Raw genomic sequence first — 72,089 nt, forward strand, 5'->3', positions numbered from 1 at the left:
AGAGAAGATATCTACTTTTCTGATTTTGATAGATTCTAACATCAAAAACCACTTTGTGTTAAGCTCTAATAAGATGGAATCTTACACACAAAACTGTGCATGTGAGTCATACTAAAATCTCAGTTTTTGATCACTGCTGATTGAACATTCTACAGGAGTGGTGAGAGAGAAGTTAGCAACAAAGAGCTCATTTTTTAATCGGCTTATGCTGCAAAGATAAGTGATCACTAACTTCAGGACTGTGAACTCAGGAGCAGCTCCTATGAAGGGAGGCAGGTCAGGGAAGTTTCCCAAGCAGATTAACTCATCTTTCAGGAGAATTTTCTGAATGGTGTCTTTGAAAGATAAATTTTTATATAACTTTTATTTGATGCTTTGTATGTAGTCTACTGTAGGTGACTGTAATTTAAATGTAACTCATTGAACATGGTTTAGTAGGCAAAGCAATGGAAGTGCATCAAAAGACATGGAATTAAGTACCTCTTTATATCTTAGTGATGTAGGGTGAATCATTTAACTTTGCTATTAATTTAATTTCCTATAAACGTTTAATGGGACAAAATTAGACTAATCGTTAAGTTCACTTAATGCTCTGTAGTCCTACGATTTTAAGCTTTCCACTGCCTACTGGCCTATTTCAATGGACAAGAGCTACCTGTCTCATAGGTGAAAAATCAACACCAAAGGGACATTTCAAAATAACATGTCAAGTTGCATAGCATAATTGCCAAGATAAGTAAGATTTATCATTGTTTAAAATGAACTCTTTCGTCCAATACTCATTTGGCTAATAATGTCACATATGATGATGAGGATGATTATAATGACGATGGTAGTCATGGTGGTGGTGGTTTAATGAATGACGGGTGTCAGGTATTTTGTTAGGTCAGTAGTTGGCTAAGTGCAGAACATGCAAGAATTGTCTGAGCCTTTAAAGAGCAATCAGGCTTTCCTCCTACAGATTGTGAATTGTAAATCTGTGAAGCCCAGAGATCTCTTAGTCATTATGGTGGATATAGTACACAGCCCTTACATAGAGAAGCACTCCAGAAAGAGAACTCTGATATCCTTTAACTATTAATAATTAACGGAAAGCACAAATCATTGCATTTCAAGAGTGTCCAAAGAGTTGTTATTTCAACTACTTTAGGTCACTTTTTAGTTGAAGAGAAGCCCCACCAGTTCTCAACTGAAATGAACATAATTCAGTTCTACTGTTTCTCATACAAAAGACATCCTTCCTCACTGCTTATTAAACATCAAGTCTCAATACAAAGGAGCTGTTCTCTCTAAATTTTCTCTCTCCCCTCAATTCTCCACTTTAAGGTCAGAGTGATGCTTTTGAAGTATGATGGCTTCAATGATTTTCAGAGAATGATGTGACCTAGAAGATGCTACAAGGGGTGAATCTTTGGGAAATCTAATCTTAAATACATAACATTTATTCTTCTGCCTATCATCCAGCCTCCAGCATCCAGACCTTAATGAACATAGTTTCAACTCACAGGTAAGGAAAGAGAAAGAATGTGTAGGATCATATCAGAGGTATTTATTGATTAATCCTGTAAGTAGTATTCATCCATATGTCATTGGATAGACTTCAACCATGGGTCACACCTAGTTGTAAGAGGGGATGACAAATGTTGGTTTATCTGTGTGTCCACAAGATAGAAAGAATGGGTTTGAGGCTTCTATATCAAAGTTTAACAGAGATTTAAAAGATTGATAAAGAGAGGCTTAAGAAGATATGTTGATGTGAAATGTACATTATAGGTTTCTATAATAGATTATAGATTAATAGATTATAGATTTCTATAGACTAGAGTCTAGGGTGGACGTAGGGGCAGAGTACAAGACTAGAGATATATGGGAGGGAAAAATCACAGAACCCCTTGTGAGTGATAGCAAGGAGTTTGACTTGTGTCCCGTAAGCAGAGCAGAACCAGGAGATAATATGAATCTCGACATCAGGTCTGTTTTTTGAAAGATCATCCTCGCAGTATTTTGAATAATACACTGAAGGACTCTAGTACACCTGAGCCTTGCATAAATTTCTATAAGCATGCCTTTGAAGAACTGGTAGATTTCCTAACCAGTGAAAAAAATCCCAAGGTATTTATCCAAAAGAATTGAAATTAGGATATCAAAGAGATATTTGCACACTTGTGTTCATTGCAGCAGTATTCACAATACGCAAGGTGTGGAAACAACCTAAATGTGCACAGACATATGAATAAGCAAATGTGGTATATACATACAATGGAATACTATTCAGCCTTTAGAAAGAAGGCAATTCTGCAATATGGGACAACACGCATGAACCTTGAAGACACTATACTAAATGAAATAAATGAGTCATACAAAGAAATACTGCATGACCCCTTATATGTGGAATCTACAATAGTCAAAATCATGGAATCCAAGATTAGAATGCTGGTTGCCAGGACAGAGAGCAGTGGGCAGTGGGAGTTATGAATCAGTGGGAATAAAGATTCAGTTAAGCAAGATGAATAAATTCTAGAGATCTGCCGTACAACATACCTGGAATCAACAATGCTATAATGTACACTTAAAATTTTGTGGAGGGTAGATCTCAAACTATGTGTTCTTACCAAATAAAATAAAATTTTATTTTATTTTAAAAACAGAAAGAAAATTCCAAGAACCCCAAACAATGCTAAGCCAAAACAGCAAAAAATATAAACAAAATCCAATAAATTAAAACCAAAAATGTAGGCAGTGAGCAAAGTCAAATATTTGATTTTGTTTGGCTATTTTCGGACTTGAAAGCCAGACAGTAGAAGGAATCAGGGGATTCACGGTGGGGTGTGTCAAACAAGGTGAGGGAGCAATGACCTGAGAATCCTGTGTGAGGCAAAACTCTTGGCAAGGAGCAAACCTGCCCCAGGTCAGTATTTATCTTGGCTCCCAGCAGAAGGAAAAGCAAATGTCTCCAGCAGAAAGCCATTCCCATTTAGGGTGCAGATGCCAAAAATGACGTTGGATCAACTATGAGATCGCAAAATAAATCACCAAAATCAAAGAGAAGAGGCTTCTCAGAGTGACAAACGAAAAGGATTCAGGACCCCAAAGCCGTACTGTTGGGATTATCATACAAAGAGTATAAAAACCAGGTCTGAAATGCTTAAAAACATTAAAAGAGTAATGGAAAATTCATCACAGGGCATGAGACTATCAAAAGTAATCAAGCACGTTGTGAAAAAGAACAAAATTGAAATTTTAGAAATAGAAAATCTTTGAATTTAAAATCCAGAAGGTCGGTAACAGTTTATCCATAGTTTATAAAAATAGACTGGAAAATATGCAAAAATGCCACTTACGGGGAAAAATACGAAAATGGCTAAAAATACATGAACTACAGAAGGTCAGGATCTTACACACGTCTAATCAGTCACAAAAGAAGGAACAGCCAAATCGGGAAAATAGGCAACAATCCAAGATTTAATGGTAAAGATTTTCCAGAACTGGAGCAAAACATGAACCCAGAGAAATGGAAAGGAGGCCAAAGCAGCAGTGGACAGACAGCAAAGTGAGACACAATAGCAAAGGGAGGATCTTAGAAGATCGCCAGCAAAGGCGTGTGAATTAGACGGACAGCACATTTACGGAAGGCAACAATTTCTCCTGAGTCTATTTTTGCCGTTGGACTACTTAGAGCTCTTTCCCCACATCCCGGAGATTTCGGAGCATCCATATGGATGAATCCTAAAAAACCAATGTGTATATCACTCGAAGGTTTGGTTTGGTTTGGTTTCTGATCATTCTGTTTTGCAGGGAGAGTGGCAATGCTGGGGTCCATTTTTGATTTTGTAAGGACTGATCTTTTTTACTGCTTGCTTTTTTGTTTGTTAGTTTCTCTTCTTTCTGCAATAAATTTCCACGGCATGCCTACTCTTTCCAGGTGCGTCTCTCTCCCACAGTGGCAGTTCCTTCCCCAAAGTGCCCCCTCTGCTAAATTATAGCCAATATCTACAATCATTTGCAGTTTTATATAAAAATATAATGGAACAAAAAATAGACTCCATTTGCATTAGAATATGTATATTTAAAGTATCTTGGGTATGTCTATGAAAATTAATGCAAGGGGTTTTCATGTAGAAAATTTTAGCATGAAAGGAAGGACCTTCATTTAACGGGTTAGAGACATGATTTCAGATGAAGGACTATCCAAAGGGAGATCCCTGGGGGTGTGAGACGTTAAGGCGATTCAGAGGCATGTTTATTGCGTCTCTTTTTCTTGTGCCTGCCTGTGGCTTATTGTAAAGGAGAATTTAATCATAGGCACCTGAGCATACCTTTGAGAGGAATGGAATGTATTTGAGTTCCCGGCAACACCCTGGTAGAATCCAAAGACAAGATTTCTGGATTCAGAAGCCCACTCAGGAGCAAAGGGAACATCTGTTGGATTAGGATGAAGCTGGAGATGGGAGTTTATGAAGGAGGGTCAGAGAAAATGCAGTCAGCAAAGCGGAGCAGCGAGTCCCAAATGTGACTCCAGTTCCCCTCATCCCGAACCTTCATTTCTGATTCCCCAGGCATCTTCAGCATTACCTGTGTCACAGAAAGCCATTCCCAGGGCCATTTCTAGCCCAGATTTGAAAATAGCGAGGATTTGTCCCAGGGCCGTGGTTTTAATCTTCGAAATCAAATTGGGCAGAAGAGTAAAACCTACACAAATCAACATTTCTACTAAAAGTATAAACATATACACTATTTAAATGTCACGCCACTGCTATTTACAATATGTAGTATTGAAGAATGAAACAAATGAGGAGAGGCAAAGAAGTACTTGACACCGACTTGAAGCTATTTTCTATTATGCTTACTTCTATTATTTGGTCTAATATATGAATTCCTGCAGATAAACAGAAATTATATATTATGCATGGCATTGTTTTTATGTTTCTACTTTTCTTAATCACCAGCTTCCTAGACAACACACCATATAGCAAGATATAAATATGGAGGGAAAACAGGAAACACAAACTGTCACCCTGACGTTATGAAACACATTATCATAGTGGCACTTACAAAGTAACTACAGCAAGTTTTCACATTACCTGTGTTTTCAATTAAACATAACAGAACATTTTTGTCGGTGCAAACAAAGCTCTGAATGCAGGTCTCACAGCCGGGTCTAAACACGGGTCTCAGTTTTCCATTAAAGTCCATGATGTTTCCATCGTTACATTTTACATATGAACACTAGTAATAAGAGCGACATTATGAAACGGTTCCTGAAGATGTAGGAGAAACATGGAGAGCAGACAGTGAAAACAGAATGTAATAACTTAATGCCAGGTTTACTTTAAATACCTGTTACACAGTTCAAGCTTTATATTCTTTTGAACAAGATGGTAATGAGTTTTTCTTTTGATAAGATACGGTTATTCTTTGAAATTTGTTACCTGCTCCTTCTGCTGTTTTAAAGATATGTGTGCAATGACCATCCTTTGGAGTTAATTTTCTATAATTCAAAGCAGAAGCTCTAAGTTTTCCAGGCTTTCCATCTTTATCTACTCATTTTGGTGCTGAAAACAAGTGGCTGTAGAGAGATGCTGTTCTCCATGCAGTAAGTTAAGCTTCTCTGGAAATGTGCCATTCACAGAACACCTGCATATACCCTCATTCGTTTAATTATAATATTAAACAGAAGGCATATGGGTGTGTATGTGTCTATATACACATATGCCTTCTAATTATGCATATGTCACATATATATAGGTAATATCCTTTATTTGAAGAACACCATTCTTTACATTGAGTATAGTGTTGTGTGGAGTGGCCATAATATGAATGGATATTGTAAGTGACTAAAGATAATAGACAACCATTTTCTTCAAATTGTCTATAAACAAGTCTCATCAAATGATCTGGCCACTCAAAGGCATTTACTTTTGTAAAACAAATATGTATAAAGCACTGTGCTCTCAATACAACACACATTTGCCTAAGAAGTACTAATGTGTAACAGTCACACACAGAAAACTTTTAATGTCATCAGTGTTCTTGGCACATGGGTTAGGACCTTATAACATACTTCACATAATGTGACTTTTTTCCTAACTAAAATTGTGCTCTTAAAAAGAAAAGATGCCCTGTTTTATTTTATTTTATTGTGTTGTATTCAAGTAGAGTTTTTGAAAAAGATGGGATATAGAATTAGGCCTTAGGTGAAAGCAATATAAAAAGGTCAATAAAGGACCATAGATTACCATGAATATTAGCAATTTGATCACATAAACACATTTGCCACTTCATTAGTCACAGAAAAGTAAGTGTTCATGCTCTACACACACAAAGTCATATAGGAAGACGTTGGTTTCATTGACAAATATGAATATGTATATTGTTTTGCCTGATAGCTCATCTATCACAATGTAATCCATACTTTATTTCCTGTTCCATCTCTAACTAGTGAGTTACAGACTCACAAGGGTACCTGGCATTTGAAACATCCTGGGTTGTATCTATGTCAGGGCCTCACCTCCCAGAGAGCCCTGCTGCTGCTCAGCTTCATCTTCTGGACTCCAGGAGTAACCCCTCCACCCACACCAGACCTGCTGGAGGCCCTTTGGTCATCGCCTATTGTGACATCTCACTGATGAGCAGATCACAGCATTGTGATGTTTTATCTTCGGGCCACTGGCCATTTTCCCCTAAGCAGGAGTTCCCAGTTAGGCTGAAGATTCTTGGTGATTATTCTCCTGCTGATGTTTCTTAGAGAAGGCACAGCCTTGTTCTGTAGAGGGAGGGTGGTGACAGGGCCACAGAGCTCCACAGATGATCCCCTCCTGACAATTCATGGGTGATTTCCTGAGACAGAATTGCAGACATGGCACAGCCAGTTTCAGTAGTGGAAGACGTAACTTTGATCATGGATTCTATTATGGGAGGAATTCAGACAAGGTACAGTGGGGGTGACTCATCTCTGAGGGGCTGCCTCAAACAGGTAGAGAATGGAACAGCAGGGCCTGGCTCTTCACTTTTCACCCGATGGCTTTTCCCTCACATGCCCGGCACCTGGACTGAGTCAACTCAAGCCAGCGCTTAGTTGGGAGGGTTGACCAGAAACCAAAACGTGCTTTCACCCTAGGATTTGCACTTCCCATGGAATGGACGCTGGCTACCTACAGACTGCAACCCAAGGGGGAGCACCCGATAAACATGTGAGCTGCAGAAACCAGGTGGAAGCTGTAGAGACTAAAATGGCTACACAGCATCACTACTGCCAGGAAGACACAGCCATCCCTGATTCAAGGGGAGGGCACTTAGAACCCCATATTTGATGTGCTGGATGGCCAAGAATCAGTGAGCACTTTTTAAAGTTGCCACTTGCAGCTGCACTCACTAGATTGTCCCTCCACGGCTTAATATCACAATGAATGAAAGCATGTGTCAGCGTTCCTGGAAAAAAAAAAAAAAAGGTTTCCAAAATGCACAGCACTTCTCCAATATCTTCAGGAGCTCGGCAGAGAACTGTGCAGGCACAAAGGAATGCCAGATCACAGATATTATTGATTACTCTAGGAGGGTCAACCTAAGATTAGCTGTCATCCAGTCCCTTGGAATGCTGAGTAGCTCAGCGATTACCCGTAAGAAGACAGACAACAGACAGTCAACTGTGGTATGTTTTGTTGTTAAGAAGGAGGAAAACGAGAATATTGATTGGTTCATTCAGCTCAAGTGGCTATTGTTCACCTTGAAGATACACATTTCACAAAGGTACATTTGTGGACAACGTCTCTAAAGGTGGTGTTTTAAAAAATATGTATATTTCCCATGCTACATAGTGGCAAGTGAGTTTCTTAAGATTCTTCCCTTTCAAAACAAATTACATATGTTGCAGAACCCTTACGTAGGTTTCTTGGTTTTGAAAGATTTCAGGTGTAGCTATGACTGAGAAGGGCATGCTGTCCTGTTAGCTGTGTTAGCTGTGTCTGACCAACCTGGTACTTAAATTGGGTTGCCATAGGCTGTTATTTTTCCTTTCATTTCTTCTAAAAGGAGATCAATTGTGAAAATAATTGAAAGCTTTATGTTTTCACTTCCATGGTGTAATGACATCAACACTGTGACTAATCACTAGGAGACCTAGATTTCTGACATTAAATTTTGTAGATATTCTCCCTGAAAAGTAATTGTACTTAAAGGGAATAATATTTTGAACAAAGGGAACCATTAAAATGTCTGTGAGTTGCTATATAGGAATTAACTTGAAAAGCACTCTTAAATACAGGCATTGTTCCTTTTTGAAACATTTATTTTTTCTAGAAGTAAAATATAAAGATTACTAGAATCGTCTGGCTAGTACTGACTGGCTGTAGAAAAATATATGGATCTTTCAGTTCTGTATCTATGTCCATAAACACACGATTTATATATACGTATGTGTGTATTTATGTACACATATATACATATATGCGTATAGATATCTATCACTTTGTTTCATTTATATATAATATAAAAATCATACATATGGTTAAGTCAAGTGATCTATGAGTAACTCGCCTGTGTAAGAAAATGGCAAAGACTGTAAGATACTAAACAGGCACTTTCATAAAACTTAAGTTTATAGTTAGATGACTATAACAGAAGTTTAAAAAAAAATCTCTCAAACTAAAATTGAAGTCGTTTCTAAATTTAAAACAAAATAATCCTTTTAGTCAAATATATTATCTAAATGTTGCCACTCAATTTGTTTTAAAAAAATGAAAAAGTAGCTTCATAATTAAACCCAGCAAAAGCATGTACTGGGGGCTTGCTCTTAGAGAAGGTGCAAGCGGCCTAATTCTCCTTTCCGCTCTAGGTGGACCACTCTTAGTCGTCTTGTTTGACATTTCCCTTTCTAAGATTTAAACCATCTGGTAAACTCCCAGTAATTTCCTCATGACTCTTTATTCACACTGCTGACATGATACTTCTAGTTCTTTTATCATAGCTTCTCATTCCTGATTTCTTGGATTTCTCTCTTGCTTGGCTAGACTTCATTAAGCAGATGTTACTGTAAGGTACATGGGTGCTGTAACACTAAGATTTTGCTTGATTTTAAATTGTAGTCTTCTGATGGACAACTTGGTTTGGTTCAGAAACACAAGTTGTAAGCTATTCTTTCTCTTGGGATTTTGCAGACATTTTCTCACCCTCACCTGCTAAGGAGGTCACTATGGACAAAGGTGAGACCAAACCTATTTCGTCCCTTTATATGAGACTGGATATATTTCTCTTGAATGTACATTTGAATATTTCTGTCACTTTTTTTAAGCCTTGCATTTCAGTCATTTCACAGTGGGTATTTTAGAATTGTTTTATTCTTTCCTATAGGAACAAAAAATTTGATCATTTTATTTCTAAAATTACTTAAGTCTTTGTTATCTCCCATCAAATTTTGAGGGTTCCCTCAGGCTTCTTGCTCTTGTGGCTGATGGATGTTCAGCTGTCCTGTGTTTGTACGTCTTAGCCAGTTTCCCACACAGTCTATCTTTGCCTTGCATTTCCGTCTTGACCCGCCTCAGCTCAGTTTGCCCCTACTTCAGGGCGCTTTAGACTTTTCTTTGAAACTCTGCGTGTCTTGTTTGATTATTTAAGGAAGATCATGTCAAGTGGATTTTATCTGAGTCTCTGGAGAGTAATTCGGTGACCTCTGTTTCATTACATAATTCCTTCTTTTTTCCATGCATTTTTCTCATCTGCCTTTTTCTCCTGTCTTTGCGGTTGATTCTCCTTCACGACTGGCGCTAGTTCCTTGATGATCACCACCCACCTTGGAAGGCTGCCACCTGTTTGCTCACTGATTTTACCGGGAGCCCAGGGCTCTGAGCAGTGGGCAGGCGGCGCAGAGGAACATTCCATATCGGTTCTGCTCTTGAACTCCTCACAATCACCATGGTGTTCTCCTGATGCTGGAGCCCGCCTCCCCCAGTCGCCAGTGGTCCAGTTTTCTGTGGCTTGTCACTGTGAACTTCGAGTTGTGAGCTTTTCATTTCACCCTGCAGGTCACAGTTTCAGCTCTGCCTTGAGTTCACTTCCCCTCGCACCTTGCTCAGCCTTTGGGTTGGGTCTGCAGTGACAAAATGGCATCTTAGCATAGGCTGAGTTTGCGCCAGGTCTTCCCAATGACCCATGCCCCCTCTTAGCTCTTTCGGGTCCCCAGACCACCTTGTTTTGCAGTTTCCTGTGCTTTTGGGATTGTGAGCCAGGCTTTTCAGGGAAATCTGAATCCTCATTGAGGCTGATAGTGGCTTACGTGCTTCCTTTCCCTGCAACCCTTTCTAAGCCTGTGTTATGTGCCAAGGGAGCTGGGTACTTTGTTCCTTTGTGGTTTGTGTTTAGTTTTGTTCTTTTGGTTGAGTTTTTAAGGAGTTTATAGGGAAAGAAAAGGAGAAAAATTACATTTGTTTCTTACGTTTTCTTTTTTTTTAGAATATTTGTTGTAATCTGTGGTGTTATAATAAGGTAATGACAAGAAACAAAAGCATACACTTAAATTTCTAAACAATTTAAACATTACAACTACAATGCTTTTCTTTCTAATTTTATTTTTCTAACATCCTTGAACAAAAAAATAGGACATGAAGTCCCATTGATTGGGTCTCACTGGCACTGAAATGAACACTCTGTGACAGGGGTCATTGGGACCATGCCTCATAATTACCAGCAGCCCAAAATATTACTTCTTAACCTGGTTTGACATGTTCAAATCATATAGCAAGGTCTGTTTCTAATCCTTATACACGTTTTCTCCTTTCAGCCCCCATGGCTTCTTACTTTTTGCCTTTTCCTAAGTAGACCTTTTACCTTTTATCTGTGACACATATTCATATGGGTTGCTCTTACTTTCAAATAATTATCTTGAGATAACATTCTGTTGTCTTGTTTGTTTAGTTTGTTGTTTTATTTTAATAGACTATTTTTTGAGCAGTGTTAGGTTTACAGAAATATTGAGCAGAAAGTAAATAACATTCTAGGATAATATTCTTCTAAATATTAAGAATTACTAAAAGCAGTATTTTGGAATATTGATATCTATGTATTTGTTCTCCATAAGTCTGGAATTTTATGGGCTTTTTATAAAGGGGGCCAATTTGTTTCTTTACAAACAAAGCAGCAGAACATTGATAATTGTAACCTTCCTCATCAATCTTAACTTCTCAAGCCTTGCAAATGGATGTTATTAACATTAACTCAATCCCTTCCTCTTCCATTTCCATTACATCACTCTTTTTACAAAATAAAAATAGGGATTGTTAATTACTTGTTTCTCAGGGGAAGGTAAAACCTACAGCTACTATACATCTCAAATAAAGATGTCCTCTATTTCCTCAGTAGGGCTCTGTATTTAGCTTTCATCTTTTAAGACTAAAAGCCATCGATGCATGATTGGAAACATGGCAACGCTGAACTCTCCCCTACTTTTCTGGGTGTAGTTTCTGTTATAATGGTACTACTGCTTCTCTTCACTTCTTACCACCCGAGAATTGCAGGGGAGGAGTCCCGAAGACATGAGTTCAGGGAGGGGACACTCTGCAACTGGAGACTCAGGACAAGGTGAGTGCAAATGTCTAGACGTCAGCTCCCGATGCAGCCGCAGGGCAGCAGTGTGTTCACCAGCAGCGGATCGATGTTTGTTATCCCACCTCAGGGGCATCTCACAAAAAGGCAGACACTGAAAAATACTTACTTGCCAATGAGTTTAAGTGACAAAGGGACAAAGGGACAAAGTGACTCATTTCAAAGAGTTGGTGAGAATTGTGGTTTCTTTTAAAAAATCTTTCTTTCTCTCCTTCTCTCCTTCTCTTTCTTCGTCTCTCCCTCCCTTCCTCTTTGCTTCCTTCCTTCTCTTTCTCTCTCTCCTCGTCCTTCCTTCCTCCCTCCCTGCTCTCTCTTCCTCTCCCCCCCCCTCTTTCCTTACAATATTCCTTGTGCACTTCTGCTCGTAGACATGGAGTCATGAGACAAAGAGAATTCCATTAGTTAGAACTTTGCTTCATGTCCTACTCAGAGAGTCTTGCCTATGTTCTTATAAACAGCTACCACTCACATGCATCTGCCTGCCTAGTCCAGAGGCGACCTTTGAATGTTCTCATTTGTTCCTCTGGTCAATTTTCCTAAACACCAGTCCAACCTATGTCACTTTGTTGTTCACTTTCTCTCCATTAACCTAATATGTTTTTACACTTGATCAAGGTTACTCCTTACTCCTTCAGATTTATTTCTATCATATCAGACAGATATTTAATATTCTGGATATGTCAGAATTTTAAACATTCTGCTGTTATTGTAAATTGGATCATATCTTCAATTATAGCTTCTAAATTGTTATTGTTTAAGTAGGTAAAAGATACTGCTATACATATATATTTGTGTATATGTGTGCATATAAAGTACTTTAAAATTTCTTTATAAATGTTCTCATTTTGTAGCACCTTATATATGATGTTATATCACTTAAAATCAAATTATTTGTAGACAGGAATAGTTTTACCACCTCCTTTCAAATTTTTCTGACTCTTACACCTTTTTTTATTGTGGTAAAGAAACACATAACAGGAGATCTAACTTCTTAACACTTTTTAAAGTGTACAGTACAATACTGTTAATATAATAACAACGTACAGCCGATCTCTAGAACTTTGTCATCCTGTGGGTTTGCCTACTCTAGATGCCTTGTATAAGTGTATCACGCAGTATTTGTCCTTCTGATTTCACTTAGCTTAACATCTTCAAGGTTCATCCATGTTGTTGCATATGATAAGATGTCCTCTTTTTTAAACCTAAATAATATTCCATATATATACACACATACAATGATATATATATATATATACACATTTTCTTATCCACTCATCTATGACCTGACATTTGAGTTGTTTCTACCTCTTCACTATTGTGACTAATGCTGCAATGAATATGGGAATGCACATCTCTTCGAGACCATGTTTTCAAATCTTTTGGATAAATACTCAGAAGTGGGATTGCTGGAGCATATGGTAGTTCTATTTTTAATTTTTGAGGAACCTCCACCCTGTTTTCTATAGCAGCTACACCATTTTACATTTCCACCATCTGTACACAAAGCTTCCAAATTTCCACATCCTCGCCAACACTTATTATTTTTTATAGTAGCCATCCTAACAGCTGTGAGGCGGTATCTCATTGTGGTTTCATATTTGCATTTCCCTGATGATTAGTGATGTTGAGCACTTTTTCAGGTGGTCTTCTGTGTCTTCTTTGGAGAAATGTCTATTCAGGTCCTTTGCCTATTTTTTACCTCAGTTGTCTAGTGTTTTGCTATTGTAGGAGTTCCTGATATGCTTGTGCCTTTGTATTGGCTATTTGCATTGCTAATTCCTTCAACACAATGGTAAATTCTGATAACGGTAGTGACAGTAAGCATTTTTGTGATTTCCCTCACATTACATGATATTTCCTTATTCTTTTCTTCTTTAAGTACATGGTGCCTTTAGGGCTAAATGTTTAACTTGGTAGCATCATATTTTGTTGTTTCTTAGTTGGTTTTCGTATTATTTTAGGTTAGGTAGACATTTGTGCATTTTTCCCATTTCTAATTCAAGATTTTATTACGATTGTATTGAGGATTTATTCTGACTCATCTAAGATCAGTATTTATTACTATTCCCCTATGTAGTATGTTAATATGGTTTGATCTTTGTTTGAAGTTTTCTCTGATATTTAGGAAAGTTTGCTTATTTCCTCCCTTTGACTATTTATTTTTTGCCTAAAAGGTGTCCTCTGAAAGTAGCCAAAAGTTCAGTCCATGTTTACAATATTCCCTGAATTCTTTTTAATAGAAGATAATTTTCCTGTTATTTTACACTCAAGACACAGTGTGTCTGGAAGCAACGATACTTGGTTCCCGTGCTCTTCTTGCCTCTTGTTTGATCCACTCTCATACGGCAATGAAAATTACCGCAGAGAAACGGAGGCCAGTCTGAATTTTCATCTTTATAAATCAGCCTAATATTTTTGCCAAGAATACTTTGCACTCTGTTCAATATCTTTTTTCTAATTTAGGACTGATTAATTATCCCTGACATAACATGAGTCTTCTCAAAGGGTGATTTCAAGTGTTATGTTATTTCTGACATGTTTTGTTAAATTTAAGCTGTAATATTTCATATGTAGCATAATTTTGGTTTTTTGTGTTCTGGAGTCCCATTATGCATGTCAGTCTTTTTGACATATTCCTCCAATCTTTTTAAATGCCTTTTTATTTATATTTCATTCCATTTATTTTTCTTACATCTATCCTGTCTCTCTTCATTTCCCCCATAAGTTCTATGCTTTCTTGTCTTTTAATTTCATCTCCATACATGTAGTTTTTATTCTTTCTTCATTACTGAGTTCTGTCAGGCTATGACTCGTATTCTGCCATCCCTTCCTTCAGTTATTGTATTTTCAGTCTGTTTTCTTCTTTCATGGAAGAGACCTGCTTTATTCAAGATGTTTAAGTTGTCTAGACAGTAGTGTATAAAGTTTATTATTTTTAAGAAACTTCAACGCTTTTTCTGCATCTGCCAAGACCGTTGTCCTGAAGAAGGTATATCCTACCGGGAAGAGTTACACCCTTGCACTTCCCTCAGACTGCTGAAATTAGGTCCTCCTTAGTCTTTATAATTTCTCACTGCCTCTTTTCTGTTTAGTCAACTAATGCGATTAACACTCAGAAACGCCCAGAGCTGTCCATATGGTCAGAGTTTACAGACTGCTTCCTGTGTTACTTACTAGGGTTAAGGTTCAGTGGCCAAAATTTAGCTGGATATTTTGAAAATTTGCTGCCCATCCATGGTTGGCAACATTTTTTCAGTGTGAAATTGGGAGTACAATAGTTCAAAGGGAAAGAGAGAGTTGGTAGGGCTGGGTTATCCCTCAGTCGAAGTTCACTTTCACATGAACGGTCTGGCTTAAATTTACGGTGCCTTCACTCCAAAGGATGGACGTGGCTTACGGAGCTGGGGTTGAATGCAACAATCCTTGGCAATAATAATTAGATGTTCCCTTATTTCATTTTCCTGATTCCAGATTTCTGTAAGTGTAGTGTATAGTTTTGTTCTAGTTAACAAATATAGCTTATGAATATCTCTGCAACTCACTCAGTCATTATCACTTCAATGATCACTAACATATGAGCACTGATACAGTTTTATTATTGGCAGAGTGACTCAAGTAAGAAATCTGACAAGTTCAGGTTTCTGCCCTCAAGGATTATAATCAAGTGCTCGAGAAAAATAAACAAATATTTCATTACAATAATGATAAATTTTTGTGCAGAATCCTTAAACATATAGGAGGCCTATGCAACTGAGTAACGTCTAAGAGAATATTTCTGAACAAGAGTACATCTGACTTGACTCGTTGAGGAGGACAGGCATTAACCAGGGAAGAGGATTGGTGGCTCATTAGGGAGAGGGTACAGGATGTTGCTTGCCAAGGTTGTTGGAGACAGTAAATATCATTAACATAGCTGCTAATCACGTGGGGAGCCAGTGTGCACCAGGGCATGCAAGTGAGTGAATGGGGAAAGAGGCGAGATGCAGAGGACTCATGAAGACCAGCTGCCAAGACAAGGAAGGGGAATGATGAGACACGAGCTGGATGCTAGGACAAATAAGACTGTCAGTGGTGCACTTTTGTTTTAAGTTGTGGGAGGCCTGAAAACGGACGTGATCTGAAGAAGTATGTTTGGGGAAAATTGGTGGACTGAGATCTCTGACAATTTGGAGAGATGACCTGATCCAGATTACAGAGGTTAATTCTGAAAAGTGTAGATAAAGGTAATTTGAGGATAGATAAAATTTTAAAAATTCATACAGAATGCCCCAATGGACTTGTTCATGAGAGCTCAAATTCCAGCTCTGAGGCATTTGTAGAAGAGAAAGGTTGACATCTTGTCTTATGTGCAATGACCAAACTGTCAGCTTAATTTGTAAAAGGAAGATCATTCTTTTCTAATTTGATTAACAGTCTGGAAGCAATGGTGATGAGAATTGACAGCTTTAAATCTTAGGATATAACTCATCAGGACATCAGTTGGTAGTTTGAAATACATGACTATGAAAACACAAGAGTGAGATGTTAGGAACCAAAGTATTGCAAGTGAATTGGGTTAAAGTTAGAAACTATCTAGGTATGTAGGCTGATAGATGATAGATAGATGATAGAGAAATACACAGATGTTAAATAGATTAATGATAGATAGATGATAGAAAGATGTAAGCTGAAAATTTTATATAATTTTTACAAATATAGATATATTTAGACATTTATATGTCTGTAAAAATTGAGAAGACTGAACGATCTACCATGTCCTCTTATTGGAAGACTCTAATCTGGAGAATGCCAGTGAAGATGCCACATATTGCTAATTTGAACAGACTAAGAGTATATATAACTTTTTTGAATCTCTTAAATTTAGTAATGTCCATTAAAGTTTTCTCCATGTCTTTTCATTGCTTGAATGATCTTTTCTTTTTAGCATGGAACAACATTCCATTGTCTGGATGGACCACAGTTTACTTGTCCATTCACCTACAGAAGCATATCTTGGTTGCATCTGTGTTTTGGCAATTATGAATGAAGGTGCTATAAAAGCTACATGCTTCCTGGTTCCAATTATATGACATTCTGGAAAAGTCAAAACCATGAAGACAATAGAAAGATCAGTGGTTGCCAGGGATTAGGAGGGAGGGATGGTGAGGCGGAGCACAGAGGATTTAGGACAGTGAAACTACTCTCTATGATACCACATTGGTGGATGCACGTCCCAATACATTTGTCAAAACTTACAGAACTTATAATACCAAGAGTGAAGCCAAATATAAACTATGAAATTCGAGTGATAATGACGTGTCATTGTAGGTTCCTCAATTGTAATAAATGTACCACTCTGGTGTGTGACATTGATAATGGGGAAGGCTGTGCGTGTGTGAGGGGGCAAGGGGTATAAGGGAACCCTCTGTCCCTTCCTCTCAATTTTGCTGGGAACCTAAAACTATTCTAAAAAAATTAAGTCTATTAAAAAAAACAAACAAACAATGATCTTATCATACAACCCAGAAATCCTTCTCCTATGTACTTACTCAAGAGAAATGAAAACCAAAAGGCATGCAAATATTTGTTCAGATATAATCAAGACAGCTTAAACTGAAAAACTCGGACACCCAACAAAATGTGACTAGACAAAAAATGTAGTGGATACATACAATTAGAATGGGGCTTATTTTTAGGGATGGTTGACACATTGATATTTGTACTACATGGGTGGCTGTCAAAACTATATGCTGATCCAAAAAGACAAATACAAAAGAGTTCATGCTGTCTTATTTCACAGATTTGACATTCTGAAATGTGCAATCTAATTCTCAGTGACAGAAAACATATCATCGCTTGCCTAGGGCTAAGACAGAAGGAGGATTTGACTGAAAAAGGGCATGGGGGAAAGTTCTGGGTTTACGGGAATGTTCTGTGACTTGATTGTGATTTGATTGTGGTAAGCATGTAGTTAAGCTGATGTATATACTTTTCTAAACTCATTGAATTATACATTTTAGATAGATGCAGTTCATTGTATGTGCTACATTGCAACAAATTAGATGAAAAACATAAATAATGTAAACATATTATATATCTATGTAATTAACAGACTGGATAAAATTGAAATTCAACAATATGCTATTATAAGAGATGTATATTAATTCTACAAATCCTGTAAATTCAAAATAAATGGATGAGAAAGGTACACTATGCAAACACCAGCCCTAAGAAAGCTGAAGTCGCTGTATTGAAATCTGACAAAGTGGACGTCAGGAATATATGAACACCAGAGATAAGAAAGGACATTTCCTAATGAAATAGGGGTCAATTCATCAAGAAAATATAAAACTATTAAACATGTATGTACACAGTAACAGAGATTCAAAATAGATGGAGCACAATTCTGACAGATCTACAGTCAAAGATAGACTGATCCATGATTGTAGATTCGGATTTTGACCCTCCACTCTCAGGAATTGAAATAACAAATAGACAGAACATAAGTAAGTGTAGAGACGATGTGAGCACCCCTATCAAACCACTTGAAATAACTGACATCTGTGGAACATTCACCCAACAACTGTAGAACACACCTATTTCCAACTGCACATAGAACGTCCACAAAGATAGACCACAAAATAAATAATAACACATTTTATAAGACTGAAATTCTATCAGGTATGTTCTTTGATCAAAATGTAATTAAATTAAAAATCAATGAAAACAATTATCTGGGAAATCCTTGAATATTTCTTAATGTAAGCAAAGTATTTCTGCATAGTCCATGGGCCATAGAAGAATGTACAAGAAGTTGTAAATGCTCAACGTATTAAAATGCGTGAGATGCAGCTAAAGTGGTAGCTAGAGGGATATCTATAGCTTTATATGTTCACATTAGATCTTTTTAAAGGATTAAGATCAACGTTCTTTGTCATTGAGAATCTAGAAAGAGAAAGAATAAATTAAACCCTGCATAAGATGAAGGAAGGAAATAATAAATACATGAATATATGAAATAATAAACCATTGAAAGGAATCAATAGAGAATATATGTTTTAAGAATAATTTTTTTTCCTTTCTCTTCCTTTTCTTTCTTTCTTTCTTTTTTTTTGATTTTTTTTTATTGAGTTATTGATAGGTTACAATCTTGTGAAATTTCAATTGTACATTAATGTTTGTCAGTCCTGTTGTAGGTGCACCACTTCACCCTTTGTGCCCACCCCCCACCCCACCTTTCCCCTGGTAGCCACTAAACTGTTCTTGGTCCATAGTTTTAAATTCCTCATATGAGTGGAGTCATACACAGATTATCTTTCTCTTGCTGGTTTATTTCACTTAACATAATTCTCTCAAGGTCCATCCATGTTATTGCAAATGGAATGATTTTGTTCTGTTTTGCAGCTGAGTAGTATTCCATTGTATATATGTACCACATCTTCTTTATCCATTCGTCTGTTGATGGGCACTTAGGTTGCTTCCACGTCTTGGCTATTGTAAACAGTGCTGCAATAAACATTGGGGTGCACAGGACTTTTGGGATTGCTGACTTCAGGCTCTTTGGATAAATACCCAGTAGTGGGATGGCTGGATCGTATGGTAGCTCTATTTTTAGTTTTTTGAGGAATCTCCATACTGTTTTCCAGAGTGGCTGCACAAGTTTGCATTCCCACCAGCAGTGTATGAGGGTTCCTTTTTCTCCACAAACTCTCCAACATTTGTTGCTATTAGTTTTAGATATTTTTGTCATTCTAACGGGTGTAAGGTGATATTTTAGTGTAGTTTTGATTTGCATTTCCCTGATGATCAGCGATGATGAGCATCTTTTCATGTGCCTATTGGCCATCCGTATATCTTCTTTGGAGAAATGTCTGTTCATGTCTCCAGCCCAGTTTTTGATTGGGTTGTTTGATGTTTTGTGATTGAGTTGTGAGAGTTCTTTATATATTAAGGATATTAAGCCTTTGTCAGATATATGACTTGCAAATATTTTTTCCCAGTTGGTGGGTTGTTTTTTTGTTTCAATCCTGTTTTCATTTGCCTTGAAGAAGCTCTTTAATCTGATGAAGTCCCATTTGTTTATTCTTTCTATTGTTTCCCTTCTCTGAGAAGGCATGGTGTCCGAAAAGATCCTTTTAATACTGATGTCAAAGAGTGTACTGCCTACGTTTTCTTCCAGAAGCCTTATGGTTTCAGGTCTCACCTTTAGGTCTTTAATCCATTTTGAGTTTATTTTGGTGAATGGTGAAAAAGAATGGTCAATTTTCATTCTTTTACATGTGGCTTTCCAGTTTTCCCAGCACCATTTGTTGAAAAGACTTTCTTTTCTCCATTGTATGCCCTCAGCTCCTTTGTCAAAGATAAGCTGTCCATAGATGTGTGGTTTTATTTCTGGGCTTTCAATTTTGTTCCATTGATCTGTGCACCTGTTTTTGTACCAGTACCATGCTGTTTTGATTACTGTAGCTTTGTAGTATGTTTTGAAGTCAGGGATTGTGATGCCTCCCGTTTTGTTCTTTTTTCTCAGGATTGCTTTAGCAATTCGGGGTCTTGTGTTGCCCCATATGAATTTTAGGATTCTTTGTTCTAATTCTGTAAAGAATGTCATTGGGATTCTGATTGGGATGGCGTTGAATCTGTAGATTGCTTTAGGTAGAATAGACATTTTAACTATGTTTATTCTTCCAATCCATGTACATGGAATGTCTTTCCATCTCCTTATGTCGTCATCCAATTCTCTCAGAAAGGCCTTGTAATTTTCATTATATAAGTCCTTCACTTCCTTAGTTAAATTTACCCCAAGGTATTTTATTCTTTTTGTTGCGATTGTGAATGGTATTGTATTCTTGAGTTCTTTTTCTGTTGGTTCATTACTGGAGTATAGAAATGCTACTGATTTATGCAAATTGATTTTAAACCCTGCAACTTTGCTGTAGTTGTTGATTACTTCTAACAGTTTTCCAATGGATTCTTTGGGGTTTTCTATATATAAGATCATGTCGTCTGCAAACAGTGAGAGTTTCATTTCTTCCTTCCCTATTTGGATTCCTTTTATTCCTTTTTCTTGCCTGATTGCTCTGGCCAGGACCTCCAGTACTATGTTAAATAAGAGTGGTGATAGAGGGCATCCTTGTCTTGTTCCTGTTTTCAGGGGGATGGGGTTCAGTTTTTGCCCATTGAGTATGATGTTGGCTATATATGATGTTGTCGTATATGGCCTTTATTGTGTTGAGGTAGTTTCCTTCTATGCCCATTTTGTTCAGAGTTTTTATCATAAATGGCTGTTGGATCTTGTCAAATGCCTTCTCTGCATCTATTGAGATGATCATGTGGTTTTTATTCCTCAGTTTGTTGATGTGGTGTATCACGTTGATTGATTTGCAGATGTTGAACCATCCCTGTGTCCCTGGTATGAATCCCACCTGATCCTGATGTATGATTCTTTGGATGAATTGCTGAATTTTGGTTGCCAAAATTTTGTTTAGAATTTTTGCATCTATGTTCATCAGTGATATTGGCCTGTAGTTCTCTTTTTTCGTGGTGTCCTTGTCAGGTTTTGGTATCAGCGTGATGTTGGCCTCATAGAATGTGTTAGGAAGTGTTCCATCTTCCCTAATTTTTTGGAATAGCTTGAAAAGGATAGGTATTAAATCCTCTCTGAAAGTTTGGTAGAATTCCCCAGGAAAGCCATCTGGTCCTGGGGTTTTATTCTTTGGGATGCTTTTGATTGCTGTTTCAATCTCTTTCCTTGTGATTGGTCTGTTCAAATTGTCTGCCTCTTCTTGAGTGAGCTTTGGGAGATTGTAGGAGTCCAGGAATTTATCCATTTCCTCTAGGTTATCCATTCTGTTGGCATATAGTATTTTGTAGTATTCTCTTATAATCTGTTGTATTTCTGCAGAGTCTGTTGTTATTTCTCCTCGCTCATTTCTGATTTTGTTTATTTGAGCTTTCTCCCTTTTTTTCTTTGTAAGTCTGGCTAGGGGTTTGTCAATTTTATTTATCTTCTCAAAAAACCAGCTCTTTGTCTCATTGATCTTTTCTACTGCCTTTTTCGTTTCAATAGTATTTATTTCTGCTCTGATTTTTATTATTTCTCTCCTTCTGCTGACTTTGGGCTTCATTTGTTGTTTTTTCTCTAGTTCAGGTAGGTGTGCTTTAAGGTTGCTTATTTGGGATTTTTCTTGTTTGTTAAGATGTGCCTGTATTGCGATGAATTTTCCTCTTAATACAGCTTTTGCTGTATCCCATATGAGTTGGTATGGCATGCTATCATTTTCATTTGTTTCCAGGTATTTTTTGATTTCTTCTTTAATTTCTTCAATGATCCATTGCTTGTTCAGTAGTGTGTTGTTTAGTCTCCACATCTTTGTGCCTTTCTCAGCTTTTTTCTTGTAATTAATTTCTAGCCTTATAGCACTATGATCTGAGAAGATGCTTGTTATTATTTCAATTTTTTTAAATTTGTAGAGGCTTGCCTTGTTTCCCAACATATGGTCTATCCTAGAGAATGTTCCATGTGCACTTGAGAAGAATGTGTATTCAGCTCCTTCAGGGTGGAGTGATCTGTATATGTCTATTAAGTCCAATTGTTTTAGTTTTTCATTCAGCTCCACTATTTCCTTGTTGATTTTCTGTCTGGATGATCTGTCCATTGATGTGAGTGGGGTGTTGAGGTCCCCTACTATTATTGTGTTGTTTTTAACATCTTCCTTCAGGTCTGTTAATAGTTGCTTTATGAATCTTGGTGCTCCTGTGTTGGGTGCATAGATATTTATAAGCGTTATTTCTTCTTGATGAAGTGTCTCTTTGATCATTATATATTGTGCCTCTGTGTCTCTACCTGTCTTATTTTGAAATCCACTTGGTCTGATATGAGAATTGCAACACCTGCCTTTTTTTCCTTGCTATTTGCTTGAAGTATTGTCCTCCACCCCTTCACCCTGAGTCTGTGTTTGTCCTTGGGGCTGAGGTGTGTTTCCTGGAGGCAACAAATTGTTGGATCTTGTTCTTTAATCCATTTTGCCACTCTGTGTCTTTTTATTGGAGAGTTCAATCCGTTCACATTGAGAGTGATTATTGATGCATGTGGACTTAATGCTGTCAATCTGTCGCTCATTATCTTGTTTTCCTGTGTTTCTTTTCCTGTGTGCTTTAGACTACCCATTTAATACTGCAATTTCTTATGCTGGGTTTCTTAGAGTTTTCCTTATCTATGATTTGTGACTCTGTTCTGTACTTTATTTTAGTGTCTACCTTGAAGTTTGTATTTAGAATCTCGTGTATAATGTAGTCTATTCTCTGGTGGTCTCTTACTTACTCGACCAATACTGATTTAGACCCTTTGCTCTTCCCCTCCTAGATAATTATTTTCATTTTTTATTCCAACTCGTCTTATTAATTTGTAGTTAGAGTGCTAAGATCGTCCTTGTTTTGGTAGTTTCCTTATTTTTACCCTAATGCTATAGTTGAATATTTGCTATCCTGTTCTGGTTCTATCCATCGGTCTCCCTAGTCTGTGGCTTGTGTCCCCTTTCTCCCTTTTTTCTTTTTTCAAGTATGAGAGCCTTCTTGAGGATTTCTTGTAATGGAGGGCTTTTAGTTACAAATTCCCTTAACTTTTGTTTGTCTGGAAAAGATTTAATTTCTCCCTCATATCTGAAGGAAATTCTTGCTGGATAGAGTATTCTTGGCTGAAGGTTTTTATCCTTTAAAGCTTTGAATATATCACTCCATTCTCTCCCAGCTTGTAGGGTTTCTGTAGAGAAATCTGCTGACAGTCTGATAGGGGCTCCTTTATAGGTTATTCTCTTTTTTTTTCTTACTTCCCTGAGTATTCTTTCCTTATCATTCCTATTTGCCAGCTTTACTATTATGTGCCTTGTGGTGGGTCTTTTTACATTGACAAATCTAGGAGATCTAAAACCCTCCTCTACACACATTTCTCTGTTGATCCCTAGATTTGGGAAATTCTCTTCAATAATTTCATTAAGCACACTTTCTGCTCCATTTTCCTTTTCCATATTCTCAGGAATTCCTATGATCCTTATGTTCTTACTCCTCATTGAATCCATTATCTCTCAGAGATTTTCCTCATTTTTTTAAATTCTTAGTTCTCTTTCTTCCTCTGTCTGGCGCCATTCAGCCTGTCTGTCCTCGATTATGCTGATTTGCTCCTCTAGTTGTCTACATGGGCATTCAGGGAATCCGTATTCTGTTTTATCTGGTCCATTGTGTTTTTCATCTCAAGTAATTCTGTTTGATTCTTCTTTATGATTTCAATCTCTTTTGTGAAGTAACTCCAGAACTCGGCTTGTTTCTCTATCTTTCTCTCTTCCTCATTGAGTTTTTTGATTATAGCTGCTCTGAATTCATTATCACTTAGTTTACCTAATTCCAAGTCCTCAGGACTTAATTCTGTGTTTTTATTGTTTTCCTTCTGGTCTGGGGCTTTTATAAATTGCTGGATGGTAGAGGAGCTGTTTTTTCTCATGGTGGTAGAATTCAGTTGCAGTTACAGCCTGTCGCCACTAGATGGGGGTCGAGAGCGGTGTGTTAGCTCTCCGTCTTCGGGGCAAGATGGCTGCGCCCACTGGCTTTGTTAGGGGGGAGGGGCTGTTACTCACACGCGCTGGTCTTGGTTCAGATCAGTTCTGTTCTCTGGTCTCCCAAGGCCCTTGATTTATAGGGTCCCCGCGGATGGAAGCTTTCCCCCTATCAGCAGGTCTCCACTGAATCAGCGGCAGGAGTCCTGGATGATCCCCTGGTCGCGCGGCCTCTCCCCTGCTCCTTCCCGACCCGCACCGCAGCGATCGCAGACTCTAGGGGAGGGAGCGATGTTCTCTCCTACCGTTCCAGCACCTCCAAAGGGGTAAAGCTAGGTTTATGATCTCCGCCTTCTTGGTATTGTAGGTCTCTAACGAGCTGGCATTATGTTTATTCTCTGAAATTCAGTTCTTCCAATCTTTTGTTGTATTTTGGAGGGGAGAGAATCCTGGGTCAGCTCACCCCACCATTTTTTCTAAGAATAATTTTAAGTGTTCTTTGCTTTTCTTAGAGGGAAGCCTGAGGCCTGGGATAATACTTAAGTATAATGTAAGTAAAGAAGTATGAAGGGAAGAATGGAAAAAGATAGCTTCAGAATAAATGGGCAGAATGAAAGTTTGAGAGAGAAGATGGAAGGACAGATTGTGATGGGATCCTTCTTAGTGACCAACCACATCACTGGTAAAATTCCTGAAAAAACTACAGGAGTGGACTCCTGGTGGGGATCAGTGAAGGAATTTTCCACATCAAGACGACTTGTGACACAGAAGCACGCTCCTTTGCACACACTCTGAGGAGGCAGAGAGAAGCATGGGGACAGAGTGAGGGACCTTTTAGAAACCATGGCTAGAGACTGGAAACATTATGTGCAGTCTTTCTGCAAATGTTGATTGATCGCTTTTATAGGTGCTGGATGTAAAGCATTGAGGCAGCTTACAAGACCGTTGTCCTATGAGGTTTCCCATTCGTGTGGGAAAAGGCAGGCAAACGAGTAAATAAACATATACAATGTCAGATGTTGATTAGCGTGCTGTGCAAAATAATGCAGCGACAACAGCTGAGATAGGTTAATGGGCCTGATGGAGGAAGCCTTATAATGATTGAAGGAAGATGACTCCAGAGAGAAAGAAGAGCAAGGGCAAGCACCAGGGGATGACTATGTCCTTGCCACGTGGACAGGAAACAACATCATAGGATGACTCTGCCCCTGCCATGTGGTCATGAAGCAAGCTCTGTGGGATGACTATGTCCCTGCCACATGGACATGAAGCAAGCACCATGAGATGATTATGGATGACTATGTCACTGACACACGGACATGAAGCAAACACCTGGGGTGACCATGTCCCTGCCACATGGAAAGGAATGAATTATCCTGGGATGACTAGATCCCTGCGAGATTGGGAGGAAGCAAGCAGAGTTGTGTATCAGGAGGCAAGAGATGAGCATGAGAGAGGAAGCATGTGAGGTCAGGGTGGGTCTGAAGGCCAGGTCAGGGGTGACTCTATAAGATTCATAGCGACTTTGGCATAATTCAGAGTGACTAAGAAAGAAGGCAAGGAGGTTCTGTGAACCCACTGGCACTTTAACAAGAACATTAGGCTGCTTTGCTTAGAACTGCTTGTGGAAGAACAGGAGAGGGAGAGAGAGGTCATTTAGGCAGCCATGTGGTCATTCAAGTGCTAGCCCACGATGGCCGTAATGAGGCTGGTGGGAGGCTGGCAGCACTTGATGAGGGATTAGATGTGGGGTAGAGAGAAAACAAGTGAAGGAGGACTGTGAACGTGGGGCATCCTGTCAGACGTCCAAAGACAGAGGATGGTGGCAGAGAAGTTTTCCCTGGGAAGACTTTGGCATTTTACAAGTGGCAACGAACATCACAAGATTTGTATGTACACAGTGGTCAAGATGGCTGTTTCTTTGGAACACTTTTGCACAGGCAACAACTTGAAACAGAATGGCTTTGGAAAATATTGGACAGTCTAGGAAAGGTAGAACTTGGAGCCTTTGCATTTTAGTCTGTGCCAAACTTTTTTGTTAATACTTTATGGAGAAGTCAGGAAAAATTTCATTTAGTCTATTTTACACAAATTATTAAGAGAAATCTCTGAAATGTTTATTTTAAAAATAACAACTAACTTTTTTTCTCTCTTCTTTCAGAAAATAAACAACCATGTTCAACCAACTGCTCTCGTCTTTGAAACAACTGTCTTGTCCATTTGGTGTGTCTCACTAAAGGTATAATATAAATGGAAAGTCCATATAATGTTTAAACTAGACTTACAATTTAAAGTTATTTATCTTTTACTTATTGATCTCTAGTCTGTAAATGGTAAGAAACTCTATTAGACTCAGAAAATTGAACACAGTCCCTGCTTCCTGGAATTTAATATTTAAAATATTGATGATTTGGATAAGTTTATTAGAATTTCTATATAATATTGTTCTCTCTACCAGCAGTTCATGGAAATGCATTCAAAGTCAGATCTTTTAATTCTGCTCCTTTGTATAATCATAAACACTCCTGGAAGTGAAGAAAAAATAAACGGTCTTTTATTGAACAACTTTTTACAGGGAATGCTTTGTAGGAAATTTTCATATACACATGGAGTTTGATTTTAAAAAAATGATCTATGCAGAACATTTACGGGTATTTTATGCAATATAGACAGTTATCAAAAATGCAACGTTTAACAGAATGAAAGAGGGAAAATAGTAGAAAATTGTCCATTTTTGACTTCTTAAGGAAAGAGGACTGGAGAAGCTATTTGAATTACAATAAAAAGAGGTTTTCAATTTTTTTTTTTTGAATCAAGAATAAGCCAAAGCAAGCATTAGGTGTTTTCGTGAACAATATTCAAAAGGTGGAGGAAGATCTATTGGAGTTTGGGGAACCAACTTCCTTGAATACAACATCCTGTGTCAGGAGTGAGATTGAGAACAGCTGGGAGTTGTTGGTACTGGCCGTTTGGTGCGATTATTTCATTGAAAATTTTCATATTCAATATAATCTGTAGGTTGCAGGGGAAACGTGGAGAATTATGACAGGGTGTTCATATTGCCGCATTCTCTCTGCTGAGTGTTGTTCAAAGACTGGCGGTCTGCCCCCAGAGATGTGGACATAATTGCCCACAAGACTGACTGTTATTTTCATGTGTATATACACAGGGATGAAAAGGGTAAAAGAGTTTTCTGATTGTGTAGAAGTTTAATGCTAAGACCTACTGAGCCATAGCAAAACATACATTCTTAATCCTAATGCCCAACGCAAAATAGCAGTTTTACAGATTTTGAAGTTCTTTTTTCCCCTTGTCAAATAAATTCAGCCCTGGTCTTGTTTGCAAAGATAGTTTCAATCCACGCTTTTACATCCAGCTGTTCAAAGATGTTTGTCATCGAGTCAGCATGTGTGGGCCCAAATAGGACCAAACATTCTTCTACTTTTACTTGACTCGGGGTAACCAAATTGATGTAAATATACATTTAATGGATAGATGCTATGTTGTCATTGAAAGGGGAAATCATGTATTCTTTATAGATTCCATAAAAGAAAAATCCTCTTATAGGCTTGAAGGCAACATCCTCATCTAAGCCAAGATGTTGTTACCAGAATAATTTGTTAGTTGTAGCAACTGGTCAACATTTAACCACTCTTAGTTCTCTACAGCCTATTATCTCTAGGACAGACGCTTAGTTGATTTCTGCTCAACCTCAGGTTTCAGCTTAAATATCACCACCCATTATTCACTCATTAGTCACTCTTGATGGTTTAACCATTTCTTTAGTCTTGCCAACATGATTATGTGGTTTAAGAAATATGTATTTGCTATATGTGGTTATTTCATTCTCCTGAATCATTTATTCTGTTATGCTGCTTGTTTATTTTGATCATTCCTCTTAACTAAGAGGAAAACAATAACAAAAGTTTCTTCAGCACATATTTCTCTCCAAATATGCCACGTTTCTCTTTTCTTCTTGCAAAATTCTTCAAGAGAGTTGTTTAGACTCATGTACTTTTATTTCTCCCTTCATGTCTCTCTTGAATTCACTCCATAGCCTAGGGCAGAATGTGGCTTACATAAGGAACGTATGTGAGCTGATATATGAAGAGAAGTTTGCCCATGACTGACCAGATTCCACCCACATTTCAATGGCTTTTCAGTGACCTCCACATGGCTAAATGCAATAGATAATGTCAAGTTCTTACTACATGAGACATTCTCCAGCAGGCATGCCATGTGCCACCTCTGAGAAGAAACTTTAAGTGTGATTGTGGGGTTCAGTACAGACTCCTTCCTGTCCTTTCTCTTTGCCAGGAAAGTGGGCACGTCCCACATACAGAGCTATTCCTCAGCTTGCACCTTGCAGTGAGAAAACATGGAGCAGAAGCTTATACAAGCTGCAGCTTGCATGGCCAGGAGGTCAAAATAAATACTGACTCATGTAATCCACCACTGCTGTTGGCTGTTTGATACACCAGCCAAGCGGTTGATAAAATGTCTAACGTATTTCTCACACATGATATGTCTGAACACAACTCAACACCATGTGCCCCAAACTTACCCAAGTTTAGTTTTCTGAGTCTTAGAAGTCTGCAGACGTCTAAATTTTGTGGTGTTCTTTGACTATTTTTGATCTTTCCCAACTTTTCTCCAATGTGCCTGCAGATCACGAAGATTCTATTTCAAAACCTTTGCAGGGGCCGGCTCCGTGGCCGAGTGGTTAAGTTCGTGTGCTCCACTGCAGCGGCCCAGGGTTCGGATCCTGGGCGCGGACATGGCACCATTCGTCAGGCCACGTTGAGGTGGCATCCCACATCTCACAACTAGAAGGATGTACAACTAAGATATACAACTGTGTACAGAGGGGGTTTGGGGAGATAAAGCAGAGAAAGAAAAAAGGAGATTGGCAACAGTTGTTAGCCCAGGTGCCAATCTTGAAAGAAAACAAACAAACAAACAAAAAAAAACCTTTGCAGGAACCAAACACTAGTCATTAGTGATACAATTTCCACTCAGACCAACTACCACCCTCTTAGCCATTGCTCTCTTCTTTGACAAGATCCCTGAGTGGTCTCCCCGCTCCCCCTTCACTCGGCCCAGCTACTGTCAGGAAATCTCCCATATAATCTTGTTCAAAGTGTAAGTTAGAACACGGCATTCCTGGATTCAAAACCCAAAAGTGGCTTTCTATTTTGATAAGAGCCCACATTTCTAAAATGCTTATATGCCCACTGACAATTTTCCCATCTGTACGCGATTTCACAGGTGTAAAGTGAAGACTCAAGAGATTACAACCAATTATTATTTAAAAGTCTTAGAAATGGTCTGTTTCTTTTTTCTGATAATTTTGTTTACATCTTATCCCAATGTAACAGCTGCATTCGGTCAAGTTACCTGAACTTTCTAGACCTCTGTGTCTTCATCTGTAATTTAGAGATACTAAGGACCCACACTTCAGAGAGTGGCCATAAGAATCTAAAGAGATATGTGTAAAGCATTTAGACCAAGACTTCGTATATATCCTCCCATTAAATTCAAAATATTTTCCAATTTCCATTTTATTTTTCTTGGATTCAATCTTTAAAAAAATATTTCTAAATTCCAAATGTATGAGTACCTTCTAGTTCTCCTTTGGCTTATGATATACTACTTAACCGCATAATAATCTGTAGGATTTTACTCTTTGTAATTTGCGAGACTTCCCTGAACTTTCAGCAGATAGAAAATTTTGCTTTGCTTTTTAAAGTACAAGCATTCTTCTGTGGTTCTGCACAATGTTTTAGATATATTAATGAGTTCAACTCGATGAAGTTTGTTTTCCAAATTGTCTATACCTTCAGTGACGTTTTATTGAAGATTCCTATCAGTCCGGCGAGAAGTGTGTTAAAATCTCCCACTCTAGTTTTGGATTCATAGTTCTGTCAATATCTGCTATGGTGATGTCTGGATTTCGTGTTCATCACATACACTTTATAAATGTTATACCATCCTGATGTATTTCATCTGTGGTTACTGTATAGTGTTTCTTTTTTTTCTTTCCTCTTGCAGTTTTTGTTATGTTCTCTGATATTACTATAACCATAGCAGCTTCTTTACATTTAGTGTTTGTTGGGTTTTTATTAATTTTATGCCAAATGTGCACACAAGGTGTTCTGGTTCAGAGATGCATTTCTTATTAAAAGGCTCACAGCAAGTAATAAAGGCATTCTTCATGTCCCAGGCCTTATGCACTGGGGATTCAATGAGAAACAGGTCAATTGCCCAAAGTGAGCAGCCTAACGCCCTATAACTTCGGGAGCAGGAAAAGATACTTTTCTCTGAGTTTATAGGGGAAGGAGGCAGCTGTCCCCTGAAGAGGTCCCCTTACTCCAGCTGTTTGGAATGTAAGTGAAATCTCACCAGGAGCCTGAAAACTCGTGTCATTTTTGTCCCCTACAAGTGGTTAGAAGGTCATGGGATCATTCCTCCTTGAAGTATAAATACCCTAAGTGGACACCAGTCCTCTAGGACCCTTGGGGCTTAACCCGGGGGTGAGTCTGAGCTCTAACCACTTGTCTTTGGGGGAGATAAGAGACGTTTTAGTCTCCTAGTTGATCAGAACAATTTTTCCCTTTACTAGAGAAACAAATGTCCACACATCTAATCCTTATGGTATATGAAAATGTTTCTTGGAGAAATGAAAGCAGACATTTTCTAAATTTGTATTATATACATCTCAGTGTCCTGGGGGCCTAAAGTAGTTTATTACAGGAGCACTGAGCAAGCCAGGGAAGTTTTATTTCTCCACAGGTTTTTTACGATTTTCATGGTATATTCCTTTTCAATCTTTCTGATCTTTGTATCTAAGAAATATGTCTGGTCAATAGCATATATTGGACACTTTTCATCCAGTCTGGCTCTCTTTGTATCTTACTTGAGACAGTAGCACATTTTAACCAATTTTATTACTGTACATGTAGGTACTCACATCTACACACATATATATTGTATAGATAAAATATAGGTACATTATATACTATAATATATAAAATTGAATAGGTTTTATATATCTATACACATATAATTTCATTGATGATCTTTGTTAGTCCATGTTTTCTCAACAAATTATTTGTCCATCTTTTATATTCCTTTCCAATAAAACCAGGAGATATAGACAGTTATTAATCTCTCTCTTTTTTTTTTTTTAAGATTGGCACCTGAGCTAGCAATTGTGGCCAGGCTTTTTTTTTTTCTCTTCTGCTTTACCTCCCCAGATCCCCCCTGGTACATAGCTGTATATCTTAGTTGCAGGTCCTTCTAGTTGTGGCATATGGGATGCCGCCTCAACGTGGCCTGACGAGTGGTGCCATGTCCGTGGCCAGGATCTGAACCAGAGAAACCCTGGGTACCCGCAGCAGACCGCATGAACTTAACCACTGGGCCACGGGGCTGGCCCCTATTAATCTCTTAATGATATGCCTAGGGATTATGGCATGTTATTGACCTATCAATGTCTCATGTTAACTCAATTTTTACTGTCAGATAATACAAGGGTATTAAGAAATTTACCTATATCTACTTCAAAAACATCATTCTTGCATTTATTTTAATTATATAAACATATTTAAACTCATAATGTCATTATCAAATTTTTATCTCAATATTATTTTGGTTTTCCCTGGTATTTGCCAGTCACATTGATTTTTCTTCCTTTCTTCACCTTCAACCTTTTCTCTGAGATCCATTTCTTCTGTCTCTGTTTCCCTAAATATTGGCACACTAAGACAGATTCTCTAGATTTTTGATTCTGTGAAAATATCTTTATTTCCCTTTCAATTTAGTAAGTCAGTTTGATAGTAGACTATTTTACTGTATCATTAAGATTTCCATTGTTTTTGTAGAGAATTCAGCGATCCATCCTGTAAGTTCCTACTCTCCAGGCAATCTACCCCCTTTGAACATTTTTTCTCTCAATATATTAAGATTTCCACATAGTGTTTGGGTGTGCCAGTTTTGCTCAGATAGATCTCCGTGTGGATCTCTTGTCGTCTGCTCTTCTTGGGCTGTGGACCGCTTCTTGAGTCCCTAGCACGATATCTCCCTTCAGTATTGGAAAGTCCTCGCCCTATACTGTTTCAGATATTGCTTGTGCACCATCTGAGATTCCCTATCCTGCTAGTATTTTAAATACTTGCAAGCTCAATTTTAAACTATATTCTCTTTTATCCATTCCCCTCTCTATTGTATTCCTATTCTTCTGATTCTTCGTGTTTCATTTTGTCCATAATAGCAATCTTCAAAATAGTCAACATGTGGAAGCAACCCGAGTGTCCACCAATGGATGAATGAGAAACAGGATGTGAGATACATCCCATGGAATAGTATTCAGCCTTACAATGGAGAATATTCTGACCCAGGCTACAACAAGGATGGACCTGGTAAACGTGATGCTCAGTGAAATAAGCCAGTCACAAAAAGACAGATACTGTATGATTCCATTTACATGAAGTCCCTGGAGGAGTCAAGTTCATAGAGACAGAAAAGACAACGGTGGTTGCCAGGGGCTGGGAGAGGGGAAAGGGGAGTTAGTGCCGACAGAGTTTCAGTATTGCAAGATGAAAAGAGTTCTCGAGATTGGTTGCACAGCAGTGTGAATGCACTTATCACCATTGAACTTAAAAAATGGTTACGACTGGCTGGACCCATGGCCAAGTGATTAAGTTCACCTGCTTCGATTTGGGTGCCCGGGGTTTCACCATTTCGCATCCTCGGCTTGGACTGGCACGGCTCATCAGGCCATGCTGAAGCTGCATCCCTCATAGCAGAACCAGAAGGATCTACAACTAGCATATACAACTATGACCTGGGGGGCTTTGGGAAGAAGAAGAAGAATAGAAAAAAGATTGGCAACAGATGTTAGTAAAGATGCCAATCTTTAAAAAAAATGGTTAAGATGGTAAACAAGTTCCATGTATTTTAACAAAATTAACAATTTTTTTAAAAAGGCATCAGAGTTACTAGTCCCTCTTTCTGAAATCATTTATGCTTATACTCCTTCCTCCGTTTGAGATCTCTACTTAAATGCCCTCCACCACCCTCTGCCTGGACCATGTGCTATGTTTCCTTATAACTGTCATCAACACCTGCAATCTTCTAGGTTGTGAGTTCATTGGCTTATTTCCTGTCTCCCTACTTGGGAACAGAAGCTCTGTGGACCAGTACCTGAGTGGGTCACTGCTTTCTCTGCTACAGGCCAGAATAATGGCCTTCCTCGGGCCTGGACTCAATAGGGAGCTACTGAAGGCACAGCAACCTTTGGGTTAGCACTTGGGAAACTCCAGGCTTTCTGGACAGCACACATGAGGGTAAATGACTGCAGTGCTTGCTGCTGTAATTTCCAGTAGTTAATTTACAGAAATCTGAAGACACCCCTTCGTCCCAAAGAGAAGGGACTAGTCTCCTAACACTGTTACCAGATGGCCACAGTTTGGGCAGGGTTATCAAGTGGGGTCCTTGAGTGCACATGTATCCTGCTAGGAAGGATTTAAAAAGGAGCTCTCATACATTTCCACTCTGATATCTTTCTGCTCATAGTAGCTCTTTCTTCAATTGTGGGACTAGCTAATATTGAACCATACCTCAGGGGCAGGGGGGAAGCAACCCAGAATTCATTGAAATAAGTGTTGTGATAAAGAACAGTGCTCAGTGGCATATCACCACAGCAATGCAATGCTCATCATTTGCCAAAATAAATGGACTCATTGAGACCCAAATAAAGAACCGACACACACTGACTAAATTAAAACAAATGCATGAATAGTGGGAGAGACACTGGCGTCTTTCCTTCAGGCAGGATGCTGCCCCCTCTGACACTTGCAGAAACTCTGGGATATCTCCTCTAGTCCTGCCCTTTCACCCACTTTTATGAGGAAAACCTGCCATTCTTGTTTCTTGCAGTTAGAACAGCTATCGGATAGGGGGTCACAGAGCTTTGCCATTTCTCTTTCCCTCTCTACGTGGATGGATTTGTGGGCTTTTGTGTGGCTTAATGGGCTTACAGGAGGCACAGGGAGGAGAGAATTTCTGGAGAGAAAACTACAGGAGGAAAGGCCAAGAGCCGTGCTGCCGCCGTTCACATTTGGGGGTCTGAGTCTCAGTCCCTTCTGTGCCTCAGTCCTTAGAACCTCATATTGTCCCCTAAGAATATTAAGGTGGAGACTAAAAAATACGGACAGTAAGAATAATAATACCTATTACTACAGTGTGCAGCAACGAGCACGTGCGACTTTGGCTATGCAAGGCAATGCCTAAAATCCCCTTGGAATGACACAGTGGGATGTGGAATCCAAGTGATTACACTTCAGGAGATTTTCCTAGGGTGCATTCTCAATGGGGGTGATTTTGCCCTAAAAGGGCAAAAAAGTGGTTCTTCGTGGGTGAAAAAACTCACATTCTTGTATCTTCCAAGCCCAGATATCCATAGTGCACATAACCATGTATACAGTTATTTGTTGTGTTAAGATTTCATGGAGTGGGTGCTGGTTAAAAAAACGATTTGAAAAGGCTGCTTGGGTGGGGGTGGGGGTATGATGGTTAGTTTTCTGTGACAACTGGACAGGGCAGTGGAGTAACCAAGCTTCTGACAGTTGTTGCATTGTACTAGCCTTAAAGATGAACACCAAGTTCATTTAACTTTGAAGAAACTGACCATGGTAATATTGTCCAAAAAGACCCTTATTTTATAGAGTGATTCATTGGGTTTCTTAAAAGATAATAACCTGATAAAGATCTGTTTTCACTAGGTTCAGTAAGCACTCTTCTATGAGCTTTCCATAGATATGAAATTACCTAATATTCATAATAAAGTCAGAGGTATGGACATACCCAGGACAATCCCAGCCCTCATCTCTAAAGGGAACTTCTAAATGGTGTGCCCTCCAGCAAGGCCTCTCACCCACTTCTGAGCCTGGGACACAATGAAGATCAGAGGTTTTCTCGACAGTATCTTGGCATTTACATTTGTGGTCGACATCTCTCAAAGCCTAAGACAGAGATCTTTGAGTCCTTCCACAAGGAACAGGGAGGAGATGTGCTGGGGAAGAAGGTGACTTGCTTGAAAATAATCTGGGAAAAAGTGAAGGACACGGTTTTTTCTAAGAATGGATGAATATCCATGAGGTGCATGTCACACGAGACATGCAGTCTTGATTCAAACAACCCTGCAGCCAGGTCCTGAACATCTTTTCTAGAAGTGTGGGAAAAATGAGTAATGTGCCCAAGGTCTGAAAGATCTTCAGGATACATCGCTGCCAACCAGGATGCTTATTTTCAGCGTTACAGAATGATCTCTTATGATGACTGACAAATGGATTCACCACATCCACAAATAATAGTATATAAAGAGGTAAAAATTCAGAATTTCACCCATAGGTAACCCCTTCTGAGCTCCTTCAGAAGAGGAAACAACTGCCAAAGAGATGAAGATTCTACAGTTCACCTTTGGACTTGCTCTGGTTGGCACTGACCAGATACCTCCATCAAATGAAGACCTCGCAAAGGAATCTGAGAAGAAGGTCACCTGTGTGTCTGTGTGTGCGTCTGTGTTTGTGTGTGTCCCTTTTGGGGTTGTTTTATGTGTATACAAATTTATGTGCACCTAAGCCTAGCCATCTTCCTCCAACTCAGAAGCACTCTATTAATTGGCTGCTTACACAATCCTGCTGTACTTGTCTTATATTGTCTCTGTATTGTCTATATTATCTATTAATTGGATCCTTATGCATTTCAACCGTACTTGCATAAGATGGAGAACAAGCCAGAGAATTGCTGGACTGGAGTTCTGCTTTGATAACAGAACTGAAACTATTTCAGAAATATCTCTATTTCTCGTTTTACAGTTGACTTGGGTTTTTACATTATTTTATAAATCCTGCTTTGTCCAATAATGATAGACAGTGCTGGTGGAAAAAGAAAGGAAAACTCATAATGGATGATGTCAGAGAAAATAAAAAAGAATGACTGAAATTTCTTTTTAGTTTTCTTTTTAGTTTTCAGGAGAATGGAAAAGGTCTTACATAGCATTCAGTAATAGAGTGAAGATCAATGAGAATGGACCATTAGAGAAGTTTGTCCATAGTGTTGATTTTTGACACTGTAGACAGCATTATCAACTTGAAATTTCTGACCAGGTAAGTAAAAATAACACAGAATAAAATCACTCATAAATGTTCAACCCTGAGAGAAGGTCTTTGTTACTTGCATGTTTGCACTGAAAGATCTTGATTATGTTCAAGAACGTGACTCTCTGAGTTGTGTGCTTGGAAGAGTCTTTGAAGTGGTGGCGTAAGTTCCACCACCATCCTCTAGAGAATGTCCTGGAGAATCTCATGGAGAGCAAAGTGGCACGGTTGCTCTAATGGAACCATCTCATTCAAAAAAGAGGGACAAAAGCAGCCAAAAGGGTATATTTTCCTCAAACCCTACAGATCCTGACCACTAGCCTGAATCTTTCATGCGGAATTTGTAAAACGTGGTTCACTTCTAGGGCAACTGTGTTCCAGAAGAGTGTGAGCAGGTGGATAACGCAAAATGATCTCTTCCCTGAAGAACTTACTTATAGCAATTTTTAATCATTAATAAATTCATTAAAGCCTTCATTGCTTCAAGGATTATTTATGGAATGCACACCATATTGCAGGCATTTTATTAAGAATTCAAATGACTTATTTCACTTAGCATCATACCCTCTAGATGCATGCATGTTGTCACCAATGACAGGGTTTCGTTCCTTTCCATGGATGACTTATTAGTTGTTCCATGTATATATATACCACATATTCTTTATCCATTCATCTATTGATGAACACACAGGTTCTTTTCATATCTTAGCTATTGGAAATAATGCTGCAGTGAACATAGCAGTGCATATATCTTTTGAATTTATGTTTTTGTTTTCTTCAGATAAATACCCAGAAGTGTAATTTCTGGAAGGTATGGCAATTCTTTCTTTAAGTTTTGGAGAAACCTCCATGCTGTTTTCCGTGGCGGCTGTATCGATTTACATTCCCACTAAGAGTGCACGAGGGTTCTCTTTTGTCCACATCCTCACTAACACTAGTTATTTGTTTTCTTTTTGATAACAGCCATTCTGACAGGTGTGAGAATGTGGATTTGATTTGCATTTCCCTGATGATGAGTGACATTGAGCATCTTTTCAAGTGTTTGTTGGCCATCTGTATGCCTTCTTTGGAGAAGTGTCTATTTAGGCCCTCGGCCCATTTTATAATCAAATTTTTGATTTGGGGTATTATGTTGTATAAGTTCTTTATATATTTTGGATAGTAACCCCTTATCAGATATGACATTTGCAGGAATCTCCTCCCATGCAGTTGGTTGATTTTTTGTCTTATTGCTGATTTCCTTCACTGTGCAAAACTTTTTTTTTGATATAGCTTCATTTGTTTATTTTTCTTTTGTCACCCTTGCTTGAAGAGATATATCCAAAGAAATATTGCTCAGACTGATGTCAAAGAGCTTTACTACCTATGTTTTATTCTAGGCATTTTATGGTTTCAGGTCTTACATTAAATCTTGAATCCATTTTGAGTTTGTTTTTGTATATAGTGTAGGAAAGTGGTCCACAACCATTAGTCTCTCCAACAAGGGTAAATATTCCAATGTGCTTACTTAGGGTTTTTTTTAAACATATTCTTAAAATTAGGAATCTTTCATATAAATACATGTATTTTGAAATTTATATAAAGTTATAAATTAAAAAAAAGAAGTGAAATGAGGAAGAGAAGATGAAGAAACTTTTTTGGGGGGAGGCTTTCATTGGTCAAAATAGAGTCAGGGATAATGATTTTAAACTAATAACAATACTGACTGTGAAAATCGATAATAATAGCATAAATGATGTGGAAAGAGGGGACCAAAAAATGAAAAATGATGACAGTGTGGGAGACTAAACAGTTATACCAGAAATATGACATGTGTAAGATGCTTTTGAAGGTGGAATGAGCCATTTTTATTTTATTTTTTTAAATATATTTTCAGTTCAGAGTGTTGCACTGCCTTTCACTTTTCCATAAATGCTAAGCATGTTCCCAGGAATCTATCAGAGTTTTTTTTCTTTAAGGGAAGTCTTTTTTTTTATTTAAGATTGGCACCTGAGCTAAGATCTGCTGCCAATCTTATTTTATTTTTCTCCTCCCCAAAGTCCCCCCCAGTACATAGTTGTATATTCTAGTTGTAGGTCCTTCTGGTTGTGCTATGTGGGACACCTCAGTATGGCCTGATGAACGGTGCCATGTCCACGCCCAGGATCTGAATTGATGAAACCTTGGACCGCTGAAGCAGTGCGGGCAAACTTAACCACTCGGCAATGGGACCAGCCTCACATGTAATTGTTATATATACTGTGTGCACAAAATTTCCATATATCATATACGCACATCAGCATTTTTGCATGTTTGATTTTGTGTGTGTGCAGTGTGTTTGTATACACGCAAGTGACTTGGTGTTTACTTTTCTTAAAGTGTTTTCACATAAGAAGCTTCTGTTTTGATTAAATTAAAACCATAACATTTTTCTCGTGTTTGTTGTTCTTTGTTGTCTATTATATTATCTAAGAGATCTTTGCCAGCGCTGTGAGAAGTACTAAGGCCTGTTTTGATAGCTATACCCCTCAGCTTCGAGAAAATATTTAAAGCAAGGGCTTGTATTTTTCCTCCTTCTCTAAAATTTTGCGTTTCTCTATGTTCTCTTGGCTTTAAACACAACCTGTTTCGTATCTGCACCTTGTCTTTGGAACTGCTGCTCTGACACCAGATGTCAACAAAGACATTCTAACTACCTAGAGTTCTTTGATCGTGGACAACATATTTCTTCTCCTTTAAAAGTTACAGTTGTTATAGGCACTCAAATAATACCTGACACAGGGTTGTATGAGGGTGAAACAATGGAAGCCTGAATTATACATCAATCTTTTACTATTTTTACCAATGAACTTAAAAGTGCTTTAGTTTTGAGGGTCAATGAACAATGTGTTGAAAAATTGTTGGGGGTAAAAAAACAGAAGGAAATGCTTACATTAGAGATTGTCAGTATGAGTGTTTTACTGATGAAAGTGTATTAGGGTTGAAACATTGCCCTCAAATTCTTTTAAGAACTCTTATATCTGAATTCTAGAAATATTGAGTTTAAATATCAATGTCATTTTGCTTTTATAGAATACATTTTTTAAAATAATCTTAAAATATCTTAATCTATGCAATGTATGGTTTGATTTACTTAAAATCCAAACAATTCACAGTACTTTAAATAACAAGCACATTTCATCATAACCACTGCTTCTCTTAGAAGCAATGGAGATGTTGGTTAATAGTTACATCTGTATGTTTTTTTTAATGACCTCAAACAACATCCCAAATTTTAAATGGCCTAATGTATAAAAATCTGATTAAACTTTACATGTACATGAATCTGTGGTTTCAACCCTTGCTAACATAAGAAATAGCACAGTGGCTATACAATGAACATACAAATAAATAAAATATACACCTGACATTTTGTCCTACACATTTATCAGTAACTCTCCTTTTATACCAGTAGATATTGCTAAAATTGTGTTTTAATTTTACTGATCCCTATATTATTTTTTCCTCTGCCTGAATCATCAATTTTTTCTACCATCCTTCCTATAATTTCTCCATTTTTTTAGTCCTTTTTACATGGATTTGACATGGCAACTTAAGAAGGGAGAAACAAAGTGAGCTGGCCATATTGTTCAGGCCTCTTGGGAACAAAGAATTGCAATCTACTCAGCTTCTCTTTTGTAGAAAATAATGTGTAACCATAAGAAGCACAATACCAACAGTGGCCTTAATAGCAACATAACACTCAGAACATATATTTACTTTCATTGCTTCCATAACCTTCATTACCTTTATAAACCTATTTAAAAATAGATTTTCTGCAGAACCCTCATTTGTAAAAAATACTGTGATAACACATTTGGTTTTAAGAATCTGAAAACATGCATAAAATCAGATTTAAATTCTCCTCATGTAGCCTAAGACTCAAGGACTTAGAATAGGCTTGAGCAAGATTTATCCATGACACTTTGAAGTTTTTACAACTGCTACTTTGTAATTGGCTTGGCAGACTAATGATATCAGTGGGAACCACAAATTAGCATAGATTCAAATCAAATTCTGATGAGTGATTTAAATGAGGTGCTATGTTATGGCTAGAAGAGAGAATGGATGTTAGAGGATTTACTGACAATGCAAAGTAGATTAGCATTTATTATTTTCCCTATAAACATGGCAGAATGGATGGCCTTAGCCAGAGAGATGGAGGTGCAACCTCAAGGTGGGATCTGAATTAGTTGTTTAGATTGTCAAAGCCTGTGTGGGGGACTGGCATTGGCCACCCCAAATTATGTCTTTGGTGTGGGGATTATTTGGGGCTAGTTGCTTTGATAAACTGGGATGGTGAGGGAGGCTCTGAGGAGTGGAACTTGCTTGCCCTTTGTTAAGAAACATTTACATTGTAAAGGAGATCTCCATCTGTAAAGACATCTCCCTCTCTGTACCAGGAAGAATGGGGATGACTTTCTCTCTAGAAACTCTTAATCAATACCAAAGGCAAGGACTTAAATCTGCATAATAATCTTATTCCTGTTTCTGGTAACCTCCTGTAACTGACTCCCCCCACCCCCAACATCCTCCTTTGTCTTTAGCTGGATATGATATTTAATGTGGTGGTTTCAGCCACTTTGGCGAGTTGCTCAGCTTGCCTGAGCCTCTCCCATGTATACATTGACAGGCAGAAATGGCAAGCAATAGGATGTATTGGAGTACATGAGGAGGCCATTTGGTGTAAGCCTGGTTCGGCCTGACTTTGCTTTTTCCCAAAGGGGCCTGACCGTGGCCAGTGAGCACACATTGTATATCTGCTTTAAACATTTACCATGGCAAGAACAAATGGCCTTAAGATAAAGGTACAACTTCTCCCCCATTGGTATTTCCTTAAGGATAAGCATCTTTCCTTAGGCTAGGAACTGATTGCTGCACTCACCTTTGACCACACAGCTCACCTGTGACCACCCAGCTCGAGACAACAGACCTGCCACCCTGCTGTGTTCACCGAGACAGCAGACCTATCTGCTGTGTCCATCAATCGCTGTGCCGACAGAGCAGTCTCACGACTATTGTAAAGGGGACATTTCAATCCTATGTGAAACATCCTCTTTGGGGGTATATAACCACTCTGTGCACCCAACTTCTTTGGTGCCCTTTCTTCCTTTGGGAAGAAAGGCCCCAGGCCATGGTCCTCAGATTTTAGATAAAGCTTTGTTTAATTTTCTCCTGCTATTCTGTCTCATGTGAATTTAATTTGTTCTCTGGTCAGATGAACCCAGAGAGGGTAGAGGAAATGTCTTCCTCCCCTACACCTGCATATCCTCACAAATACAATTGATTTAATTCCAAATTATGTTGTGTTATGTTCATGGCAGCTATAAATCTGTTAAGTAATACACCTAGATTGAGGAGAGGAGGAAATGCAATAATTAACATGAAACGTTTAGAAGGTTGCCTGGTACAGGGTAGGTACTTGGCACATGGTTACACAATGTTTTGAATTGTCAATCTCAGTCCTAAAGAGAAATGAACTAATTCCTTGGATAAAGGAAACACAAAGATTTTCTAAACATGTGTTTGATTATATGCCATATAACAACAGGCACATGTCTTTTAAAGAAATGTTGGCTTCATTAGAGCATGTTTTAGAAAATATTTCAGCAGACTAGAAGATGTGAAATGTTTAATTGTATAAGAATGTGGCAATAAGGAAAATACTTCCCTACTTTGTTTGCTGTAAAAATTAATTTTACTATCCACTGTACTGTTTGAGTGAGTAGAGATCAATATACTGTTTATCGTTACCAACATGCTACATAAGCCATGATAAAGCTAATCTACAATAGGTTCATCTAGGTAAGGCTATACACATATATATCTTCTCTCTCTCTCATGGCTGCAGGTAGAAATGATTTCCAAATTCCTTATTTGTCAAACAATGCTTTGATAGGATATGATCTCAACGTGGATGAAGAAGGCATGGCCACTGAAATCAGAGCACTGCTTGCTATGTGTTACATCCTGACAATATTTCCATTGTCATAGAACATTTCCATTGTCAGTATTTTTATTCAGAAAATCAGTATGTATTGACACTATTCATTACTAAGGACACAAGGGCTAGGTCTCTGTGTTCACTGAGTTAAGGACCCTGGAACATAACCTACAAAGAAAGAAGGGTGAAAAGAAGAGCTGGTAGGGGTGGGAGGTAACTGATCACCAGGCCTTTAAAAGTAATTCCAATAACAATTGAGTTTTACTAGAAATAATTTCTTAACAGGTCACCTAATTTTAAGCCATGGCTATATTCAAGTTGACCTCAATTTGGACTGAGATTCATTCCTCTTATGAACCCAAGACAGGCAGCTGACACTGTGACATGGTAAATGTTGCCTATTTGAGACTCTATCAAATTTTTCCACACAGAGAACTGATTTGCACATTCATTTTTCTCATTCCTGGATTCAGAAATTCTTAGGGGTTCCAACTGGCAGATTTCTGCTTTATGTATGGTGATTTTCAGGGAAAGGAAATGATATTCATGAGGAAGACATTGAGAAGTTCAAGGAGGTGACTAGAGAAAAGGAGATTCCAGAAGAAAATATTGTGAATATCATCAATATTAGTAACGTGACTATATTTTTTTTCCTGAGTATATCATTCACCTGTTATGTAAATATACTATCAGGAAACAAATTGATCCATTTTAAATTTCTTCCTCCATAAATTATCCTTTATAAAATCTGTTAGTTAAGAAAAAAATACTTAGAAATATTGACAAATGTTTTGATCAGTGGCTCTTTTTCTCCTGTACCTCATTTTTCTTGGCCCTCAGACAACTGTCCTACAAGTGAATGATAACAGGGAGTTGAACACCTGCTAAATGTTGTAAGTAAAAATGACCTGTTATTAGTGCTGCTATATTAAGTAACCCAATAAGCACACATTGTGACTTCTTATGGATCATATTTTTAACTAACTCTTTTTGCCCCAATAGCTTAAATTATGTCACTACAGAACATTTTTTTCTGTTACATTAGGTTATTTTGCTTCTCCTGATCCCTACTAAATTGCAAATTGGTTGAGCTGATTAATGCCTAAGCAATTTTGGTGATAGAGAATTATAATGCAAGAACCATGCAAATGGTACACATTTAGAGAGAAGCAGGAATTGCCAGAAGTAGGTGGGGACAATTGGCAAATTATTTAGATGTCCACTTAGTCCTGAGTAGTTGTCCATATGTGACACTACTGCATGAGACTAGGCTTAAAGAGAACTCAGCATTCCTGCAATCACAATGTTGAATTTTCCATAATCATGATAGCCACATTGGAGGCCTTCCAACCACACTCTCTAAAACAAGCATTGGATTATATCACCCTTCAGAAGATGGTTTCCTTAAAGTGTGACCTTTAACTAACTAAAATGACATAGCCTCAGAAAATGACATTGATCTATGATAAAGCATGCCTCTTTTTTTCTGTTGAGAAGAAATGAAGAAGAAAAGGAAACAAAATGTTAGATTCCAGGGTGCATATAATGTCTTCAAGCCACAGACCCTTTGGAATTAGAGGAGAGGAGTGTCACTCAATCACAGATCTCATAAGTCATTTTAGATGGTCCTTCCCCATGAGATGCAGCCTGAATCATGAAACTCCTGGAATGTGTCCTATCCATGGAAGTTCTCACCATGTGTACATCCTTGGAAAAATTCCCGATGGATCCTCTCATACCACAGAGATGTAGAACATTAAGCTCCACATGGAACTTGTCCACTAGGTTAACAGAAAGCTCCTCTAATTCTTGATACTCTACTTCCTGAGGTTTATCCCCGTCAGGCTGTCATAGAGTCAACTCAAAGTTTAATCCTGTTTTACTCACTTACAGACCCTGTCACTGGGGACCAGACACATCATTTTCTCTACGGAATCAAGACCAACAATCTGGAGAAAACCTTTCTTGTTCATGTCTAATATCACATTTCTCTCTTCATAAACATACCCTCCTTCCCATTTCATCTCTCCCAGTCACCATTCATGGTCTGTATGGTGTTACTGAATTTCTGAGGATTTAAGTAAATTGATTTGGTGTGTACACAATATATGTGTGTCTCTGCAGAAAGTTGTTTAATTTTAAAAACACACGAATATTTGCTTTAAATACAACTATCCAGGAAGGTGTGCCTTTAATATGGATGATGTCCCATCAGAGACAATTCTGATTAGGATTCAACGGAAGAGCCATACAGGTGTCAAGGTAAGAGGGAGAAAGGGTCTAAACCAGCACGGGGAGGAAGAGAGAGTTATAGATATATTTACTGTCATGGGATAAGACAGTCTGGTCAAGAAAAAAGTCCCTAGGAAGCATCTTATCATCACAGCGAAAGGAAAATGAGTGCACGTCAGTAGGATTTGTTACAGAGGGATGCTGAAATGCATGTATCATAATTGAGAGGATATCAGAACCATCACCTGTGAAGTTGAGTGTAAAAACTGATATTTCCTTATGAGTGGATCAATAGTAACCAAAGATGGGGCAGGGTTAGACATATGGGCAACCCATAGGGTTATAAGGTCAGTATAGTGCTTAGAGAAACAATATGAATAAGAGTTCAGTTAGGGAGTTGCTTTTGGAAACATAGTACTCAACATCTAGAGAAGGTATGCCACTCCCCATTGTGCTTCAAAAAGCAGAAGACACAGGATTTCTAAGGCATGGCCATTGCCATTGTAGCAGGCAGAGCACACGGATCTGCTATCCATGATACTCAAGGTGTTTATCATCTAAGACATCCAGCACATTGGATACAGAACTTATTCCAATGTTTGCACCAAAGTTCAGATACATAGTCTATATACTGGGAAAATAAAGCAGGAGCTAAGCAATATTTAACAGAATAAATAATGTTCTAGTTAGTGAAACTGACATGGTCTCCAAATGGGCTATAGTTTGCAAATGTCAATGGAATCAATAAAAAGATTATTATGGCTTTAGTGGGAAGTAATGGAGTTGTCAAGGGCTATGTTTGAATTCTCCCTCTGGCATAGAAGAGTGTATGCATTCAGAATTCTGACTCTGGTCATCAGAATGTATCTGGAAATTCTGGATTGCGTTGGTGGATATACACATAGGTCATAGAATAGAAAGTGAGGGAGGTGAATCTCTTAAGGAATGTTCAAAGGCAAAGCTTGGCATAAACAATTCAAAAATTGTGAAATATTATATTGTGTGTGTGTGTGTGTGTGATCAGTACAAGTAAGGAAAAAGTGGTTATCACGATAAATCCTATTGAAGTAAGGAGAATAGTATGAGAAAACTATAAACAAGGTATGCCAACAAATTTATCACTTTGGATGAAATGGACACATTTCTTGAAAGATGTGGTACCAAAATTGACTCAAGATGAAACAGAACATTTCCATGGTCCTGTAATTATTAAAGAAATTGAATCTGCCATCATAGAACTTTCCATAAAGAAGTTTCAGGTCCAGAAGATTTCACTAGCAAATCCTTGCAAGCATGCAAAGAAAGAGCATGAAACTTAGACAAAGTTTTCAGAAAGACAAGATGAGGGAAGACTGTCCCACTCCTTTTATGAGGTCAGCATAGCCTAAATCCCCACATCTGACACAGATGTCTGTACAGACATGATCATATACGAGTTCGTATGAAAACACTTTCCATCTCAACTGGCTCCTTTATGCCCCTGACAAGCATTAGGTACTCCCAACAGCTTGGTATAAATTCTACATTATACCTATGCAGGCAATTTCATTAACACACAAACCTAGTAATAAATTAGACTATAGTGTTTGTTTTACACAGACATAACATCAGAAATAAAATATTAAGAGCATCATATTTCTGTTTCTCTCACATAGTATTCTTTCTACAGATTATTCACACCTTGATCAAACAGATCAAATTTATTATTCTAATTTCTTACATTTTTCATTTTGAGTGTGTCATAGCTACGAGACTATTAAATTTTTATTTAAATATTTCAGAAATATAAACAACAAACCAGTAATTAATTTTTACATGTATCAATATTTAAAAATTTCTATAAATGGAAATGCTTAGTCAAAGTGAATTCACGGTTTGAATTTTGACAGATCGAACAAAACTGTCTTTTCAAAATACCTTTGTATTTTCTGTTCTCACTTCTCACCATGTTCTTCCCACAGATGTACAATTACCTTATTTTCCAACTATTGTCAGAACTTTGCTCAAAATCCTTCCCTATAAAAGTGTCTCCTTCCAAAATAGGAGCTCCCTTTCCACCAGTACACTCCATGTCCTTACATTGTTTGTTTCTTCAATCCCAGAATTAGAAACAGGTGATATATTTGGCAACTACTAGGTAGCTTGTTTGTAGTCTGTCTCCTGTCTCTGGAACTTACCTCATTGTATCATGAACTGAATCTGTTCTCTGCTGCATTTTGAGATTAGTCTGTAGTGGCCACATCACATGCACTGAATCAACATTCAGTGAACACAGGCCAAATTCTGGATAGTAGGAATCTTACAAAACACAGTTTCTCAGGTACAACTGGTCATACAGTTGGGATGCTGTTTGACTCATACTTCCTTCTAAACACACCTGGGACAGCCCACCCCTGCTTCCAGAGCCTGGCTACATTGCCCAACTGACTGTGTAGACAAGAACCTCTTCTATTTCAGCCATACTATAGTGAGTTAAATTGAATGTCTCTTGGATATGGCCATGGATTCTAGGTTCTTAACTGCTACTTTGGTATTTCTTTTCACCAAGAAATGTTCTTGTTATACAGTAGCATTGCCCAAATCTGCCCAATCAAAAAAAAATCCCCTGAGACACACTGACTCATTAATTAACCAGTTCGAGGCACTAGGATGCAGCCAAAACCAAAAGTTCCAAGACTATGACACTGTGGAATTTACTCTTTAATGCCTGGTGAATGGATATGAGAAAAAAAGTGAGTATGAAGTTGGAAGGGGAAGGGAGATTTGCACACTGAGGCGGAGTAGCTGCAGATGGGTGAGGAAAAGATGCAGATCATGGAGGGATTTGCAGGGTATTATAGGGACTGGGGCTTTATTCACTGTGAGGGGAACAGGTTAATACATGTCAATCAGGATTTCTTAACCTCAGCCTTGTTGACACTGGGGATGAATAACTCTCTATTATAAGGGGCTGTCCTGTGCATTGTAGGATGTTTAGTTCCATACATAATCTCTACCAACACAGTGGAATGTGTCAACACGCCTACCCCCCACGGTGACAACAAAAAATGTCACCAGATATGTGCAAGTGTCTCTTTGGATGGCACAGTGACCCCCGGTTAAGAACCAATACCTTATAAACAGTTGTAGAAAGCCTTCCCCAGATCTGGTCCAACTAAAACTGGTTAATGCCTAGAAATCTACATGGGGAACCAGTACCCCAGCTGTACTCCTGAGAGAGCTGACAACAGCCTCACAGGCCACAAGCCAACAGCAACTGTGAGCCCCTGAGCCTAGCAACCAGCCACGCTGAGAGCCTGACTCAGTAAACAGCAACCAGAAGCAGGTTTGTGCTATTAGACCCTGCAGTCAGCTATGCTGGCGCTCACCTTGCCCAACAAGGTGACTAAAGGGATGGTAGCAGCTGCATGCAGCTGAACCTTACAACCAGCTGGCCAGGGGGCCCTGCTAGCCTCCCCATGCATCACAGCAAGAGCAACACCACCACAACAAAAGGGCACCCATAGCCCACACAGGGGTCACTCCTGGAACATTTGGAACTGGTGACAACAAGGAAGCACATTTCTGGGCTTGAGAAGGCATCTCTTACATAAAGCCACATCTTCAAGGTTGGGAGACATAGTTGATCTACCAAATACATCAATAAAAGCACAGAGAAAGAGGCAAAATGAAGTGTCAAAGGAATATGTTCCAAGTAAGGGAACAGGACAAATCCTCAGAAAAAGAACTAAATGAAACACAGAAACAATCTACCTGGTAAAGACTACAAACAAATAGTCATAAGGAAGCTCACTGATCTTGGGAGAAGAATAGATGAATACAATGAGAGCTTCAAGAAAGAATTGGAAAATATAAAAACGAATCAATCAGAACTGAAGAGTACAATAATGGAAATGAAAAACTCAACAGAGAAATCAGCAGAAGAGTAGATGGCACAGAAGAATGGATCAGTGAGCTGGACAAAGAGTAGGGGAAATCACCCAAGCTGAACAGAACAAAAAAAAGAGAATTACAAAGAACGAGGACAGTCTAAGGGACCTCTGGGACAACATCAACACACTAACGTCTATATTATAGGCGTCCCCCAAGGAGAAGAGACAGATAAAGGGGCAGAGAACCTTTTTGAAGAAATAATAGCTGAACACTCTCCTAACCTGAGGAAGGAAACAACATCTAAGGACAGGGAGAACAGAGAGCACCACACAAAAGGAAGCCAAAGAGGCCCACACCAGGACACATTATAATTAAAATGTTCAGAATTAAAGACAAAGAGAATCCTAAAAGCTGCAAGAGGAAGGCAACAAGTGACATACAAAGGAAACCCCAGCAGGCTATCAGCTGACTTCTCAGCAGGAACCTTACAGGCTAGAAGGGAGAGGCATGATATATTCAAAGTACTGAAAGGAAGAAATCTACAGCCAAGAATGCTCTACAGGGCAAGGTTATCATTAAGAATGGAAGGAGAGATAAAGAGTTTTCCAGACAAGCAAAAATTAAAGGAGGGGCCGGCCCCATGGCTGAGTGGTTAAGTTCGCGGGCTCTGCTTTGATGGCCCAGGGTTTCACCAGTCTGGATCCTGGGAAAGGACCTAGCACCACTCATCAAGCCATGCTGAGGTGGCGTCCCATGTAGCAGAACTAGAATAACGTACAACTAGGATATACAACTATGTACTGGGGGGCTTTGAGGAGAAGAAGAAGAAAAAAAGATTGGCAACAGATGTTAGCTCAGAGTCCATCTTCAAGAAAAAAAAAATTAAAGGAGTTTGTCACCAAGAAAGCAGCCTTACAAGAAATGTTAAAGAGACTTAGTTAAGTGGAAAAGAAATGACCACAAGTAAGAAAAGAAAATTATCAAAGAAAGAAAAAATCACTGCTAAAGGCAAATACACTGTAAAGATAGGAAAGCAACGTCCTTTGAAGCTAATATGAAGGTCAAAAGACAAAAGTACTAAAATTATCTATTTCCATGTAAGAGGTTAAGGGATATATACACACACAAAAGAGGTTAAATATGACATCAAAAACAAAATGTAGGTAAGGGGAGTAAAAGAGTAGGGCTTTTAGTTTGAGGTCAAACTTGAGACTATCAACATAGTATAGATTGCTATTTACATAGGTTCTTCTACATGAACCTCATGGTAATCACAAACCAAAAACCTTCAATAATAACACAAATTTAGGAGAAACGAACCAAAATATAATACAAAAGACAGCCATCAAATCACAAGGGAAGAGAGCAAGGAAGAAGAAAGGACCAGAAAAGAACTACAAAAACACTAAGAAAAAATTAACAAAATGGGAACAAGTGCATATTTATCAATAGCTACTTTAAATTTTAATGGACTAAATGCTTAAATCAAAAGACATAGTTTGGCTGAGGACCCCCTAGTAGTGTAGCATTAAGATTGTTCACTCTGCTTCAGTGGCCAAGGTTTGCCGGTTTGGAACCTGGGCGTGGACCTAGGCCCACTTATGAAGCCACGCTGTGGCAGGCATCCTACATACATACTAGAGGAAGACGGGCACGCATGTTAGCTCAGGGCCAATCTTCCTCAGCAAACAGGGGAAGATTGGTGGCGGATGTTAGCTCAGGGCTGATCTTCTTCAAAAAAATAAAAACATAGGGCGGCTAATGGATAAAAAACAAGACCCATATATACACTGCATTCGAGAGACATTTTCAGACCTAGATACTCACAAATGGACAGCGAAAGCATGGAAAAAAAAGACACTCCGTACAAATGGCATTGAGAAGAAAGCTGGGGTAGCAGTACTTATAGCAGACAAGACAGACTCTAAAGGAAAAACTGTAACAAGGGACAAAGGAGAGCCTGACATAATGATAAAGGGGACAATCCAACAAGAGGACATAATATTTGCAAATATCTATGCACACAAGATAGGAGCACATAATCATATAAAACAATTATTAACAGATATAAAAGGAGAAATAGACAGCAACACAGTAATAGTAGGGGACTTTAACACTACACTTACATTGATGGGTAGATCATCCAAACAGAAGATCTATAAGGCAACACTGGCCTGAAATGACAAATTAGATCAGATGGACTTAGTAGCTACATACAGAACATTCCACCCCAAAATCATGGAATAAACATCCCTTTCGAATGCACATGGGACATTCTCCAGAATAGATCACATATTAGACTGAAAAACAAGTTTCAATAAATTTAAGAAGACTGAAATAATACCAAGCATCTTTTGTAAACCACAACAGTATGAAACTAGAAATCAACTACAAGGAAAAAGCTACAAAAGCCATAAATATGTGGAGACCAAACAAAGTGCCACTGAACGACTATTGGGTCAATGAAAAAAATCAAAGGAGAAATCAAAACCTACCTGGGGAAAAATGAAAATGAAAACATGGCATGCCAAAATTTATGGGATACGGCAAAAGTGCTAGTAAGAGGGAAGTTTAGAGCAATACAGCCTACCTCAACAAACAAGAAAAATCTCAAATAAACCATCTAACAGTGAACATAGAGGAACTACAAAAAGATGAGACAAAGCCCCAAATCAGTAGAAGGAAGGAAAGAATAAAAATCTGAGCAGAAATAAGTGAAATGGGGACTAAAAATATAATAGAGAAAAATCAATGAAACTAAGAGATGGTTCTTTTAATCAAAGTGCAATTAACAAACTTTTATCTAGACTCACCAAAAAAAGGGGGCAATTATAGTGGACATCACAGAAATACAAAGGATTATCAGAGAATACTACCAAAAGTTATACACCAAAAAAATGGATAATCTAGAAGAAATGGATAAATTCTTAGAATTATACAACCTTCTGAAAAGGAATCTAGAAGAAATAGAGAATTTAAATGGACCAATCACCAGTAAGGAGATCAAAACAATAATCAAACACCTCCCAAAAACAAAAGTCCAGGACCAGAAGGCTTCCCTGGTGATGTCTCCCAAACATTCAAAGAAGACTTAATAACTATCCTTCTCAAACTCTTTCAAAAATTTGAAGAGGAGGGGAGGCTCCCTAACTCATTCTACGAAGCCAACATTATCCTGATACCAAAACCAGAAAAGGACAACACAAAAAAAGAAAATTATAGGCCAATATCACTGATGAATATCAATGCAAAAATCCTCAACAAAATACTAGCAAATACAATAAAACAATACACTAAAAAAACATATACTATGATTATGTGTGATTTATTCCAGGGATGCAGGGATGGTTCAACATCTGCAGAAATCTCTGAATATAATGGGTATAGAATGAAAATACCTAAACATATAAAAGGCCATATTTGACAAAGCCATAGTTAATAGCATACTCAATGGTGAAAAAGTGAAAGCTATCCCTTTAAGAATAGGAAACAGAGATGGATGCCCACTTTTGCTACTCTTATTTAACATAGTATTAGAAGTCCTAGCCAGAGCAGTCAGGCAAGAAAAAGATATAAAGGGGATCCAGATTGGAAAGGAAGAAGTAAAACTGTCACTATTTGCAGATGACATGATTTTATATGTAGAAGATCCTAAAGAATCGTCCAGAAAATCAATAGAAATGAATAAATAAATGAATAGTAAAGTTGGAAGATAAAAAAATCAACATGTTGTGTTTCTATGTACAAACAATGAAGTAGCAGAAAGAGAAATTAAGAATACAAACTCATTTACAAGCACAATAAAAAGCATAAAATAACTAGGAATACATTGAACCAAAGTGGTGAAAGACCTGTACACTGAAAAGTATAAAACATTGTGGAAAGAAATTGAAGAAGAAAACAAAGAAATAGAAAGATATAAGCTGCTCTTGGATTGGAAGGATTGACATAGTCAAAACATCCATTTTACCTAAAGCAGTCTATACATTCAATGCAATGCTTCAAAGTTCCAACAATATTTTCCACAGAATTAGAAGAAAGAATCATAAAATGTATATAGAATCGCAGAAGACCCTGAATAGCCAAAGGAATCTTGAGATAAATGACCAAAGGTAGTGGAATTACACTTCCTGACTTCAAAATATACTTCAAATCTACAGTAATCAAAACAGCATGGTACTGGCAGAAAAACAGACACAGAGATCAATGGAACAGAATGGAGAGCCCAGAAATAAACCCACACATCTATGGACAGCTAATTTCCGACAAGGGAGCCAAGAACATACAATGGAGAAAGGAAAATCTCTTCGATAAATGGTGTTGGGAAAATTGCACAGTCACATGCAAAGGAATGAAAGTAGACCATTATCTTACACCATACACAAAAATTAACCCAAAATGGATTAAAGTCTTGAATGTAAGATGTGAAACCATGAAAATTCTAGAAGAAAACATAGGCAGTATACTCTTTGACATTAGCCTTAGCAGCATCTTTTCAAATACCAAGTCTCACCGGGCAAGGGAAACAAAATAAAAGATAAACGAATGGGACTACATCAAACTAAATAGCTTCTGCACAGCAAAGGAAACCATCAACAAAATCAAAAGACATCCTGAGAATTGGGAGAAGGTATTTGCAAACCACATATCAGATAAGGAATTAATATCCAAAATATATAAAGAACTCATATATCTTTTTTTCTTCTCCCCAAAGGACCCCAGTACATAGTTATATATTCCAGTTGTGAGTGCTTCTGGTTGTGTTATGTGGGATGCTGCCTCAGCATGGCCCAATGAGTGGTGCCATGTCCCGGCCTGGGATTCGAGCAAGTGAAACCCTGGGGCACTGAAGCAGAGCGCGCGAACTTAACCACTCGGCCACGGAGTGGCCCCTCACACATCTTAAGAACAAAGAAAGAAACAATTCAATTAAAAAATGGGCAAAAGATCTGAACAGACATTTTTCCAAAGAAGATATACAGATGGCCAACAGACACATGAAGAGAGGTTCCACATGACTTATTATCAGGGAAATGAAAATCAAAATTACAATGAGATATTAGTGCACACTGATCAGAATGGCTATAATTAACAAAGACAAGAAATAACATGTGTTGGAGAGGATTGGCGAGAAGGGAAATCTGATACACTGCTGGTGGGAATGTAAAAGGGTGCAGCCATTATGGAAAACAGTATGGAGATTCCTCCAAAAATTAATAATAGAACTACCATACGATACAGCCATTCCACCGCTGGGTACTTATCCAAAGAACATGAACACACGAATGTGTACTGATATATGCACCCATATGTTCAGGGAAGCATTATTCAAAATAGCCAAGACTTAGAAACATCCTAAGTGCACATCAAGGGACAAATGGATAAAGAAGATGTGATATATATATACAGAATGGAAGACTCCTTAGCCATAAAAAAAGATGACATCTTGTCATTTGTGACAACATGGATGGACCTTAAGGGTATTATGCTAGTGAAATAAGTCAAATGGAGGAAGTCAAATACCATATGATCTCACTCATATTTAGAAGATAAAAGCAACAACAAATAAACACATAGATACAGAGATTATTGGTGGATACCAGAGGGGAAGGAGGGAGGAAAGAGGGCAAATGGGGTGACAGGGCACATGTGTGTTGATGGATGGTAATTAGTCTTTGGGTGGTCAACATGATGTAGTCTACACAGAACTCAAAATATATTGATGCAAATCTGAAATTTACATAATGTTATAAACCAACGTTAACTCAATTAAAAAAGGTGATTCAGCAACTATACATAAAATATAAAGCTACACAAACTTAGAAGAAGAAATAGGAGAAAATTCTGTGGGTTTGGGTTATGCCATCATTTCTTAGATAAGACTCCAAAGCATGATCTTTGAGTGCAAACAATAAATTAATAACTTGACCTTTAGCAAAATAAAGATATTTGAGTATTTGAGGGACACTATTAAGGAAATGGAAAGCGAAGCCACAGACTTGGAGAAAATATTTACAAATCTTCTGTCTGAAATAGAACTTGTATCCAGAATATTTAAAGAAATCTCAAAACTGAATAATAAAAGAAAACAAACAGCCCAATCAACATTGAACAAATGACTTGGAGAGACACTTACCAAAGAAAATGTACACGTCGAAAATAAGCACTTAAAAAGATGTGGAACATCTTTATTCATTTAAGAAATGCAAATTAAAACTGCAACCAGATACAATGACACAACTATTACAAGGTCTAAAATGAAAATGACTGACGACACGAAGTATTGGGGAAGATCTGAAGCAACCGGAATTCTCCTCCACTGTTGACCTAAAATTGTATGGGTGCTTTGAGATAGCAATTCCACTCAAAAGTATCTGCTCAAGAGAGAGGACAGCACAGTCTTTACAAAGACTTGTCCATGATGTGTATCCATCAATATTTAAGTGAGCAAAACTGTAATATATCTATATGACACGACTCAGTGGTAAATGGGAACGTACTGTACAAGCCACAGTAGAAATAAATATCAAAATGATTATACCAAGGGGAAGAAGCCAGAAAATACACACATACACACACACATAGACACTAAGATTTAATTTTTGTAAAAGTCTAGAGAATATCAACTAATATATTGTGTCATAAAACTGAAGAGAGCTTTCTTAGCACAGGAAAGGGATGGTTGAGAATGGACAGGAGGAGGGGTCACCAAGGAGCGCAAGGACACTTTTGAAGCTGAGGGACATGTTCCTCATACTGACTGTAGTTGTTTCAGAGCTGTGTTCACCTGTTGAAGCTGATCAATTGTACACTTGAAACATCCGAAGTTTTGTTGTATGTCATTTATACTGCAATGAGATTTTAACAAAAGATCACCTTTCAGGTCGGCTACAGAGTTAGAAAGCTAAATTCAGATACAGAGGTTCAGTCAATTTTTGGATTTTTATTTTCTTAATCATTTTCCACCCATTATATTTCATTATTAACATGATCATCATAGTTAGGGCTGCTGTCCACCTGAGAGCAAATTGTCCGACTGAGTGTTTTTTAGAATTGGTTTCCTGTGGTTTCTCCAAACTAGGTTGGCTACTGTGTAGACAGTTCAGGAGAATGGCTTGAAAGAACACAGATATCAATATCAGGAGCCATTCACAAGGTGGAAATCTCACAAATTTTGGTAAGATTACATTTACACTCATGGCAAAATGAATTTGTAGACACAGATTTGGTGGGAGGGATTCTTAAGTACAGTGATAGACAGGAATTTGCTCTTGTTGAAAATATTTCAATAGTTTTAACTATAGACTCCTCTGAGGAAAGTTTTGATAACTAGATGTCATATTTTAATACTGTTAAATTAGACAGTAACATCTTTAGTTTTGGAAAATAAGTTTAAATAGACCTCCACAATTTTGAAGAAAGAACATGGGAGTTGGAGATACATGCCTTGGACTGCTTAGCCCATTTGGGACTCAGGATATAAGAGGGTAAATATTGCTGTCCTTGAAACACCTCATATGTATTGTGATCCCTCACTTATTCTAAAGGTCAAATGGCCAGCTCAATTTATGCTTCTCTTAAAGCTAATCCCAGTATTAAAATAATAGAATGCCATAAATTTCACCACTGCCAACCAAGATATTATGAGTTACATGTAAACAAGGTCTTAAGATTAATAAACATTGGTTCTTTATGTGTTATGGCCACAGATCAATACCATAAAAAGTTGCACAAATTCTGATTCTAACAACCGGCACCCTCTCAGTTTCTCCAGAAGGTCGACAAGCACCAACGAGATGAAGATTCTGCTGCTGACTCTTGTACTTGGTCAGGTTTGTGCTGACCAGGGACCTCAGTCTAAGAAGGAGCCATCACTGGTACCAGGGAGGGGCTGATCTGGGAGGAGCTCTTGGTGGGGTGTGTGTGTGTCCCTTTTGGGGTTTTTATATGTGTACCCAAATTTATGTGCTCCTAAGCCTAGCGATCTACCTCCAACTCAGAATCACTCTATTAATTGGCTCCTTCCACATTTCTACTGTAATGTCTTATATTGTCTCTATATTGTCTATATTGTCTATTAGTTGGATCCTTATGCATTTCTGCTGTACTTTTATAAGAGAAGAACTAGTCAGAGAACTCTTGAGCTTGAGTTCTGCATTTGATAAAAGAGCTTAAGCTATTTCAAAAATCTCTCCCTGTTGTGTTTTCCCATTGACTTGGGTTTTCACATTGTTTTATACATCCTGCTTTGTTCAAGAAAGAGAGTTTTGTGCTGATGCAAAAAGGAAGGAAAACTCACGATGGATGATGTCAGCGAAAATTCAAAAAAGAACAACTAAAATTTCTGATGGGAACTTTGTTTTTAGGTTTCAGGAAAATGGAAAGCCTTTTATATGGCATTCAGTAACAGAGAGAAGGTGAGTGATAATGAGCCATTCAGGGCCTTTCTCCACAGAATTGAGTTCCGCAAAATCACGTTCACGTTTTTTGTCAGGTAAGTAAAAATAACACAGAACAAATATAAATGCTTGACCCTGACAGAGGGTCTGTTTGTCATTCACGTTTGCAATAAAATATCTGGGTTATGTTCAAGAGCATGACTCTGAGTTGCATACTTAGAAGGGTTTTTGGAGTGGTCACGTCAGTTCCTGTACAATCCTCTAGAGAATGTCCTAGAGCATTTGCTTGGAGGGCAAAGAGTCACAGAAGCCCCACTGGAGTCATTTTATTCAAAAAAGGGGACAAAAGCAGCCAAGAGGGCATAGATCCCTCAGACTGTACAGTTTCTAGTACTAGCCTGAATCTTCTACATAGAATTTGTAAAAGGTGGTTCACATTTAGGGGAACTGTGTCCCAGAAGAGTGTGAGCAGGTGGATAACACAAAATGAATCTCTACCCGGGGTAACTTACTCATAGTAATTTTTAATCATTTTTAAATTAAAGCCTTCATTGCTTCAAGGATTATTTATGGGATGCACACCATATTGCAGTCATTTTATTAAGAACTCAAATGACTTATTTCACTTAGCATAACACCCTCTAGATCCATCCATGTTACAAATGGCAGCATTTCATTCTTTTTTTTACGATTGATTATTATTCCATTGCATATATACACCACAGATTCTTTATCCATTAATCTACAGGTGGACACTTAGGTTGTTTCCATATGTTGATTATGGTAAACAAGGCTGCTATGATCACACGAGTGCACATATCTTTTTGAAATTAGTGTTTTCATTTTCTTCAGATAAATACCCAGAAGTGGAATTGCTGGAACGTATGGTAGTTCTTTCGTTAAGTTTTGAAGAAAGCTCCATACTGTTTTCCTTAGTGGTTGTAGCAATTTACATTCCCACCAAGAGTGCACCAGGGTTCCCTTTTCTCGACATTCTCACCAACACTCGTTATTTGTTTTCTTTTTGATAACAGCCATCCTGACAGGTGTCAGAATGTGATTTTGATTGTCATTTCCCTGATTATGAGTGAATTTGTGCATCTTTTCATGTGTCTTTTGGCCATCTGTTTGTCTTCTTTGCACAAGTGTTGATTCAAGTCCTCTGCCCATTTTTTAATTGGATTGTTTGCTTTTTTGATATTGATTTCTATGATTTCCTTGTGGTTTTCATTTACATTTCCCTGATGGTTAGTGGTGATGGGCATCTTTACATGTGTCTGTTGGCCATCTGGGTGTCTTGTTTGGAATAATGTCTATTCAGGCCCTCTGCCCAGTTTTTAATTGGACTGTTTGATTTTTGGTATTGAGTTGTATAAGTTCTTTATGTACTTTGGGTATTAACCCCTTATTGTATATATCATTTGCAAATATCTTCTCCTATTCAAGAGGCTGTCTTTTCATTCTCCTGATGTTTTCCTTTGTGCAAAAGCTTTTTAGTGCGATGTAGTCTCATTTGTTGATTTTCGTTTTCCTTGCCCTTGCCTGAAGAGACATGTCCAAAAATATATTGCTCAGACTCATGTCAAAGAGCTTATTACCTATGTTTTCTTCTAGGAATTTTACGCTTTAGGTAATTTATGGCATTTATTTTTTCAGATATTATTATTAAACTATTATCTCAAATCTGGCTTGCTCTATTACAAATTCATTTTTATTTTATGCAATGTTCATACAACTTTCTTTAAAAACTCCAGAAACATCATTCTTCCCAATAAGGGTAACTATTCTAATGTGTTTACTGAGGCTCTTTTTGTTTTTATGTATTCTTATAATTAGGTATATTTTACATAAATACATGTATTTTAAAATGTTTATAAAACTCATTAATTTATAAAGGATGAAGAAACTCCTTCTGGTTTTTTTGCCTTCATTAGTTAAAATAGAGTCAGGGATACTGATTTTAAACTAATAACAATAATGTATGTGAAATTCTCTAATAATGGTACAGATGAGGTGGAAAGAGGACATCAAAAAATGAAAAAATGATGGCAGTGCAGGACTCTAAACCGTAACACAAGGGATGTGACATCTATAGGATCCTTATGAAGGTGGAATGAGCTTCTCAGAGAAAGAAGTAGGTAAAGGGAGAAATATTGGCATCATTGGAGGCATCCAGTATTTTTTTAAAAATATGTTCAGCAAATAATGAACAGGGCCATGTGAGTATGTAAAAAATATACAGAGGTAATTGTACAAGTTGAGATTTAGAAGGAAAATTAGAGGGAGTTCTGAGGAATCTTATATGTCAAACTATTAGTTTTAACTTTCCCCACCAGAAATGGGTATGTATTGAAGTATGCAGAAGCAGTTAAAGTCTACTTATTTCTGATTATGTTTCTCCTATGAACTCATGAAATGAGGAAAAAACAAGGTTTTCTTTCTCAAATTGAATTCTGAAGTTTCAACTTGACCACATAGATCCATAGAAATGGCCTTGAGCCAAATTAGAATATTTTAGGAATTATAGATCAATATCTCTCTCTTGCTCATGGACAAACACACACACATATGAAATTGCTGCTAAATTAGTAATACCTATAATCACATATGTTGATGATATTGTCCAGAAAGAACAATTATTTCCATACTAACATTGAAGTCTAAGTGGAAGAATCCTAGGGTAAAGATATGAAGGAGGAGAAATTATTTAAACCAATGTTAAATAGGGTATCCAAAAGCAACAAATGGTGATAAGAGATCTGTTGCCCATAAGATTAAAATACGTATTTATATTGTAGGTAGAAATTAAAATGTTAATTGTTACTTTTTATACACTTTCAAATCCAAATATAATTGCTTTGAAAAGTAAGGGTAGCTTAAGATTTTAAAAAGTTTGGCAGTATAAAGAAAGATGAAATATGCAAAAAACAGAGTAGGAAACAGAAGTTTTGAAGGAAACGTGTCCATACTTATAAATACCTGAGCAAAGTTACTGGCTGGAAGGAAGTTGCAAGAAAAGGGCCAAAAGTAAAGAGAGAAAGTTATTAATCTGCTAGAAGTGCGAATAAATTGCATATGAAATGAAAGGGGGTACAATTTTTCCTATTGAAAAAATAAAGCACAGGGGCCGGCCCCGTTGCCAAGTGGTTAAGTTCACGCACTCTGCTTCTGTGTCCCAGGGCTCTGCTGGTTTGAATCCTGGGCGTGGACATGGCACCACTCATCAAGCCATGCTGAGGAGGCATCCCACATGCCACAACTAGAAGGACCCACAACTAAAACATACACAACTATGTACAGAGGGGCTTTGGGAGAAAAAGGAAAAAAAACTCCAAAATCTTTAAAAAAATAAAATAACGCACAGATAACAAGAAATTATTCTTTATGAGATATTGAAGGAAATCTATTTCTGAAGACCTACTTTCTAAAGATATAAGTGGGATTCAAGAATCTCTCCCATCACTTACACACACTCATGCAAACACAGACACATATTTTGAAGAAATAAAATATCAAGAAAAAATAATAAGAGGGTTATGCTTGATAAAATAGATATAATTGATTATATATAATATATAACTGACTATTTGCATATAATAAAATTATACACACACACACACATATCCTATCCCAATAGATATACTTGTCAGTTTTCAGTAATTTTTTTAAGAATACCAGATTATCTTTTTGTTTGTCATATTTACAATTTTTGTGTCCTCTATTTAATTGACTTTACCTGTGGCCTCTCTTTTTGAAATCGACTTTCTTGAAGTGCATTTACATGGAATTGTGTGCACCCTTTTGAAAGGTGTAGTTCCATGAGTTTTGATATGTGTGCACTGGTGTCACTCCTCCCACAGTCAAGATATAGAACTTTTCCATCACAGCAGAAAGTTCCCTTTCTTTCCCTCCCCATTAAATGTCTCCCATCTGACATAGACAGCAACTCATCTGCTTTTTCTCGCCTGTTCTAGAACTTCACACACTGGAATTATACACTATGCTTCTTTTTCCACTGCTTCTCTCAGCATAATGCTTTAAAAAGTTGTCCATGTGGCTTCATATACAAGTAGTCACTTTTTTCATGGCCATGTGAAAGTCCTTTTTTGGACATGTGAAACCATACATTTTCCAGTTGTTAGACAATGTTGTTTCCAAGTTGTGGTTACTTTCAATAAGTTTGATCCAAACAGCTCTGTACTATCTTTGTTTTGACACATATTTTCATTTTTCTTGGGTAGGAGTGGAATTGCTCCATCATGGTATTTATGCATATTCAATAATATTCCATAATTTATTCAATATTAATTGTGTTGTTTCCCCTGATAATATTTGTGTGTTATGCATTCTTCATATATTCCAAATCCATGTTCATTGTCATGTACGGACACACAGAGATGCACAAAGACTTTTGTTACATATCTGACATATATATGTAATTATAATATATATTATCTGTAAATAATTTCCATATATAATATATGAACATCATATATTTTTGTGTTTGCTTTTGTGGGTGTGTGTGTGCAGTGTGTTTGCACACATACATGTGACTTGGTGTTTAATTTTCTTTAAAGTGTTTTCACACAAGAAGTTCCTGTTTTGATTAAATTCAACCCATCATTTTTTCCTACATTTGTTATGCTTTTTTGTCTGTTACATAATCTAAGAGGTCTTTGCCAGGGCTGTGAGAAGAACTAAGGCCTGTCTTGGTAGTTTTACCCCTCTGTTTCGGGAAAACATTTAAAGCAAGGGCTTGTATTTTTTCTCCTTCTTCTCTAAAATTTCGCATTTCTCCACCTTTTCTTGCCTTTAAAGACGACTTGTTTGGTATCTGCAGCTTGTCTTTGGAACTGCTGCCCTGACTACACGTGTCAACAAAGACACTCTAACCATCTAGAGTTCTTTGATTGCGGACAACACAGTTCTTCTCTTTTGAAAGTCGGTGTTTATAGGCACTCAAATGATATCAGACACAGGGTCATATGAGAGTGAAACAAAGTAAGGCCTAATTAAAGGGCCCAGCCCTGTGGTGCAGCAGTTAAGTTCGCACGTTCCGCTTCGGTGGTCCAGGGTTTGCTGGTTCGGATTCTGGGTGTGGACCTATGTGCTGCTTATCAAGCCATGCTGTGGCAGGCGTCCCACATATAAAGTAGAGGAAGATGGGCACGGATGTTAGCTCAGGGCCAGTTGGCCAGCAGAAAGAGGAGGATTGGTGGCAGATGTTAGCTCAAGGCTAATCTTCCTCAAAAAAAAAAAAAAAGAAAAGAAAAGAAAGTCCTAATCATGTATCAATTTTTTCTGTTATTTTTATCAATCAACTTAAAGATGTTTTCTTTTTAAGGGTCAACGGACAATGCCTAGAAAAATCTTTTGTGGCAAAGAAAACACCAAGAAATGTTTACGTTATTTTTTGTAAGTACAAGTGTTGTACTGATAAAAGTATATTAGGATTGAAATCTTGGCCTCAAATTCTTCTCAGAACACCATATAGCAGAATTCTGCTTCTACTAATAATTGAAGTGTGACCAGGCACAAGGCTCTACACTTTCCAAGCGCTTTATATTGTCATGTGCAAAAGGTTAAATCATAGGATGTTGATGACTCCTTCCAATTTTGCATGTTGTTCAAGAGTGACTGAGGGCAAGTGCTGAGAACTTTTATCTCATAAGGTCCTCCGGAATGTGAAAATGTTTCAAGGTAATTTTAAATGATCTTAGGAACTAATGTCTAATGGGTGTTTCTTGAGTTTAAGTATCAATATCATTTTGCTCTAACACAACATTGTTAAAAAATAATCTTAAAACATCTTAATCCATTCAAGGTGTGGTTTGATTTATTAAAAGCCAACAAGTCACAGTAATTTAAACACCAAGCACATTTCTTCATAACCAGAGGTTCTGTTAGAAGCAATGGAGATGTTGGTTAACATTTATATCCTAAGTTCTTTTTAATGACCACAAACAACTTTCTGAATTTTAACTGGCACAATGCCTAAGTATTTGATTAAAATTTAAATGTACTAAAATCTATGGTTCCAACCCTTGCCTAATCTAAGAAACAGCACAGTGGCTACACCATGAATACACAAATAAGTAAAATATACACCTGACATTTTGTCCTACTCATTCATCAGTAACTCTCCTTTTATATTATCAGTACATTTTTTAAGATTTTATTTTTTTTCCTTTTTCTCCCCAAAGCCCCCAGGTACATAGTTGCATATTCTTCGTTGTGGGTCCTTCTAGTTGTGGCACGTGGGACGCTGCCTCAGCGTGGCTTGATGAGCAGTGCCATGTCCACGCCCAGGATTCGAACTGACGAAACACTGGGCCTCCTGCAGCGGAGCGCGCGAACTTAACCACTCAGCCACGGGGCCAGCCCCTTATCAGTACATTTTTGAAAAGTATGTTTTCATTTTATTTACCCTTGTATTGGTTTTTCCCTTGTCTGAATCATCAATGTTTGCTACCATCTTTCCTATAATTTTCTCCATTCTTACCGTCCTTTTTACATGGATTTCACAGGGCAACTTAAGAAGGGAGAGAAACAAAGTGAACTGGCCTTATTGTACAGGCCTCTTGGGAATGAGGAATTGCATTCTACCCAGCTTCTGCTTTGTAGAAAATAATATGTAACCATAAGAAGCACAACACCAGCAAGATGATGCTCAGAAGATATATTTACTTTCATTGCCTCCATAAGCTGCATTACCTTTATAAACCTATTTAGCAAGATTTTCCACAAAACCCCCCTTTGTCAAAATATTGTTATCACATATCTTGTTTTAAGAATCTGCAGAGATGCATAACATGAGATTTAAATTGTCCCCATGTAACCCAAGTCTCAAGGACTTAGTGGGCTTGGGTGGAATTTCTATACTTGTTTGGGGCTATGGGACTTTGAAGGTGCTTCAACTGCTGCTTAGTCTTTGGCATGGTAGACTAATGATGTTTCAGTGGAAACACAAATGGGCACGGTTTTAAATCAAATCCTGGTGAGTGATTTAAATAAGGTGCTATGTTATGGCTAGAAGAGAGAATGGATGTTAGAAAGTTTATTGACAATGCAAAGTAGATCAGTGCTGCTTCTTTTCCCAAGAGACATGGCAGACTGGATGGGCTTGGCCAGAGAGGAGGAGGTGCACCCTTCAGGTGGAATCTGAATTAAGTGTTCAGATTGTCACTGCTTGCATATCCTTACAAGTACAATTGATTTAATTCCAAATTATGTTGTGTTATGTCCGTGGCAGCTATAAATCTGTTAAGTAATACACTTAGATCAAGGGGCAGAGGAAATGCAATAATTAATACCAAATGTTTAGAAGATCGCCTGGTACAGGGCAGGTTCCAAGAAGCTGGCAGAGAGGCAGGAGAAGAGCTATCCTGGATGCACTGGGCCCCAAATTCATGGAGCTCCTGATGTGTCTGTGGAGTTCTACTGATGTTGCAGAGTTGGGCTGGGATCCAGTCCTCTTATGGACCTACGTCAGGCAGCTGACACTGTGACATGGTAAATGTTAACTACTTGAGACTGTTGAATTTTTCCACATGAAGAACTGATTTTCACATGCATTTTTCTCATTCATGGATCCAGAAATTCTTAGAGGTTCTAAAAGACAAATTTCTGCTTTATGCATGGTGACTTTTAGGCAATGGAAAAGATATTCCTCAGGAAGACATTAGCAAGTTCAAGAATGTGACTAGAGAGAAAGTTTCCAGGGGAAAATATTGTGAATATCCTCAAAATTTGATCATGTGACTATATTTTTCCCCTGAATATGTCATTCACCTGGTATGTAAATATAGTATCAGGAATTAAATGGATTCATTTTAAATTTCATCTTCCTTAAATTATCTTTTATAAAATCTGTTTTATAAGGAGAAAAAATCCTTAGAATTATTGACAAATGGTACTGATCATTGGCTCCTTTTCTGACTTTTCTTTTTGTTTTTTCATCCTCAGACAACTGTCCTGCAAGTTAATGCAAACAGGGACTTGAACACCTCCTAAATGTTGTAAGTACAAATGACCTGTTACTAGGAGTGCTATCAAGTAATTCAAAAGGCACACATTTTGAGTTCATATGGGCCATATTTTCTAAGTAACTCTTTTTGTCCCAGTGACTTAAATTATGTCACCAGAGTGCTTTTTTCTGTTAGATTAGGTTATTTTGCTTCTCCTCAGCTTTATTAAATTGGCAATTGGTTGAGTTGATTAATTACCAAGCAATTTTGGTGACAAAACATTAACATGCTAGAACCATGCAAATGATCCACATCTAGAGAGAAGCAGGAATTGCCAGAAGTTGGTAGGCATAACTGAAAGAAGAATTAGTTTTCCACTCAGTCCCGAGTTACTGGTTGTCCACATAGGTCACTACTCCAGAAGAATTAGGCTTAAAGAGAACTCATCATTCCTGCAGTCACAATGTTGAATTTTACATAATCACGACAGCCTCATTGGGGGCCTTCTAACCACACTCTCTGAAACACACATTCAATTATATTCCCCTTCAGAAGATGGTTTCCTTAAAGTGTGACCTTTGACAATCTAAAATGACACAGCCTGTGAAAATGACATTACTCTAGGATAAAATGTGCCTTTCTGCTGTTGTTGTTGAGAAGAAATGAAGAATAAAATCAAAGAAAACATTAGCTTCCGGGATGTATATAATGTCTTCAAGCCATACTCCTTGGAATTAGAGCAGAGACGTGCAACTCAATCACAGATCCTGTAAGGCATTTTAGAAGGTCCTTTCCCATGAGATGCAGCCTGAATCACGCAACTCCCAGAATGTGTCCTAACCAGGAAAAGTCCTACCATGTGTACATCCTTGGAAAAATTCCAAATTGATCCCCGCCTACAACAGAGGTGGAGAACATTAAGTGCCACATGGAACTTGCCCACTGGGTTAACTGAAAGCTCCTCTAAACCTTGACACTCTACTTCCTTAGACTCACCCCTGTCAGGTTGTCATTCAGTCTACTCAACCATTTATCCTGTTTCCCTCACCTATAGACCCTGTTATTGAGGACCAGGCATATCATCTCCTCTGTGGAATCAAGATCAAGAATCTGAAGAAAATATATCCTGTTCCTGTCTAACATCACCCTTCTCTCTTCATGAACATACTCCCCTTCCCATTTCATCTCTCCCAGTCACTGTATTGTGTTACTGATTTCTGAGTGTTTAAATAAATTCATTTACAATGCATCCCGCACATACGTGTTTGTATAGAAAGTCGCTTAATTTAAAAAACAACTTTAAATACAGCTATCTAGGAAGATGGCCATTTACTAAAACTGATGCCCCACAGAGACAATTCTGATTCCGATTAAAGAGAGAAGATGTAGATGTGTCAAGGTGAGAGGGACAAAGGAACTTAACCAGCTCGGGGAGGAAGAGTATTATGGATATTTTTACTGTATTGGGATGAGGCAGTCTGGCCAATAAAAAAGTCCCTAGGAAGCATCTTATTCACCACAGGGAAGGGACAAGTGTGCACCCCACTGAGATTTATACAGAGATAGTATAAAATGCATGTATCGTAATTGAGGGGGAATCAGTAGCAGACCACCAGCACCTGTGAAGTTGAGGGGAAAAACTGACACTTCCTTATGAAAGGATCAGTAGTAATCAAAGATGGGGCAGCATTGAACATATGGTCAACCCATAGGGTTATAAGGTCAGTGTAGTGCTTAGAGAAACAACACCACAGAGACTTCAGTTAGAGAACTGCAGCTGCAGACATATTACTCAACATCTAAAGAAGGTATGCCACTCCATGGTGCTTCAAAAAGCAAAAGACCCAGGATTTCTAAGGAATGGCCATTCCCACTGTAGCAGGCAGAGCACATGGATTGGCTATTCATGATACACAAGGTGTTTACCATCTAATACATCTAGAACACTGGATACAGAACTTATTCCAAAGTTTGGGCCAAAGTTTAGAGACATGATCCATGGGAAAATAAAAGGAGAGCTAAGGAATATTTAACAGAACAAATAATGTTTTAGTTACTGAAACAGACATGGCCTCCAAATGGGCTGTAATTTGCAAAAGTCAACGGCATCAATAGTGAAGATTGTTATGGATTTACTAGAAGTAATGGAGATGTCAACGGCAGTGTTTGAATTCTCTCTCTGGCATAAAAGACTGCATTCAGACTTCCGACTCGTCATCAGAGGGTGTCTGGAAATCCTGGATTGGGTTGTTGGTTATACGCTTAGGCCATAGAACAGAAGGTGAGGGAGGCGAACCTGACCTGAATATCTTTAAAAATGTTGAAAGCGAGACCTGGCATAAACAGTTAAAAAATTGCGAAATATATATATAGAGAGAGAGACACATATGTATGTGTTAGTGACCAATATTAGTAAGGAAAAGAAATAATGACCACAAATCCTACTGAAATGAAGAGACCTGTAAGAGAATATTATACACCAAGTTTTGTCAACAAATTTAACACTTTGGATGAAATGGAGACATTTCTTGAATGATATGGTATCAACACTGAAATAAGATGAAATGAAAAATTTCCATGGCCCATTATCTGTTAAAGAAATGGAATCTGCTATCATGGAATTTTCCATAAAGAAGATGCAGGCCCTGAAGTTTTCACTAGTGAGTTCTTTCAAACATGCAATGAAAGAGCACAAACCTTAGACAAACTTTTCAGAGAGAGGTGATGAGGGAAACCTGTCCTACTCATTTTAGGAGGTCAGCATAGCCTAAATCCCAAAATGTGACAAAGACATCTGTACAGACATGATCATATGAGTTCACATGAAAATATTTTGCATTGCAAATTGCTCCTTTATGGCCCTGACCAGCATTAGGTATTCTCAACAGCTCACTATGAACCCTACATTATACAGAAGCATGCATTTTCACTAACACACAAACCTACTAATGTATTAGACGGAAGTCTGTTTTACACTTACCTAACATCAGAAATAAAATATAAAGAGAATCCTATTTCTGTCTTTCTGACATAGTAATCTTTTTAGAGATCATTCATACCTTAATTCAGAGATATAATTTAGTAATTTAATTTCTTAGAATTTCCATTTTGAATGTGTCATAGCTACCAGACTGTTAAATTTATTTTTAAATATTTCAACATTATAAATAACAAACCAGTGAATAATTTTTACATGTATCAATTATTTTAAAATGTCTGTAAATGGAAAAGCCTCATTAAAGTGAAGGCACGGTTAGAATTTTGATAGATAGAACCAAACTGACCTTTCAAAACATCTTTGCATTTTCCATTCTCACTTCCTATCATGTTCATCCCGGAGATATATATTTAAGTTACTCTTCCACTTATTGTCAGAGCTTTGCTCAGAACCTTTCCCTGTGCAAACAGTGCCCCCTTCCAAAATCGGAATCTGCTCCCAGAACACTCCATATTCTTACCATGGGTTACTCTTCATCTCAGAATTAGAAGCAGGTGACATATTTGACAACTACTGCGCAGCCTGTTTGTATTCTGTGTCCTTTCTCTGGAAGATAATCTCACTGGATCATGAACTGAGTCTGTCTGCTCCCTGCTGAATTTTGAGGTTAGGTTGTTGTGGGCACATTATATGCACTAAATCAATATTCACTGAACACAGGCCAAACCCTGGATAGTAGGAGTCTTACAGAACATACTTTCTTTATAATTGATATTTGGATCAGTTTATGGTATATAAGACTGTAATATATTTTCTAGTATATTACTGCAAGAGAACAAGAAAAATCAAGTCACTGCAGAGAACTGAGTCTTGTTCTGTCACCGAGCGCATACAACTCGAGAAGGGCCAGTATGCGAATCACTCTTGCTGACATTGGCTTTTGCTTCAAACATGGCACAAGTTAAAACTCAAGAGGAGAGTGGAAAAAAACAATTCTTATTTACTTGATAGTATATGTTCTGATAAAGGACTTTGTCCTGAGGCTGACTGACTAAAATGTCACCACAGGAATAGAGGGCCCAGCATTTAGTAAAACAAATGGGCACTCTGAAATTAAAGCAAAGAACAAACAGAAACCAACTGAAAAACACCAACACCCAGATGTGAGACCAAAGGTGAACAGTGAGAGACAAACTGGACCTTTCTTTCTGGAAGCTTTCCTCTCTGACATTTGTGGGATATCACAGCTAGTCCTCTCCATATCTATTTGAATGCCTAACTAAATGTTTCCAGAAGTTTAAAAACCTCCATAGACCAGGTTTTTAAAATATGTTTCTTTTTCTCTCCACATGGCTGTGTTTAAGGGATTCTCAAAGGCAAGCGTGGGCTGAAAGGAGGCTACAAGGGGTGAGAATTTCTATGGAGAAAATATGAGATAAGACGCCTAAATTGACTCTGCTGTGCACGTTTCATGTTTATCTGTTCTTTGTCTGGGTCATTTGCCACCTCAGAGTGTTTCTAAACAACAATGACATGTCTTGGGAGAATGGCAATCCGTTCCTGAGTCAGATTCCTGAGGTGCCATTGGAAGACAGCCTGAAATGAACAAGGGCAATTATTTAAAACAAACATCCCTATTTTCTGTTAATCTGTTTCCAGGGGGAGACCACTCAATACCAATTTGCATATCTTCCTATCTTCCTTATACAACATTCCCTTTTCTCCTATTGAACCCCTCATGACTGTCCTTCCCTTTCTTCATGTGTCTCAGGTACAACTGGTCATAAAGTGGGGATGCTGCTTGACTCCTTCTTCCTTCTAAACATGCCCGGGTCAGCCCAACCCTGCATTCTAGAACCTGGTTACCTTGTCCAATAGACTGCTGGCAAGAATTCCTTCTATTTCAGCCATAGTTTAGTGAGTGTATAGGAATGACTCTTGAACACTGCCCTAGCGTCTAGGTTCTAAACAACTACTTTGCTATTTCTTTTCACCAAGAAATGTCCTTTTTATATAGCAGGATTTCCCTAATTCCCCCAATCAACAACACAAAATCACCTGAGAAACACACTGACTCATACTTTGACGAGTTGTAGGCACTGGGGATACAGCCCAAAGCAAAAGTTCCAAGACTATTACACTGTGGATCTTACTCTTTAGTCCAAGCTGACTAGGTATAAGAAGAAAAAGTGAGCAGGAAGTTGGAAGGGGAAAGGAGTTATGGAGGATTGGGGGATGTGCACACTGTCAGCATGGGCAAGCATCTGAGTCAGAAGGAGTCCAGTGCGGCTGGAACAGAGTATGGATAGAGAGGTAGAGTAGTTGCAGATGGGTAAGGGAAAGAGGCAGATCGTGGAGGTATTTGTAGGCTATTACAGGGATTGGGGCTGTATTCAGTGTGAGGGGAACAGGTTAAAGCATGTTAACCAGGATTTCGGAAGCTTGGCCTATTTCTCACCGGGTATGAATAATTTATTAATAGGGGCTGTCCTGTGCATTGTAGGATATTTAGCAGCATACTTAATCTGTACCCACTAGAGGGAAGGTAACAACCCCTCTCTGCCATAGTGACAGGCAAACATGTCACCAGACATGTCCAAGTGTCTCTTTTGGGTGTCACAATGACCCCTGGTTAGGAACCAAGACCCTATAAACAGTGTTAGAAAGACTTCCCCAGATCTGGTCAAACTGACTTTCTGCTTAAAGCCTAGAAATCTGCATGGGAAATCAGTACCCCAGGGGTCTCTTAAAACAGGACAAACTTTGGAAAGTCTGCTCTAAACCTTGCTACCGAAAAGTGTAGTTTTAAGACCAGAAGCCATGACATCTCTCAGGTGCTTGTTATAAATGCAGAGTTCCAGGCACAACTCTAGACATGCTGAAGCAGAAGAGCATTTTCAACAAAACCCTCTGGGGATCACTGAGCATTGTCCTATTTGACAGACACTGTGTTAGAGAATTTCAACAGGATTAGATCTCAACAAGTATTGTTGAGGTTAATTATCTCTTCTTAGATTCTAAGTCATTTTGATCCTTGATCAAGAATCACTGAGGCAACAGGGTACTTCTGGTGGCCAGGGTCAAAACTTCCCTGCACTACGTACACAGGATTGGTGGATTCTAGCAAGTTGAAAACAAAGATCACAGAGAAAGCAGAAAACACAAACAAAAATTTAAAAAAGTGGAGAGAGATATCCTACAGAGATACAGAACCCTGGACAACTGTGAGAAGGAAAGACCAGGAAGATCTACATCGGATGCCTTAAGCATTGTTTGTTGGGTAACAGCTGTTAATGTCTGTGTCAGAGGGCTCTGCTTTTATTTATCATTCTCTTACCCACAATTTGACCAAGATTAATGAAGAAGAGTTGGGACATTAAGGTCATTTGACTTCCTTTGGGAATAAAATAAAGGGATTGACAGGGTCTAAAGACCAAGCTGTTGTGATAATGTTTTAGAATAATGACTCTTTAATTTCCCCTTGATTAGCAGTTAGAACGATCTTGCATAGAATCATCTTGGCGTACATTCCAAGGAAACACGTGTTTCTAGGGCTCCAACAGAAAACCTGGCAGTGGTAGAGGTACATAAGAAGAGATGGAGAGGGGAAAATGAGTGGAAAACTATGTTAGCGGGGATTATACTCCTGTTCAAAATGATCAAAATCAGTGAGGTGATGGGGAAAATTTGTGAGGACATTGTGAGATATGAAAACTTTACATTTCATAAGCTTTTGCAATCGGAGGTTAAATAGCACAGTACACAGAGGTATAAGTAAAACAAAGAGAAAAAAAATTCTTGGAACCAAGACAAAAGAAAACAGAGAGTAAGAAAGAAAGAACATGGAACAAACAGTGTTAGCCTGTTCTGAGTAGGAAGGCCAGTGGCCAACTGAAGACATAGGCAGAAGTCTCCGTTCAGCCAAGCTCTGCTCAAAGTCAGACACCCAACAAAGAGAATGGTTCTGAGGCTCTGAGGTGTCCCGGGAACAGGTAGTTGCCCTGTGTCAGTACTGTGGGTGTTTTCACTCAGCTGACTTGGAAATCACGATGGCACCATTGCTTCTTCACTTTTACAGTATGATGAAAATGTATCTATCCTACAAATTACTGGGGAAGAAAATAGACAGATAAGGAAATATGTGTAAAAAAAGAAGAGGTTCTGGGGCTGGCCCCGTGGCCGAGTGGTTAAGTTCGCGCACTCCGCTGCAGGCGGCCCAGTGTTTCGTTGGTTCGAATCCTGGGCGCGGACATGGCACTGCTCATCAGACCACGCTGAGGCAGCGTCCCACATGCTACAACTAGAAGAACCCACAACGAAGAATACACAACTATGTACCGGGGGGCTTTGGGGAGAAAAAGGAAAAAATAAAATCTTTAAAAAAAAAAAAAAAAAGAAGAGGTTCTTTGGATGATTTAATGTCCTTGAAAAAATAACCACT

General features: G+C 38.1%; 1 long non-coding RNA gene across 1 annotated transcript; it reads left to right on the forward strand.

The window, feature by feature from the left end:
* The first annotated feature begins 26,277 nt into the window (after nt 1-26,277).
* Nucleotides 26,278-36,117, forward strand: LOC103544208 (uncharacterized). The gene is made up of 2 exons (XR_011536250.1): nt 26,278-26,355; nt 32,389-36,117. It is a non-coding gene; the product is annotated as an uncharacterized lncRNA (long non-coding RNA).
* The last annotated feature ends 35,972 nt before the right edge of the window (nt 36,118-72,089 follow it).

The sequence above is a fragment of the Equus przewalskii genome, chromosome X (genome assembly GCF_037783145.1).
Source record: "Equus przewalskii isolate Varuska chromosome X, EquPr2, whole genome shotgun sequence".
In the NCBI taxonomy this organism is placed as follows: Eukaryota; Metazoa; Chordata; class Mammalia; order Perissodactyla; family Equidae; genus Equus; species Equus przewalskii.